The 71,544-nt window shown below is 43.7% G+C and overlaps 4 protein-coding genes across 8 annotated transcripts in view; 2 read left to right on the top strand and 2 right to left on the bottom strand.

Moving 5' to 3' along the window:
- Nucleotides 1–4,103, bottom strand: part of zgc:158263 (ceramide kinase family protein) — an 11,880-nt gene extending 7,777 nt beyond the window's left edge. Inside the window, exons 1-4 of the mRNA XM_061257939.1 lie at nt 3,492–4,103; nt 2,297–2,392; nt 1,908–2,045; nt 1,480–1,608 (exon numbers count right to left, since the gene is read on the bottom strand). Of these exons, the coding sequence (XP_061113923.1) occupies nt 1,480–1,608; nt 1,908–2,045; nt 2,297–2,392; nt 3,492–3,612 (484 nt within the window). The 5' untranslated portion in view covers nt 3,613–4,103. The remainder of the gene's footprint in view (nt 1–1,479; nt 1,609–1,907; nt 2,046–2,296; nt 2,393–3,491) is intronic.
- Nucleotides 4,104–5,985: 1,882 nt separating this feature from the next.
- On the top strand, nt 5,986–9,535 carry naa10 (N-alpha-acetyltransferase 10, NatA catalytic subuni). 2 transcript variants are annotated; one of them, XM_061257419.1, is made up of 8 exons: nt 5,986–6,146; nt 7,047–7,145; nt 7,238–7,296; nt 7,420–7,465; nt 7,894–8,009; nt 8,483–8,527; nt 8,798–8,882; nt 9,012–9,535. In XM_061257419.1, the coding sequence occupies exons 1-8, from the start codon at nt 6,126–6,128 to the stop codon at nt 9,213–9,215; spliced, it is 675 nt and encodes a 224-aa protein (XP_061113403.1). In that variant the 5' UTR covers nt 5,986–6,125; the 3' UTR covers nt 9,216–9,535. The 2 variants fall into 2 exon arrangements, with proteins under 2 accessions (XP_061113403.1, XP_061113404.1); XM_061257420.1 differs by having other exon boundaries at nt 9,017–9,186.
- A 3,309-nt stretch (nt 9,536–12,844) lies between these two features.
- On the top strand, nt 12,845–17,092 carry ssr4 (signal sequence receptor, delta). Its single transcript, XM_061257261.1, has 6 exons — nt 12,845–13,043; nt 13,844–13,962; nt 14,163–14,237; nt 14,326–14,415; nt 14,566–14,631; nt 16,401–17,092. Exons 1-6 carry the CDS (start codon nt 12,995–12,997, stop codon nt 16,503–16,505), a joined length of 504 nt encoding a protein of 167 aa, XP_061113245.1. The 5' UTR covers nt 12,845–12,994; the 3' UTR covers nt 16,506–17,092.
- A 4,040-nt stretch (nt 17,093–21,132) lies between these two features.
- On the bottom strand, nt 21,133–46,627 carry LOC133138471 (vasopressin V2 receptor-like). 4 transcript variants are annotated; one of them, XM_061257260.1, is made up of 7 exons: nt 42,434–42,543; nt 33,371–33,481; nt 32,785–33,164; nt 32,291–32,536; nt 30,819–30,965; nt 29,013–29,736; nt 21,133–24,836 (listed from the first exon to the last, which is right to left on the bottom strand). In XM_061257260.1, the coding sequence occupies exons 3-7, from the start codon at nt 33,160–33,162 to the stop codon at nt 24,625–24,627; spliced, it is 1,707 nt and encodes a 568-aa protein (XP_061113244.1). In that variant the 5' UTR covers nt 33,163–33,164; nt 33,371–33,481; nt 42,434–42,543; the 3' UTR covers nt 21,133–24,624. The 4 variants fall into 4 exon arrangements, with proteins under 4 accessions (XP_061113244.1, XP_061113241.1, XP_061113242.1 ...); XM_061257257.1 differs by lacking the exons at nt 33,371–33,481; nt 42,434–42,543 and adding an exon at nt 46,305–46,627; XM_061257258.1 differs by lacking the exon at nt 33,371–33,481 and having other exon boundaries at nt 42,434–42,554.
- Nucleotides 46,628–71,544: the final 24,917 nt, after the last annotated feature.

The following is a 71,544-nucleotide window of genomic DNA, read 5'->3' on the forward strand; positions in this document are numbered from 1 at the left end:
CGGAGCACGTTAAAACCACCTCGGAGTGGATTATTCGGTTTATACCATGGTCTTTTACAAAAGAAAAATGTATAAGCAGAAGTTGTCAATATTTTTGGCCAATTATTTTTATCTTGATTAAATTCAAGGTTTTACACGAGGATTTAATTGGTTTCTTTTTCGGTACTTCATATTCGTAATTCCCGGTCCATCTTACATTTTTTAGCTATACCGGTGCTATAACTGCCTTTGCGCAATTTCCACGGAAAAGTTTTTCCAACGCCGAAATCTTCAACTATATCACAAAATTAAGCCAACATAACCAGCTTCCATTTTGTGCTGATGATAGCTAACCACTAAAGGAAAAGACTAGAGCTACTTGAGAGTTATCTGTTTACAAACAATCATTTCAGCACGTCACATAGTAGCTAGTAACGTTAGCAATCTTACTTACCAAAACATTAGAGAACTTATGGCAATTAGCTATCTCGTTGTAACTGTACTTCACAAAACCATTCACAGTTACATCAGATGCTATTTCACAATTTTTAAACGCAAATAGCTTTATTGGCATGACGAAGTCATAGTTAATAAATAAAACCACATTTATCGCACTGCTGGCTTTTGGTCTCTCCTTGTCAAACTGCAGGCAGCATATGAATTTAGAACGGTGATTGGGTTTGACCGGGACTACCTGCCAAACGTTGAACAATTATGCAAAAATAACCACCACCTAGCATCCCATCAGAATAGAGTGTTAATAGTGTTGTCATTTCTACATGTTGAAACCTAAATGTTTAAAAATATATTTTAATAAAAGCTCAGAATCTGCACTTTAACCACACATGCAATGTTTGGTTAGAAATGTAAAATTCAGGAATATAGAAGAATAGAAAAACATGAATTTGTCTCATTATAGAGCTCACGGTATATATGAGGGATGGCTCAGTCTGTCAAGGCACAGCTCATATCCAACTAATGTTATTAGTGTGTTGCTGGGCTGCCTTGTTACGTGACTGCGAGCTGCATAATGTGGCAGAGGGGGAACAGTTGGCTTTGTTCTGGTGTGCAGGGTGGGATTAAGTGGGTCAGGGCTCCTCAGGTAACCACAGCATGATGGCTCCCTAGCAACTCACCTAGGTATCCGCAGGCTACCAGTTACAGTTGGTGAGGGATAGACAGGACACGCAGTGCAAACTGTGCATCCAGTTGGGTGTAAAATAGTTCTGGTTCTCCTGTAGCACTGTGTGGACTGTAGGGTGTAAAGTAGTCACTGACTCTCCTGTAGCACTGTGTGGACTGTAGGGTGTAATATAGTCACTGGATCAATGGTGAGTGCACACACTTAAACAGCAGTGCTGCTGATGTGCGGGTATTGGTAGCACAGGGGCAAGGCATAAGATGCTATAAACCAAAATGTGAGTTGAAAGGGGGCACGAAACTAGGCGCAACAACTTGAGTCTCAAGATTTTCCCGACCACGCTTCAATATATTTCTCACCCACAACATGAGCACTGATCCCAGCCAGCTCCAGAAGGGGGGAAACCAGGGTGCGATAGATCTGCACTCCCCTCTTCTTCCCTCCAAACGGGTTAATGAACACCAGCAGCCGCTGAGGCCGCGATGCACCTGAGACAGAATAAAAGAGAGCAGAGAGTGAGAGGGGAATGAAAGAGGAGATGAAAAGGGAGAGACCATTATGAGCAGTGATGAGAAAGTAGAAGGGGTAACACATCAGGAGCTGGTGGATTATGACACCCAGCAAACCAGAGATATCACACAGGGCAGAGTCCCACACCCTACTCTGCTTCTACATGCATTTACTGTTCAAATATGTTTGTATAATAAACATCTCTGGGTGTGACCTTGCGTGGGAAATGACATGACCGCATGCGGGGAACCATGTGACCGTGAGCGGGCTTACTCACTCCTGTCCCTGAGCGCAGCCCTCAGCTGTGTGACCCAGTGGTCCCTCAGGTCTCGGCTGCTGCAGCTGAACAGGGTCCGGCCCACTGCCCACAGCCCCGCAGAACCGGCCCCGCGGGGACCACGCTTCACAGAGAACACTGAGCACAGAGGAAGAGAGATTAACCAGTAGTAGGGGGCAACTGACGCTGTAAGACTGAGAGGGAAATGCTGGCTGTGACTCAGAGCGACATGCTGGCTTTGACTCAGAGCAACATGCTGGCTTTGACTCAGAGCGACATGCTGGCTGTGACTCAGAGCGACATGCTGGCTGTGACTCAGCGACATGCTGGCTGTGACTCAGAGCGACATGCTGGCTTTCACTCAGGCTGAGATGCTGGCTGTGGCTCACCAGTGAAATGTTGCTCTGACTCCTCCACTTTCTTTTGTGGCAGGATCTCGACTCTCCCCTCCTCCACTCCAATCAACTCTGATACAGGAACTGAAACTAAACACACAAAAGCCTTTCTCAGTTCACTTCAACACTGGCACCAAAATTACACACTGGGCAAAAATGCAGGAATAACTATGAAAGCGCCTTTATCAGCCTTTAAATAATGTTATGATAACTAGCTAAAGCAAGCTGGTTCTAGATACATGTGGATGGAGGAGCATTGGGTTGGTGTGTGTGTTTGCCTGTGCAGTAACACACTAGGTGTGCCTTTTATGTCTTTGTGTTTTTAAATGTACGTCAGTCATGTCTGGGCTGTGTGACATGTCGGTTGAGTACAACAGGTTCTAGCACAGGTTCCCCTCCTGCAAAGGTATGACAGAAATGTTGTTGGCTTGGTGGATCATCTAAACAGCCCAACCCCATGAAAAGCTATGTTTATTCAAGGTTTTTCACTCATTTCAAACTTCACCAGGGCTGTCACTACTGTGACCACACATTTATTTTTCAGTTGAAAAATGTCACAAATTGAGTTCCATACATTTACATAGTTTTCTCTCTCTGTCAGACAGGTTGGGTCAGTTATTCTGTTGAGTCAATGGCGCACATACACATTCACACTAGTACATCTGTATGTCTGCATTGTGAAACAAATGGTAACATGCAGTAAAGTGAAGGAGTCCTTAATTTAGTAGTGACTGCATAATGTTCTAGTCTCTCAGTTTTTACTGGAGGCATTTAGTGTGAAAAGGTGAATGACCCTTCATTGAAGTGATCCATAAGGCCATTGTCGCATAGGCACAAAACACTTTGGTGTGGTGATCTTTTAAAATAACATGTAGGCTACAGGCTGTTGAACTATGATGACAATATTGAGCACGTGTGAAATTGTTTTCTTTCTTTTTTTAAAGTAAGAAATTAAAGAATGGATTGTCGAACTTACGCTGAGAGGGGTAACGGAAAGCCCAAAAAATATATAGGCTTGCTATGAATTTTAGAGAGGAAATGTGTGCAATTGTGAAACAAACGGGCGTACAAATATGGATGGGAATAAAAACAAAAAGTGAAAACATTGATAAATGCGGATTGAAAATATAAAGAGACATATAAAGCTACACCATATTTAAATACATATATATAAGCTGTCTTGTCTCACCCGTTTTTTTATCCCGGTTTTGCTTGTCAAGCTGGGTCCAACTGAAATGAAGTCCATTTAGAATCACTCGGTACCGTTTATTTCCAACCAGCAGGACTGACTCCGTCCACAGAGGGTCCATTTCCGAACCGTCTCACAAAAAGAATAAAATTGTCTCCAGATTTGACGTTCGCTAGCTCCCTCTCCCAATCTTTGTGGGATATGGATCAGCAAGCATTATGTTCAGTAATCTATACCGCTATCCTCAGGAAACAATTTCAAGACATTGTCAAGAAATGAAAAAAATAAGAACAATAAAGATTATGCTACGTAGGCTACTATACGTCTTAAAATCCTTTGTCGCGTTTCACTGAACACAACGCAAATAAAATAATTCAGTGACATAAAACATAAATTGTCAAGTTGATTGACTGAGTTTACACTCTAGCCTGTGTGATATTCTATTGATAAGATCGTATCTATATCTAACATAGACCGAATAGACAAGGAGCTATTCTGCTCGTGCTCTAGTTTTCTTTGCCTACCTCACTGTACCTTTCACTCACCTGTTAAAACACCTGTTTCCGCTGATCTAAAAATACACTTGTTTCCTACTTTTGCTCACCTGCCTTGTATTTGCATGTCCTGGACGAGAATGCGGGGTCTGATTGGACAAGAGACATTCACATGTCCTACTTTGTGCTCTGATTATTTCAGTTTTTTTCTACGGTCTATTGTTTTTCCCTGTGTCGCTTGCGTGCGGAGGTGGTGCCCAGTCGTGTAAACGGGTTATGATTGGTTAATTCAGTTTTCCTTTGCGCTGTTGGAGATGGTACCAGGAGCATTACAAAGAAAAGGGCGTCATTGTGGAAAAACAAAGGGGCGCACTGCCAGGGTCTGGGTGGAAAAAAATACACGTGCGGAATCCAAGATGATTTTCCGGAACCGCCGATTGTCTGTGGGTTCGGTCACACTAGCATGACTATTTTGGAGGGAACTTTTGATACCATTGGAGTTTTATTGTGGATTTTCAGCTAGCCCAGGGCAGTTTTGTGAGCGTTGAATTATATTTTACATCCCGGGTTCTAGCCCACTTTCATGGGGGTGGGGGCAGGGGTAAGCAAATGGTGGCCTGCAATTCCTGTAAAAAGTGTAATTTCAAAGTAACCTTTTCCAAAGTAATCTTCTGTTAAACCCAAGTATATTGTGCCACCTGTTTGTCATAGTCGGCATTGGCTATATTAATCTGGACCTGAAATTAAAATTCTCACGATGATACATTCATATTTTCGCAGTAACACCTCAAAACAACAATGAGAGGAGGTTACAGCACTTTTGTTTCTTATGTTCTTTAAACCTGCACCTCAATGGCAAAGGCCTGTATGGATGTTTCACGCCATAATAGAGCACACAAACAAATCTAAAAACATCCATTATCATAATTTATTTGAAGCTTCAATCACAAAGGATGAAGACATAAGTAATTATTAGGCTAAATAAATAACACAAAGCCAACTATTAATAGTATATAAAGTATAATAACCTTTACTTTATGCAGATGTCACACTCTCATATGCTTTGAATGTAATGTTAAAATAAATTATTTCTCAACCAAAAATACGTAAATAAAATGTACATTTGTGAAAGCATCTCTGAAGAACAGAAATGGTTGCATATTAAATTCTATGTAATAAATCAGTCATTTTCACTTCAAAGTAACTTTGTTTCCTAAATAATTTGTGTGTGTCTGTTTTTGCCATTTAGTGTGAAAAGGTGTTCATTGGTGTGGTCCCCTTGCACTACTGAGGATTGCACACACATCTTTGGTTCAAAAGCAACTATCCTACTCTGATCACTGCTATTTACAGGACTGAATCAGACTTGGCTCTCATTCCATACATGCAGACATGCTTCTACTACAGTAGCACCGTTTCAGTCATGTGCTCATTACAGAACAAGTCATAAAAATCCATGATCATGAGAAAAATGATTCCATATAATAGAGCAACAAATATAAATATTACATTTCCCCTTAGAATTCACCAGAAATTATCATTTCAAAGCTGTTCTTTAAAAAAAAATTTTGACCCCCACAATATCAATAACATTGACTGAGCCAATTGACAATGTACACTATATTAAATATGGCAGATTTGTAGAATGTATTACTTTGCTGATCTGATCTAGCTGAACTATGTATTTCACTCTGCCAATCCACTTCTGTTGATTAAGGAAGTGTAAGCCAGACAGGTTGTGTGTTTTTCATATGAAATAACATTTATTTTTCGTCGTAGTTTATACACTGCGGTGTAATTCCAAGCCGATATTTAATACCTCTGAATTGGAATTAGGTTGTGCGTCTCCGCCTCTGCTTACCTATAACTGGGTATCTTTCACATTCATCAAAATATAATGTCGTATTCTATTGGATATTGAGGCGTGGACTAGTCTCTGAGTGGCCATTTTGTTTTAGTTTTTCGTTGTAGCATTGGACAAAATAACTGAGAGGCGGGGTTCCTGTTTTTTACGATTTCCGGTTTAGCACACGAGTCAAGAGCAACATTTTTATTATACTTTGTGTTGGCAAACTGTTTGGATAAATTTGTTGATTGTGTACCTCTACTAAGACCGTGGGAACTAGTAGACAGAGACAAAATGAATATTCGCAACGCCAGGGTAAGTGAGCCGTGTGGCAAAGAAAGCCGGTTATCAGGCGTTCGCAAAAAATGAGCATTGGCATGGAGAGCATTTTGTTCATGGAAGAACTAGCTGGCCGTGTATATTATCTTATTGAAAGTGTAATGCTAGTGATAATAATTCTAACCAACATGTACCTTGCTCGTTAGTCCAAGTTACGCTCTATTGACAGTACAAGTAGTCTAGCTTGGTGCTTAGCTAACTAGAAACCAACAGCTGGAGCTGCTGAACCTTTTGTAATGTGCTATCGTTACATTAAATTAAGGGGGGGGGGGCTGTTGGTAGTTGGGATTGTGCATGTCTTTTATTTATAAATTATAAATATTATTTTGCAAATTAGCTAGCCAAGCCACCATCTAGCTAGCTATTGTAAGAAATCTCTTCGAGTTACGTTACACACCATACAGTTCAGCTAATTAACATACAGTTCACTTGCTGTTATTTTTAGACAACGTGCTAGAGGTACCGTAACTTACCACAGTTACACGCAATCTTCTAGCAAGGTGTAACTGCCTACCATTTGTTAAGCAATAACTATGGAGGTATATTGTTAGCTTATAGTCAGTGGATGCAATAATCATGATAGATGGCCAACTTTCGTTTTATTTTGCATCTAACGTTGCTAGCTAGCTAGCAGCTAGCTTATTTCTTTCTTTCTTTCTTTTTTTTACTTCGCCATACCCACAGTGGCGATGCACACCAATGTTGCCTGGCTAGTTGTGTTTTGGGCACTGACTGCTGCCAGTAAAGTATAGCGGTCTTTCTCTCACTTAGCGGGCCGGTGCCACAATGAGTATAATGCAGACCCAATACCTGTACATGGAGCAATTTTTAGCTGTTTGTGTGCCAACCACCAGTGAAATATTCGCTCTCTTTCAGCCTGAAGATTTGATGAACATGCAGCACTGCAATCTGCTGTGTCTTCCGGAGAATTACCAGATGAAGTACTACTTCTACCATGGCCTGTCCTGGCCCCAGGTCAGTGGCTAGCTAGTTGCATTCGATTTGTTTGGCATTTGTGTGCTGACAGCTGCCGTTAGTTTTCAAGTCTCCTCCTTTTTCAATTTCAGCTCTCCTACATAGCGGAAGACGAGAACGGAAAAATAGTGGGATATGTTTTGGCTAAAATGTAAGTGTGCATCACATTATTCTATGTAGCTATGATTTGTCTCTTCTCTTGTCTGTGAGACTACTTATCTTTTGGTTATATAACTTGTGTTGAATTACCCTTCCCTTCTAAATCTCATGGCAGGGAAGAAGACCCAGATGATGTCCCCCACGGACACATTACATCTCTGGTGAGAACCACTTCTCTCCCTCCCTCCCTCTGCTGGCATTGTAGAGAAAATGCTTTTTCACTTGAATGTGTCTTGTCAGACTTTGTAGAGATTAGTGTGACACTTATTACTGGGAATCATTTTAAGTATGTTGGGAAATGTGGTGGTTCTTTCCCCCCCAAAAAATTATATAGTTCCGCTGGGTAATATGTATTCTTCTTACTTTTATGCAGTAATGTTTGTTAAAGCTCTACAACTAATTTGAATCAACAGTTTGCACACAGCCCTCACATAGTGTGTGTCTACAGTCATTACTGAGTGTGTCTTACAGAGTATATCACTCTAACACCACAATACAGTTCATCACTCAACACATGTGGCGGAGTGTGACGTGCATGGTGTGCAGTACCTCTGTAGTTTTAACTGGGCTATTGTTCTGTTGCATTTAGGCGGTGAAAAGGTCTCACAGGCGTCTGGGTTTGGCCCAGAAACTCATGGACCAGGCCAGCCGAGCCATGATCGAAAATTTCAATGCCAAATACGTGTCTCTGCACGTCCGCAAAAGGTACTGTGTGAAGCCTGTGGGCCCCTTGCCATCTTGACACTGTGCCTGTATTTGTGTTTTTGTTTGTGTTGGGGCCCAACTTGCACAGCTATTTCAGATATAAACGTTGATTTGCAAGTACCTGTACCTAACATGTCAAATTAAATCCAAAGACATAGGAATTTTAATGTGATGTCTGGTCTGGCATTGTTTAATTGCAAATCTAAAATTGTGGAGTTTAGAGCCAAAACAACAAGAAGAAAAATTTAGTTGTCCCAAGACTTACTGTGTGTGTGTATATTCATAAAATGATATCATCTGTTATACAATTACATATTTATCTAATTTCATTTTAGTTTTCAGTTTAGTCCTCCATAGTAACAGTTAAACAGTAGATTAACAGTGTCCTGAATTTTGTTGTGAAGTATTGTGCCGTATGTTGTAATTCATGTGCATGTTCATCAGTTTTGCGGTTTTCTCTTTCCCTTACATAGTAACCGAGCTGCACTGCACCTTTACTCGAACACCCTAAAATTTCAGTGAGTATAACCATTTCAGAATTCCAATCAGCAAGACTTTTGTATTTTTAATTTAGTGAGTGAATGTATTCGTATTCCAGTGTGAGTTTAAATACTTTTGAATTATAATGAGTGCAAATGTTATAATTTAATGATAAGAATGTCATTGTGTGGAATTACTGACTCTTAATTGTTGATTGTGTGAACTCTTCCCTGCTGCACATTCTCCCTTCATCAGTATGAGTGAATGTTGATCTCTGCCTCTAAACAAATGCCCCTCTTCCTCTGCAGGATTAGTGAAGTTGAGCCCAAGTACTACGCTGATGGGGAGGATGCCTATGCCATGAAGAGAGACCTTGCCCACATGGCTGATGAGGCAAGTACCCCCCTTCCCAAGGCATTGGTTTCCATGGCAACCTTCGCCCTTGGTGATTGATGTCGGCAAGCTTTACTTGCTCATTTTAATGGGATGTTTTTTGGTTTTATTTTCTTTCTTCTCTGACAGTTAAGGAGGCCAGGTGTGCGGGTATGGGGTCCTGACTCGCTCCCAGCGCAGGGCCTCTCTGCCCCCGGGCATTCGGGGAAGCTGGAGGAACAAGAGCAGGAAAGGGAGGGAGAGAGGGACAGTGGGGGGGAGAGTAAAGAGATGAGTGAAGTGAGTGAAGCCACAGAGAGCACAGACATCAAAGACTCCTCCTCTGATTCCTAATATTCTCCTATTGATCCGTGAATCCGCCTCCAACTCCAACTACTGTCATCTCAATATTCCTTCTCCTCTTCTGTTCCTGATCCCTCACTCCACCCCCCTCCCCAGTGTGAGGCATGTAACATATTTCTCTTCAGACAAGGCAACGGGATGGAGAGAGTGACGACAGGTCATATTCTTTTGCAAAAGTCACGACCCCCTCACACACTTTATAAGCCTGTCCCATATGAATAAAATTTATTTGGACTTGTATCTTATTTTGAATTTGTCATACACACTGATCTACAAGGACATTTGACCATGAAATAAATCAATATTAAGAATTTCTGTGTCTGCTTCTGTTTGGCTATAGGCCCAGGCAAACACTTTTGTGATTTAATGGTTGAAAGTAGTGATGGGTTGGCTGTTCATGAATTGCCTGTTTGTTGTATTTAACATCGGTAAGCACCACATGCAGCATTATTTGTGTGTGGTAAGTGTGCATGAGTGCATTTTGTGTAAATCATGGATGAGACAATGAACCACAATTTACTTAATATGAGATCCTCTTCAGAACTCATGAAGAATCTAGTGTGCAAATCTAGGATGAGATTTCCCCTGTCCTTATCCAAACCTTATCTCTGATCTAAAAGGCACAACTGACTTTTGAATCTGGCACAGATTCTGCCATGTCTTTGCTTTGCAAAACATCCATCCGTTGCCAGTGATCTCAATTTTAATTGTATTTTGGTATTGATCAGTTTTTCCTGTTCTGAAACCCCACCTTATATCTGACAAGCTTGGATGTGTTGGAGCTGTTCAGAAAGACCGACAATCATTTTTGTTGTGATACACACTCACTGGGCACTTTATTAGGTATTTACTTATTTTAACTGCTGTAGCCTATCCACTTAAGAGTTATGATGTGTTATGTTCAGAGATGCTCTTCTGCATACCAATGTAATATGTGGTTATTTGCATTACTGTCAGCTTTGACCAGTCTGGCCATAATCCCCTGATGTCTCTCATTAACAAGGCATTTCTGTCACTGCTCACTGTATTATTATTATTTTTGCACCTTTCTTTCCAAACTCTAGAGACTAGTGTGTGTGAAAATCCCAGGAGATCAGCAGTTTCTGAGATAGTCAAACCACTCACCAACAATGCCACCAACAATCATTCCACGGTCAAAGTCACTTGATCACATTTTTTCCCCATTCTGATGGTTGATGTGAACGTTAACTGAAGCTCCTGACCCGTATCTACATGATTGTATGCATTGCACTGCTACCCTGCAATTGGCTGATTAGATGATCACATGAATAAATATGTGTAATGTAAAAATGTTCCTAATAAAGTGCTTGGTGGGGTGTATTTTACTCTTGGAAGCTCCTGTGATCACTTGTCTTTTTCATGTATTGAAATGTTCAGGACTTGAGGAAGGACCATCTGTTTTAGTCAGAATGCAATTTAAATGCTGCATTAAAACATTACATTATATATTTTGTACAGTCATCACAAGCAAACATTTCAAATCCATCCATCCATTATCCAACCGGCTTATTCCTGGTCAGGGCTATGGGCAGCTGGAGCCTCTCCCAGCATGCATAGGGCGAGGCAGGAATTCACCCTGGTCATGTTGCTAATCCATCACAGGGGACACACCATTCACTCACACACTCATACCTATGGCCAATTTAGACTCTCCAATTTAGCTTAACCTACATGCCTTTGGACTGTGATGGATACCAGAGTACCCAGCAGAATCCCATGTGGACACAGGTGAAACATGCATACTCCACACAGGATGGCTCCAGCCGGAATTCAAACCAACTTGCTGTGAGATAACAGTGCTATCCACTGAACCACCATAACCAAAACCTTTCAAAAGTAAATATAAATGTTTGCCATGGGGCTTCTTTGCCAAAGCACTTTTGAAGTTGCAGGCAAATATTTGGTAAGAGCTCTCCAGCTTTACTTTTAATTAACTTTTTATGATCAGACCAACATCAATTTCTCAATTAATTTACATTACATTAATGGCATTTGGCAGACGCTCTTATCCAGAGCGACGTACAACAAAGTGCATACCCAAAACCAGGGATAAGTGCGCTGAAAGATAAGATAAGGACCAGGGCCTAAAATTATTTTTATTTTTTTTAAACGAACAAATAAACAAACAACAAAGCAAAAGTGACCAAACTTAACTATCCAAACACTGCTTACCTAGCCAACTAAAAATACCGATACACAAAGTAAATCACAAAGACAACAATTAAGGTTCACAGGGAGGTAAGGAGGGATGGGGAGAGGTGCTGCTTGAAGAGAGATTCTACAGTTCTGACCTCAACTGGGAGTTCGTTCCACCACCGTGGAGCCAGAACAGACAGTAATCGTGAGCGTGAGGTGAGGTGGAGGTTCCTCTAATTAATCTAGGATTAGGGGCTCCCACTTAGTAGGTAAAGTCGCGGGAGGAGATTCACTTGATTTAAACCTGCCTGCTCTAATGCAGTAAAACAAGACCACATGGCTATGAACAGACAACCTTGTGAATAGATACAAAGCAAGAAGCTGTTTCAACGTGTATCAAATGATTCAACTAGCTACTAAAAGACTGAAGACAGAAACTGCCCCCCTCACCCTACCCAAAACAAACAAACAAAAAATAGCAAAGCTGTCCAGTGTTGACTTCTCTCCACTGGCTACCAGTTAAATACAGGATACAATTTGCCTGCTGATGTTTGGGATACAGATCTTCTATTTATATTTTAATATTGGCCAAAGATCAAGATTAGTCTTATCTAGTCTTATAGTTGAGGCACATGGTTAGGTGGCTGACATAAGTCATTGTCTCTGGTAGACTGAACTGAACTGTCAGTGCTGTCATTTGATCATGCATGGGATCTCTGAGTTAAGATGAGCCAATCATGATCCGATGGCGACTGTCTCAGGGCTTCCCTCCTGCATTGGCCCTTTGCCTTTTTTCTCCAGCTATGCCGCAATAGGTTTTTCTGCTGGGGTTTTTCCATTATCATACACAGGCAACGCTGCCTTTCCTGCTCAGCTGACCATGTGAGCTGCCTAAAGATTATATACGTTTTCATCCTCTTTTCTCTGCTTCAGGCAACTGACCAGGACAGTAGCCATAAGACCGGCAGAGCGTCCTCCTGGTGCAGTTGGTTCAGCACCACGCCTGTCCCCAGCCTGACAGTGGCACTTGTTGGCCTCCCAATTCATTTCATTATTAGAATTACCCTTGCCTGGCTTCAATTACATACTGTCATTGACATTGATGTACTGCCATTTTTCTGTTTATTATGCATGCCGGTGCCAGCCAGAAGCGGATGCGATCAGGATCTGTTTAAAGTTTCTAAATATTACTGGCTCAGGAGTTTTTCCTTGCCACTGTCAGCTTTGTTGTGCTCTTGGGGGGTTTGGTCTAGGATCTCTGTAAAGATGCTTTGTGAATGTGCCCTTTGTAAAAAGCGCCATACAAATGTAATTGAACTGAGCATAATTGAATTATTAGAGAAGTGACTGTCCCAGTTTAGTTCTGGTCAGTTACGAGAGATGAAGTTTGTCCCTATTGCTGTTCCGTAAGTGCTAGTGCAGTTCGCAGATGACGTGTCCTACTACTCTTGTGGACGATGCAATCCCAGACTTCATTGCGCACGGAGAGCTGAGGTGGCCCTTTTCGAACGAAAGACGGAAGCGTACAGTAGTAGTATTCCGGCGTCCAGTGAAGAAAGTAGTAATTTGCTGTAATTGATAAGTGAAAAACAAATTTTGCAGCAAATAATAAGATGATGCGCGTCGTTGCATTTCTCTTTCTTTGTGTCGGCCTTTGTGCAGGTAAATACTTGTGTTTTTCACCCTAGCATTGACGTTAGCTGTTGTGTGAGTGGAGCTAACAACAGAGACAATTCCTTTTAATTCTGCTGCTTTTAATATTACATTGTATTGGGTGACGTTCGACATGTTTATGATGGAGTATTATTGCCTTTGGTTATTTACTTGGTTGGTTTGTTTATCGCCAAATAATCGTGCGTGGCTTTATCTGGGCCATCGTATACTATAGCTAGCGTTGGCTAGCAAAGAAAACTGTATTAGACTATTGACTTTGAGCTAACGTTACTGTATGCATACATGCTGCTTTTGGGCAGTACTGTAAAATGCATTAGTTAACCTGGGGGAATTATAACGTACATATGCGCAGACTAGCTTATGTTTAGGTAGTGATGAGGCAACCAACTTGCTAGTCGTAACGTTATCAGCCATATCGCATTAGGGCCAAAGTTTCAAGCCCGTATGTGTATGTGACTGACAGGCTCCATATAGCCAGTGAATTACATGAATTATGTATGGAGAATTTTAGACCGCATGACGCTGATTGAAGGAGATCTTTTGGAATGAATCCCAGTGACACAGGACAACGATCAGCAAATAACAGCCTGGTTAGTCCAGCGCACACTTGTTTATTTTCAGTACTGGTGACGCAGGAGCCGCATTTCTGCCACTCAGATTTAAAACTGTGCAGTATGTATTTGAAAGGTAAAGGTGTTGCGGTATTGGTAGAATGATGGTAGTATGGGTTCCCTTAGTACTTACATTGTGGGATTCTGTTGTTAAATGTATCCCTCAATGCTTTTCAGCGGACAGCTGTACAGATCCCGTCATCACACCCTCTTCCTACACCACCACTGATGCTGTCATCGCCTCCGAGTCTGTGTTCATTGTGGAGCTCAGCCTAGCCTGTGCTAACGGCGCCCAGGTAATGCAAACAGAAACGCATGGCTGCACCCACTGCAGGCATGGCTATATTCATATGTATTTTTATTCAGTCAGTATCTTCAGTCTGCCAGCATTCACTCAAAGGCACATGCAGCAAACCCCTTTTTCCCAATGGTTTCGTTTGTATAAATTACACATGACCAAGACGTAACTAATCATGGCACCCTCTTTTACAACCAGAGTGTGGCTTTGTATGCGGACGTCAATGGGAAACAGTTTCCTGTGACAAGAGGCCAGGACGTGGGGAAGTACCAGGTCTGTCTCTCCCGGTATCTAATGCTTCTGTGTCTGTTTGATCATGTTGTGGTCATCACATCTTCACACATGCAATTTTAACCCCCAGGTGTCCTGGAGTGTCCCCCACAAGCAGGCCAGTTCTGGAACATACCAGGTCAAGTTCTTTGATGAGGAGTCTTACAGCGCTCTTCGCAAGGTGAGTGAATGCAAGGGTGTGGCATGTGTATTATGCAGTTATTGCCACTAAATGTGTGTGTATGTCTATGCTTATTTTGTAGTTTTGGGTAGTGTGTGAGTGTCTGAGTGTAGGTATTTGACTGCTTATGAATGTGTATTTCCCCCTCAGGCCCAAAGGAACAATGAGGATGTGGACTCCATCAAGCCTCTCTTCTCTGTCAATGTGGATCACAGGGTGAGAATGAGATGCAATCAGTAATATTGCACTACATTACTTTAGTTATGAATGTTAGTCGATGCCTTTATCTAAACAATCCCCCCTGAAGCAATGTGGGATTAAGGGCCTTGCTCAGGCTCAGCTGCATGGATGTTATTGTGGCACTCATGCGCACTCACGCAGACGCACTCTCTCTCTCTCTCACGCAGACATACTCTCTCTCACTCACATAGACACACACTCTCTCCCTCTCACTCACATAGACACACACTCTCTCTCTCACATACACATACACTCTCTCACTCACATAGACACACACTCTCTCACTCACATAGACACACACTCTCTCTCACTCACATAGACACACACTCTCTCTCACTCACATAGACACACACTCTCTCACTCACATGGACACACACTCTCTCACTCACATAGACACACACTCTCTCTCACTCACATAGACACACACTCTCTCTCTCACTCACATAGACACACACTCTCTCTCTCACTCACATAGACACACACTCTCTCTCTCACTCACATAGACACACTCTCTCTCACTCACATAGACACACTCTCTCTCACTCACATAGACACACTCTCTCTCACTCACATAGACACACACTCTCTCACTCACATAGACACACACTCTCTCTCACTCACATAGACACACACTCTCTCTCACTCACATAGACACACACTCTCTCACTCACATAGACACACACTCTCTCTCACTCACATAGACACACACTCTCTCACTCACATAGACACACACTCTCTCTCACTCACATACACTCTCTCACTCGCACCAACACTCTCTCTCTCGCATACACTCTCTCTCTCTCACTCACATAGACACACTCTCTCTCTCACTGAAATAGACACACTCTCTCTCTCACTCACATAGACACACACTCTCTCTCACTCACATAGACACACACTCTCTCACTCACATAGACACACACTCTCTCACTCACATAGACACACACTCTCTCACTCACATAGACACACACTCTCTCACTCACATAGACACACACTCTCTCACTCACATAGACACACACTCTCTCTCACTCACATAGACACACTCTCTCTCTCTCACTCACATAGACACACACTCTCTCTCTCACTCTCACTCTCATAGACACTCTCTCACTCGCACCAACACTCTCTCTCTCGCATACACTCTCTCTCTCTCTCTCACTCACATAGACACACTCTCTCTCTCACTGAAATAGACACACTCTCTCTCTCACTGAAATAGACACACTCTCTCTCTCACTCACATAGACACTCTCTCTCACTCAAATAGACACACACTCTCTCACTCACATAGACACACACTCTCTCACTCACTCACATAGACACACTCTCTCTCTCACTCACATAGACACACACTCTCTCACTCACTCGCATATACACACACACTCACTCGCGCAGACACTCTCTCACTCGCACCAACACTCTCTCACTCGCACCAACACTCTCTCACTCGCATAGACACTCTCTCTCACTCACATAGACACTCTCACTCACTCACATAGACACACACTCACTCACATAGACACTCTCTTACTCATTACATTTTATTTAGACGCTTTTATACAAAGCACACAATACAATGCAAATATAATACAAATTCAACTGCAACTAGATTAGACTACAAAGTGCAACAAGGGGCTCTCTGTCTGGTATGCACAGGCACACGCACACACACACACACACACACACACACACACACACACACACACGCTTTATTGTGAGACTCTGTTCTGATTGGCTCTTCTCAGGGTGCTTGGAATGGTCCCTGGGTCTCCACGGAGGTTCTGGCTGCGGCCATCGGCATCCTGGTCTACTACCTCGCCTTCAGCACCAAGAGCACCATCCAGGCGTGACGGCGATGAGCACAGTCCCAGACGCCCACACGGGCCGCCCCCCTGACTGCAGTGACCAGCTCGGACAGACCCAGACGCCCACCGTACATGCCTGTGTGAAACGCACCCCGACCACAACCTGACCAGCTCATACAAATCCACACACATTTTCAGCAAGCAATTGAAAGCCTGCTCTTATACAGCAATGGCATACAGAAAAAAATCACTCTATTGCCAGCCCTGCTGTTCTACCCTTCAGTGTGAAGAGACATCCTTGCCAGGCTTTTCTTGGAGTCAAACTTAAGCCAGGGGTTTAAGCTGCTGCTTCAGACAACTAAGACCTATTGAAACTGGAGTAGATGTTCCTTCGTTCCATAGCCTTGTCGTCAGAAGTCCAGGTCTACACTCCTGCTGAAGTGGCCCACTGATTGGGGATACATCAACGACTAATGCCACTTTTAAGCATTAAGATGTTGGGGAGAGTGTGCCAGCCTCCACAATGGCACTGATATTTAAAAGTATTTTGGGTTTTTGCCCCTCCCAATTACACTGCAGTCTATTTATCCTGAATCACGCACCAAGCTGGAGAGAAGAGGACTGGAAGAGGGGTGGGGGGGATGGGGGATGGGGGGTAAAATAAAATCAATAAAATAATTTTTTAATGAAAATATCTGGCTCTGTTTGTGTGTGAAATGGTCCAAGGCAAACATGCCAATGCCAAGACCATTTGCCTTGAGTTATAGGGATTGCAGTGTCCCTGGCTGAACAGAAGGTGGTGGTAGTACTGCACCGTGTGTTGAGCATGCTGAAATGGCCTCATCCGCTTTTCCACGGAAGAATTGTCCTCCTGTGCCTGTGCATATGGAAATCGCATAATGGAACGAAAAGAGAACGGCCTTGGAAGACGATGGGAGGTTCAGGTTGGTGGTGTCCGTGTGCAGGAGTGAGGCTGAGAGCCGCTGGAGTGGGTGTTCCGGGCTTTGAGTTCACGGTCCTGGCAGCGGCTGGTCCCTTCTGGCATGTTCCCTGTTTGTGACACTCGGGGCCAGAGGGGGCTGCTTTACAGATCATGTGCCGCTCATTTTGGTTTTTTTGCCAATGTGCAGGTTTCGTCTAGGAAGGCTAGGAAAGAAAGTGTTGATGAGATTCTTTTTTGATTAAAGTTCATGGCCTTCTGGGCTAGACAATAAGCTAAAGTTACCCAAAGCATCCATAGGATTGGCTTCATTTGAATATTCTGTGCTGTTCTGTAACTAATGTTCTGGGGGGGTTGTTAAGAAGCACACCGTCCCCAATGGGGTCCTTTATGTGAAAGCCTGATATTTATATCCAGATGCTCTTCCTTTCCGAGTCCCACAAAGGCAATTTGGAGATTCTGTGCTGAATATGGACAGGACACATCCCAGGAGTGCTGTCCTGACAGCTCAGACAAATTAATGTTCTGAATATTTATACCCTTCCTCCTGAAATGTCTTTTTTTAAGGAGTTGACACTCGGGCTAGTTTCTTATGTACTGCACAGAAACAACATCGGCTCTTGTGTGTGTGTGTGTGCAGCAAATGGTGCTCGTTTGAGACAAAAGGGGCAATCCCAGGAATATTTAATCCATCCCTGGAATTTTACAGTCTGGAAAGTTTCCCTGATCTCTGATCCAGCAAGTCCTCTAAGACTAATGGACCCACTCAGGTCCTCATTAATCATTTAAAGTACAGCCTTCGTTTTTCAGCATCTATATCATCTTTCTCCCGCTCTCTGCACACCCCTTCCCTCTCACAAATCAATGCTTTTTCTCCCCTTTCCCGCCTGTCCTGTCCTCTCTCCCTCTGTTTTTCCTTCATCCCGCTGTGTTTTCTTCTGGCGTAAACACAACTGGCAAAGAACAACTAACCTAACCTCTGGGGTAAGCAGATTCAACAATCCCACTTGGTCTCCCTCCCTCTCCCTGTCCCTTGTTCTTCCTCCCTCACTCCTCTTCCCTCCCTCTCTTCCTCTCTGTCCCTCACTCCTCTTCCCTCCCTCTCTTCCTCTCTCTCTGCCTGCCATTCCACTGTCTTTACCCCCTACTGTCATTTTCTATTTTCTCACGGCAATTCAAAATACTTACTTGGCATGGTAACAGCATCAACATTGTAAAAAGGTACTGGGATGAAGATTGGTAAAGGGACTGCATTTATATAACGCTTTTGTCCAAAGCGCTTTACCATTAATGCCTCTCATTCACCCATTCACACACACACACACACACACACCAACAGCGATAGGCTGCCATTCAAGGCACCAGGGACACACTGGGATGGAACTGCCAAAAAACCGCTGTTAATGTCGCCCCATGGGGCGGAAACCACCTTCATCCTCCGTGCCTTTTATAATGCAATGTGTTAGAATCTATCCCCAAAAATACGCAGCTGCTGGCTGTGATGGCTAATATGACTCTGCTCTTTGAGCACTGACACCTTCATTTCAGCAGGAATTTGTGCTAAAGCTCTGAGCAGTATGACTAGATCCAGCTCAGGCTGGTTTGTCAACATGCCCTCGCAGTCTTCTGCCATTAATAATATTAAAAAACAGTCATAAGTACTGCGGAAAAGATAGACGATGTTTTCAGTGTTTTCCGAGCTCTGCGGTTTCTTTTCAACCCCTGTAAGTAGGCATGCTTGAAATGCAGGGACCCGCCCTACATTGTAATGGGAGGGGGACAGTGTGTGCTTTGCAGAGCCGTCGGTGGGAGCGTCCGTATTACTGAAATGTCCTGACCGTGACTCATTCTCCTTTTTAGGGGTGGAGGTTCACCTGCGGCTCTCGTCTGAACTGCCAGACAGACGACAGCGAGAGACCCTCCCCCTCGGGCCTCGCACGCTATGCTGGCGGGGAGTGCGCGTCGCGGTCAGCGTCAGGCAGGTAAATGATTTGATCTGAGGAAGATCCTCAAGTTCAGAGACTGTGTTACGCTGCGTCTGTCACCTCCTGATGCACTTAAAGTTAAATTGAGCAAGGAGCTTTTTTTTTTTCAGTCCTCAACCTGTTCAACCAGACTGTCCGCCCTGATCCCCACAGGACACGCGTGCTCACAGACAACAAAAGCATGCATGCACGCACTCGCACACACTCACATTGACCTGATCTTGCTGTGGGATTCCTGATGTAGGAATTCCTGATGTGGCCTATGTCTCTGACTGGTTTTAAATAAGAAATAATTCTCTGCCTCATAATGGCCTCCAAGACAATGTACTGATTGCTCTATCACGCCTGCACTCAGGAAACAATTAACAATACACCTAACTATTCTGAAGCACATGTGAAGCAATTAGTCTGAAATATTATGGCTTTGGGATTATGTAGAGTAATAAAGTGCTGTAAACTCTACAGACTGTTGTGCATGAAAATCCAAGGAGATCAGCAGTTCCTGAGATACTATTCAAACCACCCTGTCTGGCACCAACAATTACTACTCAAACCACCCTGTCTGTCACCAACAATCAGTCCACGGTTAAAGTCACCTCTTGACCGTCTGCATGTTTTTATGCATTTACTTGCTTCCACTGATTGGCTGATTAGATATTTCCATTACAGGTCTACCTAATAAAGTGGTCACTGAGTGTAACATGTAGATTATTATCAGTGCTGTTATTTACATGCAGCCTTTTTTCTTAATTTTTATTAAGGGTGGCAATAATGCAATAATTCTGCAGCCCACTTTATCAATCAAGCCAGGGGCGGGGTGGCCTGAAGTGTAGTGGTTGACTGGGACCCGCAAGGTCGGTGGTTCGATCCCCGGTGTAGCCACAGTAAGATCCACACAGCTGTAGAGCCCTTGAGCCCTTAACCCTGCATTGCTCCATTACATGTTATGTAATGTAATAATATATACACACACGCAAAAGCCACGCACAAGCATATGGAATGTGCATGTTATCTGCGCCAACTGCTTCCTCCTTCAGCTCCCTGTAATATCATTACTGTTTCATTTCACTGCATTAACTCTCTGAGATCAGAGAAACAAACACACTGATGGAGAATTTACAGTGAAGAGGAGTTTGAAAGGAAAAACTTACTCATCTTAATGCACCCAAACACACTCACTCACACTGACACAAAAACACACACATATAGCCATACAGAAACATACAGACGTAGGCATGTTCACACCTGTAGTGTCAGTGAAACTCCCCTGGTTCTCTATACAGGCTAGTACTTGCTCTGTAGTGGAGCCTTAACTCTTGTGTTGTCTTAAGGGTCAAAAATGACCCGCCACTATGTACAGCAGAGAAAAAGTTTTTGCTGAGTGACAGGTTGTTTCTTTATGCAAAATATTTGGGGTTTAAAATTCAATTAAACTACTTCATTTTAGGGGTTTAGTGAATGTGGGTCATTTTTTACCCTTAGGACAAGGAGAGTATATGGAGTGTTAAGATTACACCAGGGTTAAGGCAGGCAAGAGAAAGGTCAAAGGTCACAGATTAAGCAATACACTTTAGGTCTTACTGAATTCTCCATATGCAGTTTCAGCACAAAACAGACCTACTATTGGGGGAAAAGAAGAAGAACTATGCAAAGTTCACATAGACAAGTCACTGCTATGGTTTCTAAAGAAACATTTATTATTTTTTATATATATATATATATATAACTTTGGAATAAAATTGCACTTTATAATTTAATACCCATATACTGTACACAAGTACATGGCAACTGATAGTTCATATAAAATAATTTTATGTTCATGTTTTTTTTGTCTTCTCTGCCTCCCTGAAGGCAGATCCGATGAACCCTAAGCCATGTCAACACCTATAAATATCCTATAAGAAACACAAGGCAGTATTATTCACCCCGGATATTAGTTTTGTTCATTCTGAAGTAAAGGTATATCTTCTAAGTTACCACAAAAAGCAATGAAATGGAAGAGCAGCTTGAATGTCCTGTAACCTGTTACTGTTTTGTGTCACCAAACATCTAAAAGGGTTTGTAGATTGAATGTGCCGTTATTGGATAGCGTAATTAAACTTTCTGATTAGACTCTAAATTATTGATTGGTTATGTAGATGAAGACATGGAGACCAGTAGGTCAACATAAAGGGCAGAGTAATAGACAGAATGAAGGAAGGGATGGAGTGGAGGATGACAAGAGATTTCTGGCCAAGAGTTTCTGGGCAAGAAATTTGTGTTTTACGCCCAGTGTGTTTGCATGGGTTTTGCAGCTTTGTGGTACTCTTAAAGTGTTTACCCTGTAAAGTTTGTTTTCAGAAATGTATATGTCTTTGGTGAGACAATGAAATAACTTTGACTTTTGGAACTTAATTTGAACTTTCTAGAATCGTACATCCCTGCATAACAGTGCTCTTCATAATCACACCTCAAATACTATGATCACATTTATTAAAGTTATTTGACACGCTGCCAAATGAACTTTTGAAAGGTTACCATTGCCTTGTTTTCATATTAAGCAGTGCAGAATAAGGCTTTTAATACAGTCAATATTTTATTGTGTATTTTTAAATTATATGCATGGAATGTATTTGCATGTACACTGTACTTTTTAGCTTTTTGACTGTCGTAATTAAATAGTGAAATTACTAGTTTTATATTAAGTTCATCTTTGTTTTTTATGTGCTGTGAAAGTGCATGTTTATTACAGTTGTGTTTTTTTCGGTCACTGGACATTATATACTTTCTTTAATATTATGCATAAATACAATGTAATTTATTGAATAATTCCTACTTTTTCCAGAGCAAAATCCTTAATCTTATATTTAAGATCACAGGTATGTTTTGTACAAATTCCCATGGACACAGAATATGACAATTGTAAATTGTAACAAAAACCATGTTGTCATTTGCGAGTAGTCACACCAGATGGTGGTTCTCCTGACACCTGTCTGGCCTGCCAACACACCTGTCAGCTGGGCTTCCACAACTGTCTGTCCCGCCGGCATATCTGTCTGTCAGGCTACCACACCTGTCCTTCATAGGCTACTACGAATTGTTAGGTCATGAACAACGTTCAGTCTCTGCAATGACCGCCAAGGTAATTTTAAGAAATAGCACATGGTCAGAGCTATTTCATCTCCGATAATGGAGCAATTTCATTATCACTATGAAAGAGGGTAATGACATTTCCATTCAGCGCTTGCTGCTATCACTATGCTAATAGTATGTTTGTATTGTCGGGTTTATAGTTACCCTTTTGTCTCGGCCAGTCCCGATCATTTGAAACTGAGGCATTTCTAGGCAGTGCCTACCGCTGTCGTTCTCAGGGTGATGGGAGATTTGCTGCATGGTTTGTAGGCGACTGTTCATTCAGAATACATGTTGTTTAAACACGCTGTAACAGTGCAAATTTCTTCCACATCGTAAAATTATTTATCACCGGTCCAAGGTATATCTACAATGTAGAAACCCCAACCTGGGATCCCTGAAGTTCCTGTTTTACGGGCTCACGGTTTTGGTTCAGTTTATGCCCCTCCTGTCCAAGCTCTCTCTCTCTCACATGCTCACGTCTGCAACGCATTTCAGACATCAGTGAAATTCTACTTTCCCCCCGCAGCGACTGTATTTCTCAGTCTCTGTCATCTCTGTGCCATCTCCTGCCTGACTCCCGGCACACTGCGTTTCTCAGCGCGAAGCTTCCGAACGTAAACTCCCTCAGCACACACAGGCCGCTGGCTCCTCACAGCACGGTGGCCCAATTTCATTCACAGCTTGTTGTCGTTCGCACATTTAGAGCTTCGTGCCTCGGCTTGCCTTCCGTGTATGGAGAGATTAGTCTCAATATTATTCACAAATGCGCGTAACATAATCCACAAATAAGAGACGATTTGCGAATCTGTTTTATATATCCACACACTCACGCATATATCTCTCAACTTAAATACACGGGAGGGAAGCTAACAAACTGCCATTGTTAGACACACGCATATTAAAATAGCAAGCTAAATACCTAGTACTTAGGCCTTATTTAAGCGCGCAAGCCATCTGAGCAAAGGGACCATGGCGAAAACCTGGTGAAGTGTGAACCTTTTGCCATTCCATACACAACTTGCCACATTTGTGGATCGATAGCATTGAACTATTGCTATTTGTGTGTGGATTGCACAGGAACTGCGGAAGGAAAGTCTAAAAATAAATAAATAAAAACGGAAACTTGCAACTCACCTCACTGAATGGAACGCGTGTCATTTGATCCGCAAATGCAGTTTGCATTTGAGACTGGGTTATTACAAAAAAATACACGCGGAATTTTGTTACGTATGTTTGCTCTTTATACAAATATCTACACAAGTTAAGAGATATTTGTGTGTGGATATATAAAACACATTTGGGAATAGTCTCTTATTTGTGGATCATGTTACGCGCATTTGTGAATAATAGGGAGACTAATCTCTCTCCATACTCGTGTACCGGGAGGCAAGCCGTCTGTCCTGCGGCTTAACGGATTCCGGGGCTTACCGCGTGTGTCGTCCGTTTGCTTTCCATCTGGATCGCAGGTCAAAAACAATCACAAATTCTTTGCAGTGCGCATTTTTACGTCAGTCATAAGAACTCACAGAATGCAATAATAAGTAATGATGAGAACAGGCAATTCAGCCCATCTAGGGTTACCTTAGGTCTATGAACTGGTCACGTTCAACACCAAAATGTGTGTTGAATAAAAAAAAAAAAGGTAAAATCTTGAAAAGAATTAAATATCCTATATTTTGTCCCTCTCTCCAACACAGCCAATTCAACTGCAATTATTTTTACTTGTGGTAAATAATTGCAGTTGTGCCTCTTGTTATTCCACTCTCAGACAACAGTAGGTAGGTAGTAAAAATTGTCTTTTCATTGGGAGGAGGGGGGTGTTCTGAGTGGACAGTTCAGAGAGGGTCATTTTTCCAGCCTGAGGAAGTGGAGGAGTGAGAACACAGCTCCCATCAGCTCCTGTAGTTGTGCTTTTATTCCGATGTGACCACGGTATCGAGGACTCTGAAAGTGAGTGAACTGTTGTGAATGCCCTCCTTAGGGGCAAACAAACCCAATTATCGCCTTTAATCTTCCATCCTGCGGCTTTCACTGAGGGGACGCCGGCGAGAGCTCTTTTCGTTCTCCGGTCTGAGGGAGCGTCTGGGCACGTGGCTGCAGGCTGCAGGGGGGAGCGCTGTGGAGCTCAGTACACATTGTTCTTGGTGGCAGTGGTGGAGGTGTGCGTGCTGGTGGAGTCGCTGGCGATGGACCCCCGCCTCAGGTCTCGGCCGCCAGGGCAGCAGGGCAGCAGGGCCCTCAGGTCCCGGGACACGCTGTTGGAGAAGGCTGTGTAGATCCAGGGGTTGGTGCATGAGTTGAGGTTGGCCAGCAGCATCAGGATGGTGAAGGCTGCACCTGAGGGGCAGGAAGAGGGACAGAATCAGCCCCCTGCAGGCGAGGAGTCATGGCACTGTGCTCATCCACACAGGAACACGAAGAGATGTCACTGGCGTCAGAATAGCAAGAGACGAGGAAAGGATAAAGAGGTAGACCAGCTTTAGTCTAAAGGTATATGAAAGATTCAGGTATATGGAATTATTCCTTTCATATTTCCACTATTAGTCATGAGCAGAGTTAGCATTTTGTCATGCTCACAATGGAGTTGTTATGAAAAAAAGAGACTTGTCAGCGCAGCTTGTCGAGCACACCGAACTCAGATCAAACTTTTAAACTAGGCGTTGCAGATCAAATATGAATCAAGACTCAGCAACTGCATTGCTTATTTCTTGTCTGAAATGTTTTCAGAAACTTATTTTAGTGGACTGTTTAGGAATACAAAGACAAAGTTTATCATCTGTATGTCATATGATTATGCTTTGTCAAAATGAATGAGCTGCAGTCTACCCAATCAGGTGTCAGTCGTCCCTTGCTCTTGTTAATCCCATTGGCCATCTGTCCAATGGAACCCACCTACAGTACCCTATATACTTTATTATAATGGACATCTTCATTAAGGACAGTTGTCTGAAGTTTTAAGAAAAAAGGAAGATAGAGTTATGATATGATGAGTCATCCCATCATGAAGACCACAGAACTGCCCATGGAATGTCACAGTGAAGCTGTTTGGAGGCATGAAGCATATAAAAAGAATGACAAAGCTTTGAACTTTCCAAGGAGCACCATTCATTTCAACAGAATGGAAAAGAATATTGCACAACCGAGACACTACTAAGCCATGCTAAGCCATGCTACCAAACTGGATGTGGAAGGGAGCTGTCAGACAGTTGACCAAGAGGCCAGAAAGAACACTGACAGCGCTGCAGAGTTCACTGGCTGAAATGGGAGAAACTGTACAGAGATCAGCTATCTCTTCGGCACGTGACAGACTTGGCCTCTTTGGGGGAGTAGCTAGTTTAGTCATGCCAGAAGCCATGTGACAGATCCTGAGACCCTTTGGAAGAAGCACACAGCAAAGCTGCAAAGAAATGGCTTAAAAATAAGAAGGTTGGTATTCTGGAACAGCCCGCCCAAACTCCAGACTTAATCCATTTGAAAATCTGTGGTATGACCTGAAAATCGCTGTCCACCGACGCTCCCAGGGCTGGAGCAGATTGGTATGAAGGAATGGCCACAAATTCCAAGCTCTAATTGTGCAAAACTCACACAGACATTCTCAAGAAGACTCCACAATGGAATTGATGCCCAAGGCCTGTCTACAAAGAATTACTCTGGAAGGGTTTATAAATGAGAAAACCTTTTTTCATCATACATATGTTTCATGTCTTCTGTTGGTTAAGGGGAAAATATTTAAATGGATTAAAAATTTAAGGTGTAACAGGACAAAATGTGAAAAGTTCAAGGGGGGGGGGGGGGGAATGAATACTTTCTGAAGGCACTGTATCTACTGAACACACTGCAAAGTCCACACAGTCAGAACCTGTCCTCATTCCCACAGCAGCTGTATGACCCCTGATCTTTTAATATCATCCTTCATTTTGTCCACTATTAACCGAAGACATAAGAAATCAATCAGGACTGAATTCAGTGTAAGTCAGTCAGTGTAAGAGGAAGTGCATTGCTTGTTACCCGTAAATCTCATCGTTGTCTTAGTCTCTCTGGCAGCCACAGCCATGAGTGTGTTTGCTTTATTTTGAAATGATCTCATACCTCTCCCCCCTTGCTCCCTCCCATGCTCTGCCCCCTCCAAATTCCCACCCCTGTCAGTCAGTGGTGAGTTGGCAGCTGGGGGTCCCTGCCCCCAGCTGCCACTGGGCAGACGGCCCTGGACTGTGTTTACCTCACTGTTCCAGTCCTTTAAAAGAACAGGCGCAACAAAACATCATTACATAACTGAGCGCCAATCACCAGAAACATCTGTTTAAATAGTCGAGGCTGGCCCCACATACAGTTAAATGCTTATTAAAAATGTGAAGGAAAGCCCCAGAGAGATGGAACCGCAGAGGTAAAGAACATGTCCTGATTACTGCCGCAGATACATAATGTGAGGGAATGTAGAGCAGCCCAGTTCTTCTGTTACTGAGTTGACTGAAGCCTTTTCTTTTCACTTCAAACAAAGTTCTATTAAAAAACAACTGGTGTAATGTGACCTAGTCTCTGTTATAATTAACTGAAACTGCGTGCAATGAACAAAGACATAAAGTGGTTGGACAGCTAAATTGGCGACTCCTAATTTACAGACAAGCTCAGGTCCCTGCGCTGTGTCGAGCATAAACCTATTTTGTCACACTGATGTTGCACTTTGATATACATGATCAATCGCTCATTCAATTACATGACCACTTATGTAAAGCTTTTGAAGAGGGCTGATATGCAGCAAACTCGCTTGATCTCTCAGTACTGAGACTCACAATAACAGAGCAGTGAGGAGGGAGTGCTGGCTGAGTAGCTGCTCTTATGTGCGTGTGTGCGTGTGTATGTGTGTGTTGGAGCTCCCGGCTCTGGCAGCTGTGCGGATTAAATATCAGCCTTTGGCAGGAGGCAAAGCGGCAGGAAGACCAGCAGGCTCCTGGGCGTTTACAGGGTCCGGGGAGAGAGAGCGAGGTTGTTAAAACAAGCTCTGCCACCATTACCAGTGCGCTGCATCGTGCGTCGCGCTTTACATATGGGGACCCCAGCTGACTCTGGCAGCAGCACAGTGACCCTGTCCTGACTGTGGGCATGGGAACAGGGTGCAGAGAGACTGCAGATCCCAGAGCCCACCTGCTGTGGGACCGTGTGGCGCAGAGGTTAGGGAACAGGGCGTGTAGCCAGATGGCTGCCGGCTCAAGTATATTAGGTGGGGAGCTGCCAAAGTACCTCTGTAGGACTCTCTTCATCTGAGAAGACTGTATCTGTGAACAATGTGTAAACACCCAGCTGTGTCAATGAAGGGCACAGTGAAACCCAATGAGACGCACTGGAGAATGAGGGTGTGGCACGTGCTAACAAAATAAATCATCTCATTCTTTCTCTGAGAGCATCTCACTGAATATACAATGCCCTCCACAAAGACATTTTGTTTCTTGGTTTGGCTCTCTACTCTGTCTTGGCTCTCTACTAAGATTTGTAATCAAACAATTCACATGCGGTTAAAGTGCATATTCTCAGTATATTAAAGGATATGTTTATACATTTGGTTTCACCAAGTACAAATTACAGCACTTTTTATACCCCCTCCCCCCAATCGTAACGTTTGGGACATTTCCATATTATGAAAATTAAAGTAGACATGTTTAGTACTTTGTTGTATATCCTTTGCATGCAATGACCGCTTTAACTCTGTGACCCATTGACATCACCAGGTGCTGAGTATCTTCTCTGGTGATGCTCTGCCAGGCCTGTACTGCAGCCATCTTCTTGTTTTGGGGGCCAGTTTTCTCTTCAGAATATGAAAGACATGTTCAATTGGATTCAGACGGATTTGGCCAGACAAAAATTTTCCAGTTTTTTGTTGCTTTAAAAATACATTTGAGATTATTGTCTTGCTGTCCAATGAGTTTGGAGGCATTTGCTCTGACATGAGCGGAATGTGTTTCTGTACACTTCAGAGGTCTTTCTTGGCCGACTAGACCTTGATTATTGAGCTCACTGGTGCGGTTTCTTCTTAATGACAATTTATTTTGGTAAGCCTATTGCTTAGACAATTTTTTTCCTTATTCTTCAACCTCACAATGACTTCCTTGACTTCATTCATGTTGACAAACATGAATAACAGACTCAAAAGCCTATAATCAAGACTTGATACTCTTACCGGCACTAAGGAGGCCAATGAACACACTTGACTAATCAGAAACACATGCGAAGCTATTTGTCCCAAACATTATGGTGCCCTGAAATGGGGGTGGTTATATATTAGAACTTCTTTTAGCTGTCATTTCTGGAAGGTGAAACCAAAATGCATAAATACCCTTTTATAAGGGCTGAGTATGTGCATTTTATCAACGTGTGAATTGTTTGTTTACAAATCTAGAATTGTGTACTACAGAGCCAAATCAAGAAAAAATGTCTTTATCTACATTATAGAGGGCACTGTACATACATACAACGTATTATTGAAACGTCTGTGATATTTTGATGGACAGGGAAGCAGACCTTCTGTGGGTGCGTTGGGGTCCCAGGCGCCCCACAGCTGGACGATGAAGTAGGGTGACCAGCACACCGTGTAGACGAGCACTATCACCAGTGTCATCCGCGCCGTCTTGGACACAGCCCGCGACACGCTCGAGGGGGGCATGGCCACTGGGAGAGGGGTGGGGGGGGGAGGGTACTCCTCCCGAGGTTCGTAAGAGCACAGACTGGGGTGGGGCCCGTCGGAAATGACATCATCGGGAGTGAAGGCAGTGTGCTTGCCGGTTGGGGGAAGTGAGGTAGTCTGTTCCTGGGGGTGTGGAGAAGAGTCTGTGGCAGGGGGCTCCTTCCCCATTTGAAATTCGCTACAGCCGGGGGGGGCTTCGCTAGGGACAGGTGCCCCATTTTCGGAATTGGTGGGATTCAGGGTTATCAGTTCTGAGGGGTCGCAGGAGGGGGAGCAATATGAGGAGGCGCGGGGCCAGTAACTGGATGAGTTTGAGGGGTGAGCGGTGAAGGAACCGTTGCCACGGGAGCGGGGACCAGGGCTGCCGCCCTTCGAAGAGTAGCTGCCTCTCGCCTCTCTTCGTCCACCTCCTGCTCCCCCCCTCCTGCTCTCCCTCTCTTTCTCTCCCTCTTTCCCCATGCAGTGGAACCGGAAGAGTACAGAGTTCTTCCTGAGTTCCGCTGACACCCTCCTCTCCGTCTTCATGTAGATATTATTGTGGATTTCTCTGAATATTCGTACCTGAAGGACAGAAAAGCGGGGAGAGGACTTGTGTTATGTGACTGATGACAGGGAGATAAAGCAGACTCAGTCCCCACCATGACCACCAAGTTTAGCCTGTGCAACAGCGGTGTAAAGTAACAGAGAACAGAGTCTTGCGCTTGTATCAGCATATTGCCCTCCTGTGCCAAAAAATAAATTCTGCTCCTGTTCTCGTTTTACATGGCACCAAAATTAAAATCTTGCACTGTGACGATGACCTGACAGTCAAGTTGTGAAGAGAAGAGATGGATATTAAGACATTTTAGTTGAACAGTACAGACACCCGGTTTGCATTTGGAAAATAACATTTTGATTTTGTTTGATTTATACAGAAACTGAACTAGAAGAGGACAGAAGCAGGCCAATTTAGGCCAGAATATTATTTTTTAAAAACACAAGGTTTTGAGTTACAGCAGCAATTTATAATTAAATATGAGAATTATGGTCACGTAAGAGAACTGTTTTTCCTAAAATAGAGAGCAGTTCTCTGGAATTTCCAAGTTGGCCCGATGCTGAAAAGTCTCCTGTTCTTCTGAAGACAGCAGTGTTACTCTAGCAACCCAATAAACCCAATCTGCCTGTGCCACCTGACTATGGCCACTGTTTAATCTCCCCAACAACCGTAGAGGGGATAATGACTCACTCTGCTTCTCAGTTAAAATTCTCTGTTCTATGTCTTGTTTTGTTTTGTTTTGTCAAATTAGAAATGCATGTTTCAAAACATTATGTCATGCCAATAAAATCAGTGTGAATTTGACTTGGAAACTGTCTTGACACTGGAACGTCATGTGTCGCCAGTGAGGTCAGACAGCAGTTCAGAAGGACCAGACCCCTCCCCCCTGACCTCAGTCAGGATGAAACTACGTCTGTCTCAGCCCTTTACAGTAATAGTGCAAATCCCAAAGCGCTCAGAGGATTGTTCCTCATTCACCATCATTATACATGAATAAGCCTTGTTAGAGAGACAGAAATGGTCTGGCTAAAGACTGAGCAGCAGCAACGCACAAATGAGCATCACACACACACACACACACACACCATTCTGGCGTTGGGTGTAGTACCTGACAGATGGTAATGATGAGAGCTGGCAGTATGAACACAGCCAGGGTCATCCATGTGACGTAGGCCTTGAGCCCCCAGTGCTCGGCGAATCTGCCCCAGCACTGAAACACCCCCGGGTACACCTCTCTCTTGGAAAAGATGAATACCTGGTGGAGTGGAGGGTGGGGGGGGGCAGTGGTCATGTAAGTAAATGAGTGACTGATTCATTTATTTCCACCAATAACATCTGTGTGACAAACCTAAGTTGCTCATTGCTCAACGTCCCCAGGGACCTGAGCTTGTGTGTAAATTCATGGCTGCTAATTTAACCATGCCATCACTGCATATTAAGGGCCGTTTATAGTTCAGCGACAAAGCTTCACTCAGACTGATGAGATGCAGTGGATGGATTGCTGGTTACAGTGACATTTGTTTTATATTCTGGGTGACTGGAGCGTGTTTATCATTTTTGCTAAGAACAGCGACCACAGTCTACTTCGTCGGGGCGAAAGTAGAATGTCCGTGAACGTTCTGCGATTTCAGTCAAGCGACAATCTGTTGCTGGACTATAAACTGACATTTACACTTTATGGCAATAATGTGGAGTTAGCATGTTCAGAAAAGTTACCATGTGCAGAACCGGTGTAATGAAGCCAAATCTCTTTGTTATTATTTCATTATAACAAACAGATGGGTCGCTGCAGATTACATAAACAAACCACTGACTGCAATTTAAGACGTCAAGCTCATTAATCACACTAAACAAGTGTGTTCAGTACGGTTTACATTTTAAATGAAAGTTTTCCTCTACTGTAAGGCTGTGCTTATGCGGATCTACTTCGAGAGCAGTGCAGATTCACTCGCTGGGAACTACAGTGTGGCTGCATCAGCGTTATCCCCTGATGCTGATCGTATGCAGATCTGGCCTGATATCCCGCACAGCACCAGCAGGTGTGAAGAGGCAGCGGAAGCACACCCTGGTGGGGGCACACCCTGGTGGGGGGCACACCCTACTGGGGCGGCTCACCCTGGTGGGGGCACACTCTGGTGGGGGGCTCACCCTGGTGGGGGCACACCCTGGTGGGGGCACACTCTGGTGGGGGCACACTCTGGTGGGGGGCACACCCTGGTGGGGGGCACACTCTGGTGGGGGGCACACCCTGGTGGGGGCACACTCTGGTGGGCGGCTCACCCTGGTGGGGGGCACACCCTACTGGGGCGGCTCACCCTGGTGGGGGCACACTCTGGTGGGGGGCTCACCCTGGTGGGGGCACACCCTGGTGGGGGCACACTCTGGTGGGGGCACACTCTGGTGGGGGGCACACCCTGGTGGGGGCACACTCTGGTGGGGGGCACACCCTGGTGGGGGCACACTCTGGTGGGCGGCTCACCCTGGTGGGGGGCACACCCTACTGGGGCGGCTCACCCTGGTGGGGGCACACTCTGGTGGGCGGCTCACCCTGGTGGGGGCACACTCTGGTGGGGGGCTCACCTGCGGCACACTGAGCAGGAGGGACAGCCCCCAGGCCACCATGATGGGGACGTTCCAGCGCGACATGGCACCGCCGCGGTACGCCTGCAGGGGGCAGCAGATGGCGTAATGGCGGTCCACCGTCATGGCGACGATCATGTAGGACGAGGCGAACATGCCCACGACCTGCAGGTACTTCACCAAGCGGCACAGCGCATCTGGACCCTGGAACCACAACGTTATGTCCCAGACCAGCTGGGGCAGCACCTGTGGGAGGGGGGTGTGGGTGGGTGGGGGGGCGGAGACAAGTTCTCAGGGTCTGAATTCATAAAACATCACCGATTAGGAGTGTTGATCTAGGATGTACCTTGTAGCTATTAATGAATTAGGCCAGGTTATTTATAGTGGAAACATGATCTGAGGTCAGCACTCTCACTCTCAGACGCTTTATGACCATGGGATCTAGTATACAGAAAGGATGGGGTGGGGGGGGGTGCAGGAGTTGGGTTACTCACCTGGAAGAACGCCACCACCAGGTCTGCCACGCACAGGTTGATCATGAACAGGTGCATGGGGGCGTGGTGCTTCCTCCGCCGGAGTAGGATCCACAGGACCAGCCCGTTCCCCAGGGTGGTCAGCGCCAGAATCAGGCCCAGAATCGCAAACTCTGCCTGCGCCAGCACCTCGTTCCTCTGCGGGGCATTCGGCACGGGCAAGGAGCCCGCTGAAATTGACCCGTTTTCAGGGACTGTCCAAGACTGTGCACCTCCCCCAAGAGCATGGCTGGAGTTAGTATAGTCCTGGAAGAAGGAGGAATTGAAGGTGCCTCCCCCTGCCGCTGGAGTGGAGTGGGTCAGACCGCCCCAGTCTGTTTCCCAGGAGACGGTTGCCATGCCTGTGTGAATGATAATATTTTCAAAAGCATCATTACATTTGTGTAAAGAGGAGCATATCTGTGAAAAACAACTGTTCAAATGTTGCTATCTCCTTGTCTGAGCCAATGTGTCACAAACTCTGAAAACAATGAAGCAAACGGAAAGGATGGTTACTGGCAAGGATATTGATACTTTGCACAGATGATAATTATATTTAGACAATCACCTATTGGCTTTTAATCAGATTATCTTTCTCTCCCTCCTTCACTCCCCCTTCTCTCTGTCTTTCCCACAGTTTGATGTGGGAATAGCCCATTGGTCTATGCAAGCTCTCAGCCTGTCAAGAGAAAGACAGAGAGATACAGAAAAAGAGAGAGCAAATTAAATGTAATAAAGTGAAGGGGGCAATGGAAAAATAAACTGGATTAAAATAATGAATTGGTTGAGGTTTATTGCACCATTCTGTGGTCCTTGGCTATGCCCCACAGTCTTGGATCATGCCCCACAGTCTCCGGACCATGCCAGTGCCCACAATGGCTGGTAGGTCCATGCAGTTGGTGATTTCATCACCCAGGCCATGCAAAGGTTCAATCAATTAGGCACCTATATTTCATTCCTCTCTGGCAGGCCCCGCTGGTTGAACAGTTGCCCGCTAACTGCATGCCAAAAGGTCTTCCTCCTACTCAACCCTCGCCTCACTGTAGGCTGTGGTGTGAACCACGTATTTCGCAGGAGAGCTGCAGACGTCTTTACTTTCCCAAATCAATAGCGGAGGTCAGGCATGGACAAGGTTAATTGAACATTCCATGACGGTGGGAACTGGGACACGAAACCCCCTCTGTCAGTGTGTCATCTGTCCGTTTGCTCCTCGCAAATTCAAGTCCTTATTTGTTTACTTTCTCATACTTCCCCCTGGCGGGTCTGAGCGCCCTCTCTCCCACCCCTCAGCCCCCGTGTCCACCCTCCGTTACCTTTTCCCCTCTGCCCTTGTCCTCTTCCTTTCTTCCTCTCTACCGCTTCCTCTCTCACACCAATCGCCCCTTCTCCTGCCCTTAATAAAATCTGCGTTTATTTTCCCTCTTTTGCAAATAAATATAATGAAAGTATATATAATTGAAAATGACAAGACTGACAGTCTGGCAAAGGAGACCGTGGGACAGAGAGGCTGAGCTGGACAAATATACAGAGAGGGAGGGGTAGAGAGAGGAGAGTGATGATGGAAAGATAGAGAGTGATGATGGAGGTATGGGGAGATGAGTGGGCAGAGACTGAAACCAGTGGAGAGATGATCGCACAGGGGCAGGGAAGAGAAGATGGCTGCCCAGACATGTATCCGGAGAGAAACAATTCCTCCTGATTCAAACCTCCTACTCTTAAATCACCGTAATGGGCACTTAGTTGATATTAATATTTCATACGTCAAATTACAGATTTAGACCAGGTTTCAGCTGAAGCATATAATGCTTACAAAATCTAACTTTGGCATGTTAGATACTGTAATTCAATAAGCTCATTAATCTTACAAAACAAGCAGAAGTAGGTTCATCCGAGTTCAGGGGCCATCTCCGCAACGTGAGCCTCTGCATACTTTGCATACTTGTGGGCATCGGTTTAGAACATATGCCATGCTAATCTCCATATCACATTGTTACAGCAGTGTAGTCATCTACACCCACTGTCAGCTCATCCAGGTGATGTGAGATCAGTTTTCTGGATGAAAGTAATTGCTCAGATAATAGGCCCAGCTGCATCTGAGCATGGGCATGTCTAGAGCTCCATGAGTTTCTGGGCTTCATTATAACAGAAGTCTCAGCAATGTGACTGGAGCCACTGTTTGGACAGGACCTTGTACCAGCTGACTCAAGGTATCCAATCAGCTGGTGATACAGATGCACATCTAAAGGAGTGCTCATTGTTTGACTGCCAGCCATTTTCCTTCTAATGGAACAAGCTGGATATGATAATTTACCCTTGCTTGGCATCCAGTAAATTAATTTCCTGCCCTACATTATATTTAGCAGACTTTAGCAGGCTTTTATCCGAAGCAACGTACAGAAAAGTGCAGACCAAGGTCATTTGAACAAACTACAGAACTGATTGGATAAGTTGGATACAATTCGCACACACAATTCACACAAATATAACAGCGATAGTCCAAGAATAAACTATAAAGTATAATAAGGGGCTAAAGATTGAGACAGACGAAACGAGAGGCAATAGACCATGGTACAGAGGAGAGGAGAGGAGTCAAGGTACACTGAGAAAAGGTGAGTCTTCAGACTGCGGCGGTTCTTATACGAATGGGAATATTGTTGCACCACCAGGGAGCTAGGGTGGAGAAACTCTGCAGTCAGCCCAAGAATTACATGATTAATATTGCATCATAAAATGCAACTTAGATGTAAAATGGATGCAATATGTTTACATACAGTGGGCACCAGAATTATTGGCACCCGTGACTTGCAAAACACAAAAAAAACTTTCAAAAATAAACAATATATTTATTGAGATAAACTCAAAATGCCAACATGTGAAAAAAATACTGTATTTTAATAATGTTTCAATGGAACCAACCAAAATCAAACATTCATTTATCCAGATATATGCAATCCACATTCTTGGGTATATGCTTATTAACTGCCGTCTTCAGCTCAGCCCACAGGTTTTCGATTGGAATGAGGTCTGGCGCCTGAGATGGCCATTGCAGAACATTGATTTTGTTGTCACAGAACCATTTCTGTGTGGATTTTTAGGTATGCCTTCATGCTTTTGGTCATTGTCTTGCTGGAAAGTCCACCTACAGCCAAGTTTCAGCCTTGCGGCAGGGGTACTAAACCAGGGGTGCCAATTATGAAACCTCGATTTTGGTTTAATCTATTTAAGGAATGTTTGTTTTTGGTTGATTCCATTGAAACATTAATAAAGTACAGTATTTTTCACATGTTGGTATTCTGAGTTCATCTCAATGATTATTTTTAAAGTCTTTTTTGTGCATTGCTAGTCAGGGGTGCCTATAATTCAGCCGCCCACTGTACACATGTATGACATACTGTATACTACATGTGTAATGCATCTTAGAATTAATAAATTGTGATATAATACATAAAATAAAACATATACATTACATGTACTTTATTTGACCCTCATCTCATTTATTATACATGACATGACATGTGTTCATGTGTATATATAACATTTACTTACTAAGCCTTGTAGAGAAGTGTAAGTTCAGTTCATCAGGCTCAAATCTTATTGAAGATGGCAGCTCAAGTCAGGAAACTTTAAATCTACATTGAGAGAATTTATGTTCATACAAGGTTTGTTTTCAGGTTCATTTCAGGTTCACGAAAGGGTGTGACTGGGCGAGGCAATACTGCCTATCTGGGTATCAGGTGACGCAGAACCTCTACTCAGACCCACTTCCTAGCAGAAGCATATGATTTGTTCTGGTTTGAGGAAAGCCTCCCTTTGATTAGCTGTTTTCAGAACAGCCACTCTCTGATTCGCTCTTGTTTTGGGTCAGTCCCCGTCTGATTTGCTGTTGATAAGTTCCCCATGGCAGATGGAGAAATGGGGGGTAAGTTTGGTCACAGTCCTGTTTGAAAGCAGCTCTGGATTCTGCCAGGACTGTGAATCCCGTCAAGGATACACAGATAAAAAAAAACTGGTTTGTACTGTTTCTATATTCAGATGCTCACTGCAACCACAATAGGATGGGGAGCAGAGCAGGGGAGAGAGAGTGTGAGAGAGACGGGGCATATGAGAAGAGAGGGAGAGAAGGGGCACATGAGGACAGAGAACAGGGAAGGAGATGGAGGAGGAGAGGAGAGAGGGAGGTACAGGAGGAGAAAACAGGGTCACGGGAGGGAGATTTGCAGGGGGCATCAGAAGCTTCTGGAGAGTCACAATTACAGGCAGTCAGAAATGAAAATGGGGTGAACGGCCTGTTGTTCTGCATAAGCCGCCTGAAGCTTTCTGAGCTTTATCAGAGGTGATAATAAAGTTCTGCTTGTGTGGCCGCAGTGGAGCTCAGGGCTCCGGGCTGTGTGATCTGGTGAGAGTGTGTTGTGCAACAGGAAGGGATGCCAAAATGTTGCCAAAATACCAAGAATATCTAAATTATTGCTAATACCGCTAAATGTGCAGCTCCCCCACATCTCCCCTCTGACCTCCGACCTCTCACCTCCTACTGTCTTGATGCAACGCTAGAGTATTTTTTTAAGTTATCAGCTGACTCATTTCCCCCCCCCTCTCTCTCTCTCATCTTTCACAGTGACAGAGCCAAAACAAACTTGTTTTTTTCCAAAAGCGAAAATAAACTTGAATAAGCTAATGATTAAATACAATGTCATCAATAACTTGAAAATCTCTGTGCCATTTTCAGCATTGATCTGCAATCCGCATAACCCTGTCCTTTTTTGTACCAGTCTTTTTTTCTTCTGTTCAGTGCTTCTTGTGTGTGTGTGTGTGTGTGTGTGTGTGTGTCTGTGTCTGTGTATGTGTACACATGCATGCTCTGCTGAAAAAACAGCTCAAGCTAGGTTTTGGAAGCACTGGTACCTGGTTGACCAGCTTATACTCAGCTAGACCAGTTTATGACCCACTTGACCAGCTGAAGTTGGTTAAGCTGGCATAGCTGGATTTTTAGAGCAGGGTGTGTCTTTGTCTTACTATGGTATAGAGAATCTGGCCTCTGTCTTTCTCAGAGAATTTTTGGCTGCTCTTGTGACAGTGTTGTGAAGATATGATCTGTGTTCTCTTCAAACTCTCTTCTGAATCATTACCCCTACCACGCTCTTCATGTGATGCTGGCCAGCTCAAAAAAACAAACAAAAAAAAAACTAGATAAGCATTTCTTTGAATTTTAACATTCATATATTTTCAAGGAGAGATGTGAAAAGTAGGGAAGGTTTCCAAGGCTATGATCATTTCTGCATCTTCCCAAATTCTTGCTCCAGGCAGCACAGGTTTAAAAAACCACAAGTCACGGCTTCAAATCCTGAACAACAGCCTTGTGAATGTATAAACAAGCCCAGAGCAGGCCTGTAATAGAGCATGATTATTGGGGGTCTAAAAGCAGAGGAGCACACACAGGCTTCACACCGCTGTACAGAGCCAGGGGCTGAAGCTAACAGACTCAACACATGACAGTGCGCGTGCTGCATTACCTGCTGCCACAGCTGCAGCACCTGACAGCACCCATCACTCACTGCAACATCACAGTGCAGTCACATTGACTACTGCCGTCCAGGGCTACATTTTCAGAGAAAAACAGGCTCTTTGTTGCAATGAGCTTAACTCTAAGAGGAAGATTGGAAAGCTAATTTTCCACCAGGTCTTGCAATACCGCTCTAACCTACTGCTGTTTAAGGAACCAGAGGAATAAAGAGGTATTGTTCTCATTTCTACTGAGCCAGCCAAGAGCTGGGTTTTCACAATCCAGTTATTAATATTCATGACCAGAGATGATTGCTCTTGTTTGTAGACCTTGCATAAATGGCTCTCATCATGGAAAAAAACTAGCATAGGATGTCACACTTCATCATCGAATATTCTCTTGCAAGAGATCACAGATAAAGGGTTTTGCACACAAATAGATTTCTTTACTTTTGTCATACAAAGTGCAACTGCACACTTATGGTTTTTCGACAAGTTATTATAAACCCTGATTTAAAGAGGGAGAGTGGTAGTTTTTGTATGGGTAAGGGTGTGCTTGGTTGTGTGTGTGAGCCTGAGCCTCAGTCTGCACCATGATGTGTTTAGCGTGATCCCTGATACAGGTTCATTAGACCAGGCTAGCAGATCACTGATGCAAGTTAAGATCAGGCTAGCAGATCCCTTACACAGGTTCATAAGTGAGTATGAACTCCACTGAAGGGGTGTGTGAAGGACTGAGCATGGCTGTGCAGGGCTGGGCAGGGCCGGGTTGGGCCAGTAATTAAACACATCAGGAAGGACTACAGAGGTCATGGTCCTCCCTCCTCCTCCTCCCCCTCCTCTTCCTTCCTCTCCATTTTGATCTCATCTCTCTCCATAAAATAGTTTCAGAAGATCCTCTAGTCATTTCTTCAAGGGTAAACTAAAGCTAAACTGAATCATGAACATTCATGTCAACAGCTCTGTTCAGTTCTTTGTGGAATTTAAATAATGCCTTTTGCTTTGCATTAATGCTTTACCATATTAAAATTGCACTATATCTCTCTCTCTCATCACTCACACACACACACACACACACACACACACACACACACACACACACACACACAAACCCAAATACAGTCCAGTTATGTGTTACTGGCAGGTGAGCCAAAAGCTGTGGTTCCAAAGTAATGTTGAACATACAGCTGCAAAAGAACCCATGTTATTGTAGAAACCAATTTAAGTAAGTTCATTTTTGTAATGCTTTCCAGGCTTTTACTGCAGCCTCTTTCAGTTGTTTGTTTGTTTCGGCAATCTCCTCTTCAAGAGGTGAAATGCATGCTCAATTGGGTTAAGGTCTGGTGATTGACTTGGCCAGTCCTTTGTGTGGCAGTGTGTTTTGCATCATTGTCTTGCTGCATGAAGTTCCTCCCAATTAGTTTGGATGCATTTCTCTATAAATTGGCAGACAAAATGTTTTTTGTAGACTTCTGAATTCATCCTGCTGCTACCATCATGAGTTACATCATCAATAAAGATTAGTGAGCCCACTCCAGAAGCAGCCTTCTGCTTCACAGATGATCTTGTATGTTTTGGAGCAGATCCCTTCTTTCTCCACACTTTGGCCTTTCTATCACTTTGGTAAATCTTGGTCTCATCAGTCCATAAAACTTTGTTCCAGAACTTTTGTGGATCATCTCTGTACTTCTTTGCAAATTGTAATCTCTCATTCCAATTCTTACTACTGACTGTGGTATATTGCTGCTCTCTAAGTCTTCTTCAAACGGTTGATTGAGATGCATTCACCCCTGCCGTGTGGAGATTGTGATGTCACTGACTTAGCTTTTAGGGTTTTCATTCACAGCTCTTACAATGTTTCTGTCATCAACTGCTGTTGTTTTCCTTGGTCAAACCTTTCAATGTCTGGCTCAGTACACCAGCGGTTTCTTTCTTTTTCAGGACATTCCATATATTTGTTGTGCAGGCTATCCCCAATGCTTGTGCAATGGCTCTGATCGATTTTCTAAGCTTCAAAATGGCTTGCTTTCCTGCCAAAGACAGCTCTGGTCTTCATGATAGTTTATCTTTTCTAACACACATGCAGTCCTCACAGGCAAAACCCAAGGCTAAAACCAAGAGCAGACATTCAGAACTATTTGTTGTTTAACCAATCAATTTCATAGGACACATCTGAGCAACAAGAAACACCCGTCAATCACATGTTCCAAAACAAATCTAGATAAAAATGGAGGAAATAAAAGCTGAAATTCGGATCTGTCATCTCATCTCATATGTATAGAAAAAAACAAAGGAATTGATCTTGCTGTTCCAATACATTTGGAGGGGAATGTATATAAGCAAAACTGATTGTTTAAAAGCAGCCGCATCTTGCTTTTTTTAATTAAACACCTGTAAAACAATTGCATTTCGTCCATCAGTGTCAGGAGACCAACATGTGTCCAACCCTGTTTGGCTAGGTACATTTAATCCCTGGGACACCACACCCAAAAATCACTGGAAATGTTGCCAACAATGGCTGCCATTCATTTTTTTAACGTGTTTTCATTGTGATTTTACCAGACCGTTTCATTATAGCTTAAGAGAGTAGGGCGTTTTCACTGTGTAGGTACATAGAAAAACCACACTTAGTTAGATAATAACTCCATCTATAACTCTTTTCCATAGAGAAATAAGCAAAGTTTGACTGCTCACCGGCGACCTGCTTTATTTGTTCTTTGTTCATGAAAAAAAAAAAAAAAAAAAAAACATATGCCATGGTACTGAGAAACAACATAGGCTACTCGGTCCCTACTCTGAGCTGAGCTGTGAAGGTAAATCGAATAAATTCATGAAAAAGCAATGAGTCGGTCAGTCAGGTGATTTAGTGCACGGATGGAGCAATAAATACATAATTAAATAAACAATGATAAAAGCCGAGGACTCGGGGCTGAGAAGTCGACCTAGGAACAGACTTTTCAAAACTCAAATGACAGTTTTTTGTTTGTTCTTATAGCCTAATGATTAATCTAAACTAAATTAATGTGTAGGCTATATCGCCGCTGAAAACTTAAAAAAACGTGCGTGCGTGCTTCCCTCGTCATCTTTCTCTGCCTGTACTCCAAGCTCCTAGAAGCATCAAGCAATATGCAGGCTCTGTACAATACCAGGAAACAGTATTTTTGGTTGCCGTTTTCCAAAACAAGCCATTAAATGTTAATTGAAACGGACACCGGTCTTTACACGCGCGCACCTATATATCCATTATTCAGCTTCGTAGCTTCAGATCTGAGCGGTCTTTTCCGCGGGTCTGATGGGCCGGAACCGCCGCTGATGCAGGTCCACGTTTGAGTAAATATTTTTATATTTTCACTTAACAAATGAGGGGGCAATTGCCCGACAAAGTCTAAACAAACAGAGTCGGGGAAATAAGGGTCCAGTTGTTGTCGTGTTCCCAGCTCGCGTCCGATTGTTTGTACTACTGCATAAGTTATCCCCGATCGTGTGAAAACCCACGTTTGCATATGCATTTAGGCCGAATCCAGTTTATATGTTGAAGATATTTCGAGAACGAGACCTAGAAGATTATCTAGATTATTTTCTTCTGATGGGAATCGGAGTGGACCGGAAGCCGCATATGAACTATCCAAAATCAAGACACAATTTCTATTTAATTCTCAAAATTCATTTGTACATACTTTATATGAATGTATGTAAATGCAGAGTATTTTCAGGAACAGAAATGGAGGTACTAATTAATACATCGGCCACTTTCAAAGTCACGAGCTTCGAATGTTTAACTCATCAAGTTATGTTTCTTCTGTCACTACTCTTGAACTTTTTATGAATCTGACTTCAAAAACACGGCAAATGCTCACATCACAAGTATGCACACACTGTAAACCAACAAATCACACGCACAAAACATCTAAACCCACATTTCCCAGGCATGCACACGCCCGCACAGTAAAATGTTCCGCGGTAAATCAAATTGAGTAGCCTACTTTTGCTCACTCTTGTATTAAACGGCATTAGAGTTACATTAACAATGAATATTTGTATGCGTACCTGTAGGCTATATGAACGAATACTTTCAAACTCGTAAAGTCCATAAAGGAAATATCACGAAACGGCTATAAGATGGTAAACTCACAGTGCTGGCGGTTCCTGGCTGTATCGACTTATTAATGACCTTGCTGTTTCTTATTTCCTCTTTCTGGTTTATTCCTCCAACAGACACCTTTCTCCATGGTACATACCTCACATTTTTACACATAGGTCAGCTGGAAATTTTAATGCAGTTATTCAGGTTAAATACCTTTGCTCAAGGCTACAATAGCAGTGCCCCGCCTTGAAACCTCTGGGTTACAATACCCAGCTCCTCCCACCTGCTTTGATTTAATTTCCTTATTATTTTCCATACTTTAACATTTGTATACCTCTGTGTATTTTTATGTCTTTTCCAACAACCAACAATTGAAACTCTTACTCTGCGCTGATGCTACATTGAAAAGGTTCGATGGACAACTCCACTTTTTGTTGCCCTTTTCTAAAGAGTAAATATCATGAAAAAAATGGTTCAGGGTTCTTCAGTGGCTCTTCCCGTTAAGATACTGTTTCAGTATGTGGGTGCATCTGGTATTAAATTCAGACTGTGCCAACACTGACTGTGGCTAGCAACCATGCAAGGCAACACATATTCGCTTGCAGCATCACCCAGGGAGAGAGCCATTCAGTTAGCTGCTCTGACCATTTGTCAGTTCAGCTGGTCATCCTGATGGTTGCGGTTGCTCAAGCTGCACTTGAACTCATGTCTGTGTAAGCTTGACTTGTGGACTGCGGTGTGAAGCCACTTCACATAAGTATTTGACAGGATAAACATGCTTGTTTGTGCTCTCCTGAATTGGTAGCAGAGCTTAAAGCAATGGCAACTGCTGGTTAACGATATTGGGGATTCCAAATTAAAAAGAATGGAGAATAATGTGCATGAAGACTGTTTATTTCACTGAGCTAAAGACCAGGGTCCCCCGAAAGAGGAGCCAATCGTGCTGTAGCACTTTCACTAGGGGGTGCCATCACACACACTTACATTTGTGTCGTATGTCCCTGCAGTGTCTGATATGTTTAGTTTACCCATTGTATTTCCATACATTGCAAAACAAGTGAGCCTACTTAAGTCAGCAAAGGCCAACCCAGTCCATTCAGAAATATTGGGAAGAAATAAAAAATCTGGTCTCTGTTTAGATGGAAAGGTAGAGACATTAAGGCAGCTCTAGTATTGACCTGGAATACGGTTCAAAGTTCACAGCTGAAGATGTGAGTCATAATGGGGCAATGAAATCAACAGGGAGTTTGGGAAAGGGGGTTCATGGCTAGCCTCAGTTCAGGGGGAAGTGAACAACAGTGCTCTTGGTCGCATGCGTGACATTGCTGCACTTATGTGTGAAAACGATGTCCTAAATAGATGCATTAGATAAAGAGGATGTTAGATGTTTTTTCCTGTGGTTGTGTTCTTGTCGTTTACTGTCACGTTAGTTTATTCCTTTGACTCTTTCTTGTGCTTGATTAAAATGTTGTCACATTTCCATCATTGATCGTTGTTACAGCCTGAAATATGATAGGCGAATTTATGATGTATTTATTTGGCTGGAGCTCCTACAGGGGAATCATGGCTGGATTCGCACTGCGCACGGGGCAATATCATAAGAGCACGCCACACAGCAGCAGTAAAGTGTCAGGCTGCAAACAGTGCTAACATGCAGGCATGTAACTCAAGCTGTTGTGCATTTATACATGGTGCTTATAATGAGCATGAAAACAAACATGGGGAAGCGTGGAGCGGTGTTTAGAGCAGGACTGCGTGGACCTGCAGCAAAGCGTGCTTTAATCCTGAGCAGGAAACAGCTGCTCTGCCCCTGAGCGCTGAACTTTAGCATTTACCTTCATTTCTGTTGGCTACAAAGACTGTGCAGAGTGACAAACGTGGAGAGCTTTCACAGGTCAGTGGGAGCGCTGATCGAAAAACCCACACGCATGAGGGAGCAGTATTTCTGGCAACACAAAAGCATTTACAAACCGCTACTAATGCTGCTACTAATAATAATCATAATCATCATTATTTATACTAAGATTACAAATGCCAGTAATTCTGATGGCATTATTATTATTATTCAGCTATTTCCACAGCTGACATATTGATATTGATGGGGGAAAAAAGTTCAAACTAAGCTGGTATTTTTGCCTGCTTAGGCTGAAGTGGACCTGCATTACCTATGTATGCTGGACATACACGTGTGTCCCTGTGTAAGCCATAATTCACGTACATGTATGTACCTGTGTCCGCTAAACTCACATACATACATGTACCTGTGTTCGCTAAACTCACATACATACATGTACCTGTGTATACTGGACTCACATACATGTATATACCTGTGTAGGCTAAACTCAGTTAGTACATGTGTGTACCTTAAATGTGTGTGCATGTGGCTGTCTGTATTCTCCAACAAAATGTCAAATGGCTCTTTTAGAGTTAATGTTTAGAAGCTGTGACTACAAAATCCAGTATGGATACTATACAATGTCTCCTAGCAACTTTAACCTGGAACATGGTTATAGTAAACATGAAGTTAATGTGTAGAGATTAGCCTTTTTAAAAACATTTTTAAATACTCATTTAAGTGGAAAGATATGAGCATATGTTGAATGAAGACAAATGAAGCCAAGTACCAAATTGCTACAGCGAATATGTTTGTACAATACGATGTTTGTGTTTCTGTCCATGAATCAGACCTGGGTCAAAATGTTTTGGATTAAAATGCTTTTATGTGCTCTATTGATCTTGCCTGGTGTAATTGAGCCAACCAAGAGGACCAGAAGGCGGTGTTTGCACTTTTGGAGAATATTTCATATTTTATTTCCAATACACCGGACAAGCTTAGTAAAATGCAAAACGTTCTAAATCCTAAACGATTTGATCCAGGTCTGATGTATATGTATGTGTGCATTTGTTTAGATAAAATGTAGACATACACACAAATACATACATATTTATGGATGATCGATACAGTACATGTTTAATACAGTAAATTGTTCCTCTGATAATTGTATACGACAATCTTACACTAATATAAATATGGTGACATTTATCGGGGTTAACTTCATGAATGTTCAGCACACTACACTGTGAAAGAGCAATGGACATATGTGAGAGAAATGCCCCACTGGAAACTATTGAAAGGACCATTTCTGCCATGGTCATAGTATAGACTCTCTCTCCTACCTTCTCTTTGCCCCTCTGTCTGTGGAGGCACATGCTGCTCATCATTTCTGTGGAACTGCTATAATAGGTGCTGTCACCATGATCTTTTGAAAGGGATGATATCCCTTTTAAATATCCATCAGTACGTGCTACTGTCACATTTTTCCAAAACACTTTTTTATTTATCGTTGTAACTGGGGGTGAGGGCCAATCACAATGACCTGCAGCTGTAACTTTAGCTCGGAGTTTAGACCTCTTGACTGTAATCTACTGAACCCTGATGGGAACTGACATGTCCGCTCTGATTGGGGTAATAGGCATGGTCCATGCATTATAAATTCCAGGTTTAAACCCTGAACTGATTTCCTGGAGTTGGCATCGGATAAATCATATTTACAATCCGAGAGTTTTATATGTGTTCGTTATTAACTGAAACTACAATAAATTATGAAATGTCAGTCATTAAATATATTGCGCAACCTGAAATTGTAATGTATTTTGGTGACTGTATCGGAAAATAAATTCCCACCATGAACGTTGCACACATTATTTCACATTATGGTTTGCACATGGTTTTAACATTTTGTTTACAATACTGTACAAACTGCATATGACACCTGGACATGACACACATGTTGGACAGGAGGTCCCGCCATTTAGCACCATAGCAATTCAATAGTTCACACAATGCGCAAGTTCCCTTTAATGCAGAAAATTGTAATTGAGACCTCATTAAAAGGTTTCTGCCAGTGACACTACTTACTGTGATGTTGGCCTGTTCAGTGCGGTGGCTGTTATGCGGAGTTGCCCGGACGGCTGGTAAAATCCATAATTTGGTGCTCGTCTCCCAGCGCGGTCCCGTTCACAGCTCACTGGGGAAGTGTGCTTCAGTACCCCAGCGCGTTACATAGTGGCTCTCCCAGGGTCCAGCTGTTCTGCTGACGGCGGGATGGTGACACAGCGGCATGTGCTGCTTTTGGAGGTGAAATCTGGGACTGTGTGCTTTCAGGCCTCCGCTGTACTCGTCCTTCTGGGAGGGAGGGGGGGGGGGTTGTTCTGTGGTGTTCTCCTCTGTCTGCTCGCGTGTGCGTGGGGAGTAATCCGGAGGAAGTGTCTGTGTCTCTCCCGGCTCATCCCCCTGCACCTCGGCTAGGCTGGTATCTCTGGGCTGTGTGGACTCTCACGATCTCTCCGCCTCTCTCCACCCCCCCCCTAGCCCCTCCCCCAGGTCTGCTGTCCCATGTCCTGTAGGATGGGGGGTGGAGTCAGCCGCTCCAGGAGGGAGAGGGAGGGACGGACGCGGATTGGGAAAGGGTAAAGGGGAGGAATGTTTAAGCAGACAGGGCTCAACTTTGTCACTGAAAGAGAGAGGGAGAGAGAAGGGAGGGAAAGGAGAAGGAGACAGAGAGAAAGAGAGAGAGAGAGACACTGCAAGGTCATGTACTGTAATAGAGGCAGAGACCTTTGGGATGTCAGATCTAGGTTTCATGCAGTGCTGCATAGAGTGTTGGTAAATGATGAGCCTAGTTGAGCTGAATAGCCGGCTCTTGTCATTATAAATGTATATTTCGAGTGCACTTGTGTTGTGTGAGAACATAAGAGAGAGAGAGAAAGGACAGGGAGACAGATGTTAATATGCATCTTGTACAGATCATTAACATTTGAACAGCAGTGAGAACGTGGGAGATAATAAAGAGAATTGGAAGGGGATCATACATTTGCCTGTGTGCGTCTGTGCCTGTCTTTCTGTGTCTGTGCATCTGTGTGTGTGTGTGTGTGTGTGTGTGTGTGTATGTCTGTGCGTGTCTCTGTGTGTCCGTGCCTGTGTGTGTGCCTGTGTGCGTCTGTGTGTGACTGTGCTTGTGTCAGTGTCTGTGGATGTGCCTGTGTGTGCACCTATGTGTGTGTCTCTGTGTGACTGTGCCTGTGTGTGTGTTTCTGTGTGACTGTGCCTGTGTGTGTGTTTCTGTGTGACTGTGCCTGTTTGTGTGTGTATGTCTCTGTGTGTTCGTGCCTGTGTCTGTGTCTATGCCTGTGTGTGTGTGCCTGTTTGTGTGTCTCTGTGTGACTGTGCATGTGTGTGTGTGTGTCTCTGTGTGTCTGTGTGTCTTGTGCTTGTGTTTCCATTGGAGTACTGGTGATTGGGGTTGGCCTGAGCATTCAGTATCTTTCATCCCTCACTCAGTTATTATTTCACACTGCCCTTTCAGCCCCTCCCTGATTGTGTTTTCTTTTCATGTTTGTCTAACTGTTTACACAGATGCACAGACGTGTGCCGAGCACTGACAGTTTTAGTGGTGTGTGATTGGTTGCTTCTTTAAAGACCCAGGTTTCATTGGCTCAGATTAACTGCCTGTCATATTTTTTTAACCCACTTCAGTCCATGACCCCTTTGGCATGTCAGAAATGTTAAGCCGAGTAGAGAGTTGCCAGGTTCAGTGCTGTGGTTGTGGTTGTTAAAGCCAGGTTCAGTGCTGTGGTTGTGGTTGTTAAAGCCAGGTTCAGTGTTGTGCTTGTGGTTGTTAAAGCCAGGTTCAGTGTTGTGGTTGTGGTTGTTGAAGCCAGGTTCAGTGCTGTGGTTGTGGTTGTGGTTGTTTACGCCAGGTTCAGTGCTGTGGTTGTGGTTGTGGTTGTTTACGCCAGGTTCAGTGCTGTGGTTGTGGTTGTTGAAGCCAGGTTCAGTGCTGTGGTTGTGGTTGTTGAAGCCAGGTTCAGTGCTGTGGTTGTGGTTGTTGAAGCCAGTTTCAGTGCTGTGGTTGTGGTTGTTGAAGCCAGTTTCAGTGCTGTGGTTGTGGTTGTTTACGCCAGGTTCAGTGCTGTGGTTGTGGTTGTGGTTGTTTACGCCAGGTTCAGTGCTGTGGTTGTGGTTGTTTACGCCAGGTTCAGTGCTGTGGTTGTGGTTGTTTATGCCAGGTTCAGTGCTGTGGTTGTGGTTGTTTACGCCAGGTTCAGTGCTGTGGTTGTGGTTGTGGTTGTTTACGCCAGGTTCAGTGCTGTGGTTGTGGTTGTGGTTGTTTACGCCAGGTTCAGTGCTGTGGTTGTGGTTGTGGTTGTTTACGCCAGGTTCAGTGCTGTGGTTGACACATCTGTCTATTAAAAGTTGGGAAGGGATGCGAGTGGTCAGAGCTCACAGTAAACGTATTGTAAATGGTGTAAAAGAAAACACAAGTGGGGAAAAAAGGCAAATCCATTCACGTCATCAGTCTTCTTTCCCTGAAACACATCCTTTCACACCGTCTGTTTCTCCCTCTGAAACACGCCCCAGGGCCTCTATAACTGACACAGAGCGCTCTGTCTCCACTTAATCACTTCGTCATATTTATCCATGGAATTACCAATGGATGCATTTGGCCTGATTGAATTAGCTGATTCTCCTCAGAGTAAAAACATGCCATAGACTGTCATTTTTTAGAAACTGCACCTGACAAGGAGGCGCAAACCAGTGTGGGCTGGTGTCTTTTCTGCTCCTGTGAGCAAGCAGTGAAGCAGTGTGGTGACCCTTCTGACAGAGTGCCTGTATCTGAGTGCTGATGTCACTGGCTGCCACTGCCAGCATCAAGAGAATGTCCTTACTTCATGATGTAACACTGGAGTTCTGTGAGGTGGCTCTCTGACAGTGTTTTGGTATGCATACATACTTTCTGCATACTTCCATACTTGGTAGTACATTCCAAGCATTCTAGCTAGAATTTACTTCATGGTTTGTGAGTGTACAATGTAGGTTAAGTTTTGACTTGAGACACTTCATGGCAACTTTGACGTAACTTACTTATTAACTGGATCCCTCCAGCTATTCTGTAAAATAGCTTATATATACAGCTTAGATTATATGTATATAATCAGAAATATATGATTAAAATAAGTTTTGTTAATTGTTAACTTTCTATTGATAAGTTGCTGTTGCAATGGTCATGTTTGTGAATACAGTCCTTCATTGTGGGGCGACGTGGCTCAGGCAGTAAGAGCAGTCGTCTGGCAGTCGGAGGGTTGCTGGTTCGATCCTCCGCCCGGGCTGTGTCGAAGCCTCCCTGAGCAAGACACCTAACCCCCAAATGCTCCTAACGAGCTGGTCAGGGCCTTGCATGGCAGCCAATCGCCATCGGTGTGTGAGTGTGTATGAATGGGCGAATGGAGAAGCATCAATCGTACAGCGCTTTGGATAAAGGCACTATATTTACCATTCATTCTAAGGGGTATACAAGTACATACAATGGAATATAGCCCTCTCTGTTCTCTCTCCTCTATACCTGAATATATTTCCTCTTTGTGTATCCCTTTCTCTCTCTGTTCAGTTTAATTCAAGAATGCTTTATTGGCATGCATATACTGCCAAAGCTTTGCCTATGGAAACAAAAAAAACGTATTTTTGAAGTAATAAATACTCTCTCTCTCTCATTCTCTGTTCTCACAGTCTGGTTACTGGCATTGTAAACAAAATCTGTGGAACAGGAATAACAGGAGAGACAGTAATTTAAGCACGAAACGCAAGGAAGGCATAGGAGGTGGAAACGATATGCTGCCTGGAAACACTTTGGGCTGGACAGAGGACAGGAAGAGAGTAGGAGGAGGAAGGGTATCAAGAAACAGAGTGTCTAAAACTGCCTGTGAAATAGTGTGCAAACGCTGAAAGCCAATGGTTACAATGCCTGAGGCATACTGTCACCAAACCTATGTTGCGTGTCGAACTGACAACCCGTCTTAATGCTTTCAAGAGTAGGTTTTGTGGAATTTTAAGTCCATGTTCTAGAACTCCATTGCTTTCAATTACCAGTAGTGATTGTTACATCAATATTAGAATCATTAGTTCAGTTTAAGAACAGTCTAATCTCATAATATGCGATATCATACCTTAAAGGGTTAAATATACACCATAATGAATTGTGTAATACAGCTCTGTGGCCATAGTTACTAATGCGTGAGCTTCGGTGAAAAGAGATAATTATATTGGTGCTTATCACACGTTAGCTACATACAATCAGATTAATATGACCGCGTGTGGACAGCTGAGAATGTGGTGGGATGGAGTGCAGGTCCCCGTTTCCACGAAAGGCAATCTGACCCTCTGTCAGGGGGAGGGGGCTGAGGGTCATTAGATGAAAGACGAGTTAAAGACAGGAGCATTTTAAAGAATCCCCCTGTATCTCTTTATTCCCTTCTCCAATATGTGAGGCTTGTGCCACTCATTTTAGCCCTGTCACCGTAAACCCGAAAAATGTAAACTTTTGGAGAAGAGCACTCCGTCTAATTAGAGAGGGCCCTGCAGCAACACATGAGCCTTGTTTTGTGATTATCGGTAATCTCTCATAATAATATTGTTTTCATTTAAAGCAAGGCCATTATTGGTGCAGAGATGATTCTAATAATGTCTTTGATGAAGATAATAATGGTGATTCGCTCTCCCGGTTCTAATGTAATCCCCGTGTTCATGTTGTGCTCTGCACAAGCTTGTGTGTGTCCATTGTATGATAAATGCTTGTGCGTGATTAAGTGGATTCCATGATGTTTGGTCAGATATGCAGTGTGTTAAATCCTTCTGTCAGTGTTAACATTTTTTTTGGAGAGCAGAGTGCGAGTGTGTGCCTGGTACTATATACAGTGCAGTCCGTAAGTATTTGGACAGTGGTACCGTTTCCATTCTTGGCTCTGTGCTCCAATACATTGGATTTTACAATAAAACAATGCAAAGGAGGTTAAAGAGTGCACTGTCACATTTCATCTTAGGGTATTTACATCCATATTGGGTAATCCATGTAGGAATTACATCCCTTTTTATACAGTACATAGTCCCTCCATTTCTGGGGACCAAAAGTAATTGGACAGTTGGATTCTCAGTTGTTTCTGATTAGTCGAGTGTATTCAGTTGCTTCCTTAGTGCATGTATGAGAAAGCATTCAGTATCTGGTCTTCTAAGATTTTGATTGGCTTTGGAGTCTGTTATGGGCATTTATCAACATGAGGATCGGAGTTGTGCCAATGACAGTCAAAGAAGCAATTATGAAAAATTATGAAAATTGGAAAAAAAATAAATCAACTGTTTGGAACATCTTGCGGTCTGCGGATGATCTGTGGCAATTTTTCCAATATGTTTGGAGCAAACTACCAGCTGATTTTCTAATAAAATTTCAGGACGGTGTACCGAAGAGAACTGATGCAGTTTTAAAGGCAAAGGATGGTCACAGCGGATAATAACTATAATTAAGTTATTAACTGTTCCCTGCTATTCATAGTAAATGTTTTGATATTAAAAACCGTGAATTTCATTATTCTGGAGCATCTTCTCTTTTACAGATTTCTTTTACATGCGCCTAAGACTTCTGCACAGCGCTGTATGTGCGTTTGTTTCTGGTTATTATTGCCGTGGGTGTCAGACAGTTACAGGTTTGACTCCCAAATGAGGCAGTGCTGTCACGCCCTTGAGCTGAAGGAGTTCAGCATGCGCTTCCCCGAGTGCGCACAGCTGCCTGAGCGGATGCGGTTTAAAGCGTATGCTGCGTAAGTTGTCGGGGACAGAGCAAATGCATTAATGATGACAGCAACAATAGCAGGGCTGGACCGTGGCCACGAGGCCCTTCAGCCCCAACAAGCCAGTGAGGCTGAGCTGTAATCAAGAGCGCTTTTGGAGACGGTCCCTGAGAGACATGCCAAACATGGGATGAATGAGTTTGGCTACAGACGTTATTGTGTGCGCCAGGGGGCCGAGAGCATGGGGAACCAGTTTCTGCACGTCGGCGACGGGCCCCTGATGCGTGTGGCACCGGGAGTGAGTGAGTGAGTGAGCTATGCAGGTAATTCTCACCCGTGAAACAGCCGGGACAAATGAGGCAGACAGATGAGTAAATAAACGCCGTCCAAATCCATGTGTGAAAAATGTGACTTAATGTGATCTTCGAGCTGAAGGTCAAGTCAAGACCTGCGGGAAGCTTTTGGGCCTCATTGAGATTATAACCGACGTGAAGGAAACAAAACCAGAGGAGCTGAAGGGACTCGAGCACGTTCCCGCTTTCTGTCTGCAGCCCCTGGGACTGAAGCTGGGCGCGCCGGAGCCTCGCTAGCGCCCCCTGTGGAGAGGCTGACATATGGCCAGATGTTACTGAGTCACTTTGCACACACCTAACTGTCATATTACTTTAATGGCACGGTGTGTTTATTGCGTGTGTGGACACTATGCAGGCCTAACTGGCCAGGCCTCTAATTAAGGTTATTAACTTCATAAGGGGAGAGTCAGGGGGCGGACCCTGTCGGACAGAGGGGTACTGAAGGGTAGGGAAGCAACAGATGGGTTTGTTGTGAACCGTGTCTGAACCTCACGACAGTCTGGAAGGCATGGGGAGAGATGGATGGATGAATAGATAGGAGGGATGTAGCTTCAGGAATGAACTACAGGGTGGGGAGGCAGACTCCCTTTCATACTTGTGCTCACACACACACACACACACACACACGCACACGTACGCACAGACACACAGTTACAGTCACACACACATATACAGTGATCTTATTAGACTCTTTTAATATTGAAACTGACAGTGGAATGCTAAGTTATGCACTAAGCCATCATGAATCAGATAAATTGGACACGTATTTGGACTTGAAGGATGACCTGAAGATTTTTGCAGCTATTTAATTTGCCAAACTGTCATACCCATACCGTACACATTACTTGCCTGTGTCTTGTGAGGTATGTAAACATGAAGTTATTCTCTTCAGAGGACGGTTTATTATGAAGGACATTACCAGGTCAGGGCTCATCCCCACACTCATTCTAATCCGCACCCTGGGTCAGGAGGAGGGGAGGGAAGGGATGCCAGAGGAGAAAGTGGAAAGGGGGATTTTAGGGATTTTCTGTTCCGCTGGTAAATAGGACTGTTTGGAGCTAAAACAGGCGTGTATGTTTACATGTGTCTGTGATGTGTGTGTATATGTGTGTGTGAGTCAGTATGTTGACAGAGGCTCAGATAATTACGATGCCAGAAAATGCTATTTATTTATTTGGGAAACTGGAAAACATGGAAACTCGCATGAATGGTTACAGTGTCAGAGAGGGGCTGAGGGAAAGAAAGAGAGAGAAACAGGAAGAGAAAGGCGTGGAGGGAAAGTGGGAGAGGCCTGAAAGGTGTCCTCTGTGGGAGAGTAATATTCAGATAAATAAGAGAGACAGTTGAGGTATGTGGATTTATGTCAGGGTGTCATGGGGTGATTGAACACGTGTGTGTGTGTGTGTGTGTGTGTGTGTAAGCAGCAATAACAATTCTTAGTGTGCAAACATTTAGGCAAAAAGCCTTTTACAATTAATATCTAAGTGAACAGAAGCGAGGCATTACTTTACATTTCTTTATATTTTAAAGGTAATTTTTAACAGTTTCAAAATGATAAAAAATAGGAAAAAGGCCCTGTGCAAAAGTTGGGGAACCCTGTCACTTTGTACTTTGTAACTCCTTGTCGGGCAACTATTACAGCTAAGAGTCGGGCAACTATTACAGCTAACTATTACAACTATTACAATTCTCGCTTTTGGAATTTTTCTCCATTCGTCTTCCTCTAGCTCTTCCTCTAGAAATATTCTTTGGCCTCCTTGCATGTACAGCATTTTTGAAATCTCTCCACAGATTCTCAATAATATTGAAGTCTGGGGACTGTGGTGGCCATTCCAAAGCCTTCATCTGTCTTTCCTGGAGGTATTTCATGGTTTCGGTATGCTTTGGATCATTGTCTTTTTTTTATTCTTATTTTTTTAATTTTAATACATTTATTTCAGATTTTTCCCTTTTTCTACCAGTTTGGTAGCCAATTGTACCTCATCCGGGTTGTGCAACTGTAACAGCGGGTCCACTGCATCTTACCTGCTGCGCCCTGCGGCTCACCTGGGGTCATTGTCTTGCTGGAATACCCAACCTCTCTTCAATTTCAATGTCTAGATTGACCTTTGAACACTAGCCTCTAGAATTTCTTGATATTTGGTGGAATATATTCTTCCATCCACTCGCACAATATTTCCTGTGCCCCCAGCTGCCACATAACCCAAAAGCATAATGGATCCACCTCCATGCTTCACAGTTGGCAAGGTGTTCTTTTGGTTTTGTCAGTCCAAAGCACATTGTTCCAAAAGGCTTCAGGCTTCTTTTGCATACTTCAGGCACTTAATTTTGAGGTGAAATTGTTCTTTCTGGCGACTCTGCCATGTATGTCTTTGTTGTTTAAAGTATGTTGTGTTGTTGTTCTGTGAACAGCCTGACCTGTGTTTTGCAACTCTTTTGCAGCGATGTGTGGGTTTTTCCTGAGCATTTCTCACCAGGTTCCACTGTTCCATTTATCTTCTTAGGGTTCCCAAACTTTTGCACAGGGCCCCCTTTATTTTTTATTATTTATGAACAGTAAAAAATTTAAATAAAAAGGAATCATGCTTTAAAATTTGCAGAAAGGTTTTACTCATTTAACCATTTAGAGTTCAGGTTTGCATTCGATCACATACAGATTAATTGTAAGAACATTTAAACCAGGTGTGCCAAAATTTTGCGCCCCACTGTTCATTAATTACTGGAAAAGTATTTTAATTTCAGATTTTTAAAATGTATAGAAATACATTCCTTTAAATTTTGGAACAATTATTGAGTAGTGAAGTTGCTGTATTTAGAGATTTTTTTTTTGGTAATTTGTGTCATGTTCCCTCACTGATAGAGCAGAGGCAGGATGGGGTTCGAAACACAGGCAGACGGGCTTCAGAAAGCAGGAAAAGCAGAGACCTGGAAATGATGAGACACATTCTCATCACTGTCGGTAAGGGGAGGAACTTATTGTAGCCTCACTCACACGACGCCAAACCAATTACATTAATGTACATTTATGCTGCGTTTGATAAGCAGACTGTCTTATCCAGAGATCCAGACTGTCTTAACCTCAGAATGTAAAAGACAATAAGGGCACCTTTCTCAGTAGTATCAGTGCGAGGTCTGGCTACCAACATTCCCAGACAGTTGTGTATATGTGCATTGTCACTGAAGCACTCAATGCAAGATACATAGACAATAACAGACCATTGAAATATGAAACAATACTATAACAAACTGAATGGATTACATTCGATAAGGTGTGCTAGTGGTGGGGATGGGAGACTTCCCAAAATGCAGTCTGTGTCGGACATTCGCCAGCGTTTCTACTGCCCAGAACGCTGTGGGTGGCCAGTACAGACAGGCATCCGGACTGACAGAGCCCACCATCCAGAGAGAGTCACCCCACAGGTCAGATCTGAAAACATATCTGCTGAGGCTGTAAGGTTTGAAGATAAGATGGACCTGCACCTGATTTATGAGGTGTTAAGCAGCATGATATCACACCCAAGAAAATGGCATATTACCCACAATCCATTTCAGTGCTGAGTGCAGAACAGGGGCACATTGGATTCCATTTTATAACTATCGTATTGACGCCACAACCTGCAGGTCTAAGTGCAGACCCTGTACATACAAGGCAGCTAAATCTAAAATTATATGCTCCAAGCCATTTACTTTGTAATAAAAATACATTCGCCATCTTTCCCTTAAACCTACTATGGCATTTAATTTTATGTTGTAAAATTATGAATTTACTACTGTGAGTTGTGACTTGGCTCTGTTCATGGCCTAAACTTGTATGTATGCACTTGTTCAGAATAAGAGCATCTGCAAAACGAGTAAGTGTAAAACATACATGTACCTATAGGTGTTACACACAAAATCCCACAAAACCACTAAATCACAAAACCATCTCAGCTTCTCTGACCCCTCATGAGACAAATTCCTGTGGAAGGACTATTTTCACTTCACATGCTTTCATTATATTGACACCTCTTTGGAGTGCATTATTAAGGCAAACTGAATGCACAACTTTATTTGAATGAATGTCGCTATCCACTATTTCTGCTCGTAATTATTTGTGCTTGTATACATAGATGGATGTTGGCTGCAGTGTTGACCTTTTCAAGGGGACTCCCCTCAGCCGAATTTGAAGGGAATGATGTTGAAAATTAGCCTTGGCTCTGTACGCACACACAGAGCATCCAATGCTATTTTTGCCCTGGCGTCACAGTTATCTGTGCTTGTCCCTTTTAAATAAGCTGTTGAATAAATAAAATATGGCTGGTGGTGAGTGCTAGGGGAAAGTGGCAGGAGCATAGAAACTGTTTAACTGTGTGGGGCGACATGGCTCAGGCAGTAAGAGCAGTCGTCTCATTGGCTCGGCAGTAAGAGCAGTCGTCTCATTGGCTCAGGCAGTAAGAGCAGTTGTCTCATTGACTCAGACAGTAAGAGCAGTCGTCTGGCAGTCGGAGGGTTGCCGGTTCGATCCCCCGCCCAGGCTGTGTCAAAGTGTCCATGAGCAAGACACCTAACGCCTTGCATGGCAGCCAATCACCGTCGGTGTGTGAGTGTGTGTATGAATGGGTGAATGAGAAGCATCAATTGTACAGCGCTTTGGATAAAGGCGCTATATAAATGCCAACCATTTACCATTTAATAGAGCAGCTGTCTGCCACTTCACACCCCTGCTATTCCACTGAGCAGGTGACAGGGAAAGTGAGAGAGACTGCCCCCAGGACTGCTTCTCATTGTAGCCTAATGGGAATGCGGGAGAGGGCAGGGGCGGGAGAGAAGGTAGAGAAATACAGAGTGGAGAGGGAAAGCGGAAGTCCCACTGAATGGCATTTCCGGTATACTGCTAAGTGCTATGCTAGTGGACTTCATCATAGACGGCAACAACAACAACTTCATATAAGCAAATGAAGCATTCAATCATTCTACAAACACAGGCTCCAGATAATTCACCAAGTATTGCTATGCAGCTTTTTGTTGCTTTTAAAAAATGTTCGTAGTTATGAGCGTACAGTCAGATTTGTGTACCAAATGCAACTACAAAGATGACGTTATCTATTCTGGGATCGCAAGTCTCACAGGGGGTACCAACACATTTGTGCCCCAATTGGTTGCAGGTTGCCATCGATAGGCCACTGATTACACAAATGTATCCTATTTGTAATCAAGTTTATATGTTAGACTCATGCCAGTTAAGTCAGATTTTTTTAATCGCACAAATCGGGACGATAAATGAATACAGACACACTGTGTGGCATTAGGATGGTCCAATTGTGGAAATTGTGTCACTATGAAAGGGAAAGTATTATGGGAGTTTAGCAATCTAAAAACACAGAACATGACTTTTTACAAACTGAAATCCCATCATATTCGTTATATAGCTATGTATTTAAACCATAAAAAACATACTTTGAATCCAGACTTCAGCGTTACAAACTTTGGTTATATTTAGCTTTCGGTGCTCTATTTCATAGGGAGCAGTATAGCGGAAGTATCATTCGCGATACATCCACTTTACCTCCCTATTGAGTCGAGCTGAGTTGGCTTGGGGAGGCAGAAAGGCGAGGCTGACTGAGTCTGGAAGGGTGGTGATGTTCTCCACTAAAGGCAGGGAGGATGTACGTGTCTCAGGTTACGCTTCATGCAGCATTAAATATGTCACTCAGTGCAGTGTGCATGTGAGGTGTCAGGTTAGACCTCCACAGACCCCTGTCAGCAGAGTGAGGTGAACAGGACCTGTGTGTGAATGAGTGCATGTGTACGTGTGGATGTGCGAATGTGTGTGTGTGAGATGCGTCTTTAATGGTGCTTATTTGCTTTCATCTCCCTGGATAAATGATCAATTTTAATTAGGAAACTGACCTGCAGCTAAAGGGAGATATTGAAATCACTCCTCCCCCCCTCTAAATAAATAGCATTTGTCATTTGTGTTTTATTCATAGTTCAAAGGCTTGTTCTTGTTTAGTTTCATAACATGTTCCATCATAGCCTGCGGCATTGTGTTTGCTGCTTATGAGCACCTTGTACTTATGAGCACCTTGTACTCTGACACTGCCCTACAGAGGAATTGCACACATGCCAACACTCCTCACCTTGTTGTATATGCACGCTATGCAAGTAAGTAAACACACCGCCCAAACCATACTCTCCTTGTAAGGATGCTATGCAAATAAGGAAACGCACAGCCCATACCCTACTCACCTTGTAAGGACACTGTACAGGCATGTAAACTCACACAGCCCAAATTTATTTTGTAAGAATGCTACAGAAACAAGGAAAGATACACAGCCGAACACTACTCACCTTCAAAGGACACAGAATAAGGAAACACACACAGCCCAAACTACTTGTCTTGGGGGGGTAATATGACGCTTAACATACCCAGGGTTTCTTTCCTGGCTTGACAAAACCTAACAACCACAATTGGGCTTAACCTGTATCATAAAGCTGATTATCAACTTGCTAAGTGAATATGGGATTTTTTAATCAAGCTCTGTGCGCATTCCCATAAAAGTGGCGGCGTTTGCAACAGTGACCCTGTAACAGTACAGCATGGACTGCAGTTGAGCATCACATCTCTCACATCAGTAAAAAAAGACTGATGTGGAAAGATACAGTCTAATGGGTGGACATAATCATAATTGCAAAACGTAAAGCTGTTGCCTGAAGAAAGCTAAGGACAAGGGGTGGCAAAAAATAGTGTAAATTCATTAGTTAATACCTTATTTACATTCCTAACAAATAAATCAACACTCGGTAATTGCCCTACATTGTCCTGAAGCAAGCACACCAAAGTTTATTCATAAACTGAAGAATTATGGGACTCCCTTGCACCCTTAAACCTAATAACTGATTGTACCTTCAACCAAACACTTTCTATAATTTAATATCAGCCTTTCACATCACAGTGGATGTGTTTTAGCCTACTCTTCTTTACAGAACTGCTTTTATTCAGAGAAATTGGTAGGTTTTCGGGCATGAACTACTCGTTTCAGGTCTCATTCAAATGTGGATTTGCATTTGTGTTTCACGCCTTAGCTTCAGCTCACAGACAGATGGCAGGAGATTGTCCTTAAGAATTTTATAGTACAGTGCAGAATTCATGTTCACGGTTCCTTCAATAATGGCTAGTCCAGGTCCAGGTCCTGAGCATCCCCACACCATCACACTACCACCACCCTGTTTCACTGTGGGTATGACGTTCTTACTGCAAAATGCTGTATTTGCCTTATGTCTGACATAATGGCAATTGTGTCATCCAGAAAATTCCACTTTTGACTCCACAGAACATTATTTCTGAAGGCTTCGGGGATCAATAATGATTGAGACAAGCATTGATGTTTCTCTTGGTTAGTAGTGGTTTCCACCTTGGTACACGCCCATGAATCCCATTTTTGCCCCAGTCTCTTTCTTATTGTGGAGTCATGAACACTGACCTTAGCTGAGGTTAGAGAGGCCTGCAGTTCTTTGGATGTTTTGGGATATTTTTTTCTCTTCCTGGATTAGTTGTTGCTGTGCCCTTGGAGAAATTTTGGCAGGCCAGTCACTCCTGGGAAGATTCACCACTGTTCCAAGTGTTCTCCATTTGGGGGTAATGGCTCTCGCTGTGGTTCAGTTGAGTCACAGAGACTTAGCCATCGCTTTGTAACCCTTTCCAGACTGATATATTTCAACAACTTTTTTCTCATCGGTTCTGGATTTTCAGTTGATTGTGGGATGGCTGATTGAATAAATAATGGGGCAGTTACTTGGGTGATATGAGTGTTTGATAACGTTTTTCATTAAATAAATGAAATAATTAGAAAAATGTATTTTGTGTTTACTCTGTTTCCCTTTGTCTAATATAACATTTTGTCTAAAGATCTGAAACCATTCAGTGTGACAAGTGAAATAAAATGAATAATAAAATAAAATAATAAACGGAAGTCAGGAAGGGGGCAAGTACGTTTCCACAACACTGTACAAGCTAGTAAACGTCACACCCCAACCGTGCTTTATAAGGATTCTACACGAATAAGTACCTACACACCTCAAGCTTTTCTGACCCTGCCAGGTTACTGCACGAGTGAGTAAAACAAACACACAGGTATCTGACCATCACCACGGAGTGCCTCTTCTGTTTGGTTTGCTCAGCTGGGATAGCAGCAGGGTGGTCGTGTGACTTGGCGGGTACTGATCTGGGGCTGTACCCCCAGTAGATGCGCAGGTGTGTTGCTGCAGCTGTGCCCTTCAGAGAGATACTGAACTTCTCTAGCGGGAATATTGGGCTGTATAAATGAATAATGTGACAAGTATAAGCCGTTTCAATCTCCCTAAATAAAAGCATCTGTGAGGCATTTAAACCATGTAAATAATACCCGCACAGCTTGGCGCTTCTCACGCAGTCTACAGCTATCCTTTCAGCTGATCTGAGAACAGTGCATGACCTAGCTGTAAGTTATAACAGGAGAATAGTCATTGGCTTTGGCAATGACAGTCTCAGTGGTATGTCAGCTGTACTGATCTGGGTACAGTGGGCTATATCACATTTCAAAGTTTTCCAGCGTCCTCAGCACGTTCAGAAATAAAGAAACATACACTGTCTGGCGTGGATGACATACGATCCCTTCTGTCCAGGCTGGTGATTTTCTTGTCTGAAATGTTCCCAGAATGCAGTAAGCCATGCTGACGGAATAAGTTATTAATGGTAAATGGCAGTTTAGAAGCCTGAAATGTGCTTTAATAATTAAGGGGAGGACAGAGACAAAGTGAAACGAAGGAGGGGTTTTGGGTCAACATTCTTTTGTTTTTCTGTCTTTTGAGAGAGAGGGATGGGGTGGTGTTGTCTTTGTATTACACAACAGAATATGAGAAGGAAGGAGAGACCGAGAGAAAGAGAGAGGGGGGGGCCAAGAAAGGCAGAGAGGGGAAGTGAGAGAGAGAACATGCGAGAAGACCGTGACGCTTGGTTAAATAGCCCCACAATGCAATGAGCTGAGCCCACATGAACCCCCCCCCCCACCAGCACACCCAGAAGCATCCACTAATACCCAATGGCCAGAAAAAGGAAGTGTGCAAGGAGGAAACAGTCACAAACCATATGTCAACCAAAAGCACAGCGATCATCCTGTAAAAACGCTGCGCTGTAGCGAGACGCCAGCTATGGAATCCAGACTGCGCCAGCATCAGTCACTGAGTGTGGCCCCGTGGCGTGACTCATGACCGGCTGCTGCTTTTCCCCATGGCAAGGTCATGTGGGCTTCTCCCGCCCGCGTGATCGATGGGGCCCGAACAGCCCGTCTGCAGCGTCTGCGCACGGGCACTCTCTCCAGACGCAGCGACTGCTCGGCTGACGGTCTGTGGAGTGACAGCAAGCGGCAGCTGGCAGTCCGTGTGTCAGAGGACAGCATACTGGTCTGCACGTTCCCAGATTGATGGAGAGCACTGCGGCCATAGCACGGTTTTATGAATATAATTGCTAAGTGTTGGAAAAGAAAAATGTAGCATAAATGTTGCGATAAATCCGGTAATGGGCCCGCAGTGGAATGCACAATATACTGTAATGTTGCTCCTGTGTACGGGAGGATGTCAGGAAGCTGTCTCCAACAACCGTTATTTCACACCTGAGCTGGAGGATTCATTTCCACATTCAGCGTATGTTGGGAAGGGTAGATTTGGGAAAGCCTTGTGTGTGAATTTGAATATATCATTGTATTAAACAGCAGGGAAATGACAAAGCCCTTTGGTATTGAGAAAGTACGGAACATACACACACACAAACGTGCACACACACACACACACACAGTGAAGGAGGGGGAAAAGGGATGGAGGGAACATAGATTAGAGGTTTCGATGTGCAAAGAGAGAAGGGGAAATAGGGAGGCGTGCAGGGATGGAGAGGGGAACGGATGGAGCGAGGGAGGTTATAGAGGAGGAATTTGAGAATGAGAGGCCAGACTGGGCCGCCTCCAGCCCCAGGGAGAATAACAGTCACGACACACACACATAGATGCACGTACACATAGATACACACACACACACACACTTGCATGCACACAAGTGCATAGCAGAGCATGTATACACTCACCGAGCACTTTATTAGGAACATTTTTACTTTATAACACCTACAGTGGGCTCAAGAATTATTGGCACCCCTCACCAGCAATGCACAAACAAGGCTTAAAAAAAGAATAATATAATTATAGAGAAAGGTAATACACCAACATGTGCCAAACACTATACTTTATTAATGTTTCAATGGAAACAACCAAAATCATAACAATCATTTAATAAAAAATTAATTTCAACAAAATCAAGGTTTCAGAATTATTGGCACCCTTCACCTAGTACTTAGTGCAACCACCTCTGGCAAGGATAACAGCATGGAGTCTCTTCCTGTCATTTTTGACAAGATTAAGGAACACATTTGGAGGGATTTTGGACCATTCCTCTTTGCATATCCTTTCAAGATCCTTCACGTTCTTGGGTTTGTGCTTATCAACTGACCTCTTCAACTCAGCCCACAGGTTTTCGATTGGATTGAGGTCTGGTGACTGAGATGGCCATTGCAGAATGTTGATTTTGTTGTCACGGAACCATTTCTGTGTGGATCTTGAGGTGTGTTTTGGGTCATTGTCTTATTGGAAAGTTCACCTACGACCAAGTCCCAGACTTCTGGCAGAGGGAACCAGATTTTCAGCCAAAATTGCCTGATACTTGCTGGAATTCATTATGCCATCAATCCTAACCAGTGCCCCTGGAATTAAAACAGCCCCAAAACATGACTGACCCACCACCATATTTCACTGTGGGTATGAGGTGCTTCTCCTTGTATGCATCTCTGTTCCTACGCCAAACATACCGATGCTGTATCTGACCAAAACGTTCAATTTTGGTCTCATCTGACCAGAGAACCTTGTTCCAGTCATAATGTAAATGACGTTTGGCAAACTCCAAGCGCTTTCTTCTGTGTCTTCCAATGAGGCTGTGGTTATGGAGGTGGCGTCTGATGGTGCTTTTTGAAACCTGGTGACCAAGGCCTGCAATTCTTTCACTGTGATCCTTGGGGATTTTGTTGCTTCTCTCACCATTCTCCTCAGTATCCTGGGGGGCAGGATGCAGTTGCGACCTCTACCCATGAGATTTTCAACAGTTCCATATCTTTTGAACTTTTTTATAATTGCTCTGACAGTGCTCAGTGGTATATTCAATCGTTTGTGAATTTTCTTGTAGCCATTACCACGTTTATGAAGGTCTACGACCATCTGCCTCTTTTGAACTGCCAATTCTTTTGTTTTCTTCATGGTGTTGGATGACAAAGGGATATTGCATGTGTGTTACCTCATTTTTATACCCTAGTGAAACAGGAAGTGATGTTATCACTCAATACAGTTCCTTAACACATAGATAAACTTAAATAAGTGGAATTTAATACCTGGTTTAATTTTAGTAGGTGTTATTTACAATAATCTTTCGGGGTGCCAATAATTGTGAAACATTGATTTGGAGGAAATTGATTTTTAATTAAATCAGTAAATTATTTTTGTTGGTTCCATTGAAACATTAATATAGCACAGTATTTATCACATGTTGGTATTTCGAGAAATATATTGTTTAGAAATTTTTTTTAGTATTGTTTGTTCATTTTCTGTCAGGGGTGCCAATAATTTTTGAGCCCACTGTACTTATTCATCTAATCAGCCAATTGTGTGGCGGCAGTGCAATGCATACAATCATGTAGACATGGGTCAGGAGCTTCAGTTAATGTTCACGTCAACCATCAGAATGAAGAAAAAATGTGATCTAGTGACTTTGACTGTGGAATGATTGTTGGTGGCAGACAGGGTGGTTTGAGTATCTCAGAAACTGCTGATCCCCTGGGATTTTCACGCACACCAGTCTCTAGAGTTTGCCAAGAATGGTGCAAAAAAAAAAAAAAAAAAACTGTGAGCAGCACAGTTCTGCAAACAGAAATGCCTAGTAAATGAGAGACGTCGGAGGAGAATGACCAGACTGGTCAAAGCTGACAGGAAGGTGACAGTAACACACATAACCACACAATACAACAGTGGTATGTAGAAGAGCATCTCTGAACACACAACGCACCTTAACTCTTAAGTAGATAGGCTACAGCAGTCAGCAGTTTAGAAGTCTAAAAAAATAAGTCTGATAAATACCTAATAAAGTGCTCGGTGAGTGTACACCTTATATATATGCCAACAGCAGAGACTGGGCCAATTGCATTGAGACACCTGGCGCTTTAAACACTCAGATTTATATGAAGCTGCTGTTTTGTAAGCGCACTCAGAGGCCATGACATTTCCACACCATCAGCCCACATGGACTCATCACAAAGAACCACTCCATGCTAATATAACACATCTCTCCACATCCCTACACTCATCTCCAGTTCAGCCCTGAGAAAGATAATGACATTTTAATAATATTCTTTGGTATGGCGTGGTACTGTTAGCACTATTATATGAACAATGATTGGGCACTCCATGTGTCCATACACATAGGTGGTGGAAAAATTAATCTAGTGCTTATGAAGGTGTTACTGTATGTAACCCCATGAAGCTTTACTTCCTTTCAGCAGTATGGCATGAGATGTAGTGCTTTATCGTAAATACAGTCACAATGTGAAGCAGAGCAACCCCCTGTAGCCATGACAATACAATGCAGCATGGTGCTGAGTGCCATCTTGCTCTTATAAAACAGATACAACATACACTCAGTAAGCACTATATTAGGTATTTATTAGACTTATTTCTTAGACTTGTTAAGTATTCTGCTGGTGTAGCCTATCCACTTAGATATTTGACACGTTGTGTGTTCAGAGATGCTCTTCTGCATACCACTGTTGTAATGTGTGGTTATTTGCGTTACTGTCACCTTCCTGTCAGCTTCAACCAGTCTGGCCCTTCTCCTCTGACCTCTCTCATTAACAACATGTTTCTGCCCGCCTGTTTTTCCTACTATTTTCTGCCAACTATAGAGACTGTTGTGCATGAAAATCCCAGGAGATCAGCAATTTCTAACATAGTCAAACCACCCTGTCTGGTACCAACAATCATTCCACGGTTAAATTAACTTGGATCACATTTCTTCCCCATTCTGACATTTGGTCTGAAAAACAGCTGAACCTCTGCATGCTTTTCTGCATTTAGTTGCTGCCACATGATTGGCTGCTTAAATGTTTGTATTACTCAGCTGGTGTACAGGTGTACCTAACGAAGTGGTCACTGAGTGTATACAAATAATTAAGTGACGACACTCGAGGGCCCTCCATCACGGACTCACTGCGCTTTTGTATTCTGCGGATTTTGCTTAACTCGCCATATATAAATGTGTTTAATGTTCCATGTTACTCATTCATTGCAGTAATTTGTATTTTTCCATTCAAACCTTCAGCAATAATGTACACTTCAGGTTTTATATTGGTTATGGCATTGTATAAAATGTGAAATTGTGTCTCAGAGCATTGCAGATATTGATTGAATCTAAAACGGCAGTTTCATTTCACCATTAAATAATGTATGCCCACTATTGTTTGGTTTGGCTGAATAGCAGCGAATTTAGCAACGTTGAGGAAAAAATAGATTTTGGAGGGAAAGCTACCTTCAGCTTTGTTCAGAGATTCCTTTCTGCAGGTGCAAGATAAAATGCATGAGCTTGCCATAATTCTGAATGGGGAACTGTTTCAGAGACAGAATTGATTTCCATTCTGTATATAAAAATATGCAAGTACTGAAATGTTTTACATGTTCTGTCTGATGGTGAAAACAATAGTTGTAGGAGTTCTTTATTAGTGAACCACTGGGGAGGAGCTGGAACCAAACCCAGTGGAAGCTGCAGAAGCCATTAGTGAGATGCTGCTCAGTTTGTCTGAGCAACAACAGTGAGATAAGCTACGAGATGAAGACATGCAGCTTTTTGATAGAAAGCTGAGGGCCATGCACAGCCAGCTGCAGGTGGAAGTGCAGCAGGATAGAGCTGAACTGCATGGGCAGCGGAGACCAGCAGAGTTCAACTGTGAACCACAGCCAAGGTCATCCGCTTCCATGTCTACAGGGCCCGTCAGCAGCCAGTGGAAGGTCCAAAGATGCCGTCCTATGCAAGGACATTTAACATTTTTAAAGATATTTGAACACATTGCTGTGGTGTGTGGCTGGCTGGACAGGGAGTGGCACTGAGGCCTATCCCCTTGTTAATGGGTAAAGCACAAGCAGCTTTTGTGGCCATGGATATTGCAGAGTCAAGTGACTATCTCAAAGTTAAAGAGGTCATACTCTGTAAACATGTAATCAAAGAAGACACGAACTGAAGACGTTTCCGATCAACACAGATTCTGCCCGGAGAAACGCCACAGGAATTGTCTTTCTGTCTTGATAGACCTCTACGACAAGTGAGCCAGTCAAAACAAGCACTCTAAGGAAATCTGCAACTTGATAGTGCTTGAGCAATTTATGGATATGCTGAAAGAGGACTTGGGGATCTGGGTAAAGGAAGACGATCTCATCACCTCAAGGCGGGCTGCTGAGCTGGCAGAAGCCTACCTGGCAGCCAGATGCAGGCACAAGACTTCCCACTTAGATAAGGAGCCAGTTCCACCAGCCATCTCGGATAAGCGTACTGGGGATAGGCGTGGTCAATTCCAGTCAGTGCTTTCCAAGCAGGACAGACCAAACATTATGGAGGGCACTCTAAAGCCAGAGTATCCTATGCTTAAGCACAGGGATAAGGGCACTCACTTTAGCAAATTTCCTGGTTTTATAACTTTTAAAAGGCAAAGGAGTGGACAGGTGAACACTACTATGGTGGGTGTGGCATGGCAAAGGGCTGAGGCCTTAGTGGACACACTCAGACCTTGGTCAGAGAGGATGTTTTACAGAACAGTGCTAATGGGGACAGGTCTGTTCATATCCACTGTTTCCATGGGGATGTACACTGTTTCCCTTGTGCTGAGGGGAAGATGGTAGTTGAGGGCCAGGTTTTCAGCTTTTTTTATAGCTTGTCTCTGTTTGTGTAGTACAGACCTAACCTTATCCAGAGGTTTTATGGGCCTAGATTTACCTGTGCTTGTCGATTTGCTGCAGTCTGCTAGGCCTTGTAAATCACCGCACACAATCAGGCCAGGCAAGTACAGGAGAATCAGGCTCAGAGTTGGAAGGATTCACCTTTTTCTGAATCTCTAGCCACAAAAGAATGCAAATCTATGATGAAAGCACAGAGCAAAAGTTTAGGGAACTCCTGTAACAGATTCAATTCCTGCCCCAGTTATAGACTTTGGTTTCCATGTTCCAGAAAACTTTTGTGCATTGCAGAGGGAGGATGTTTCATTGCAGCCATGAGAAGGCTAAGTCTAACAGCTCCAGTGAAGGGTAAAGCAGTAAAGCAGGGGGCTTAAAATTGGTGGGAGCACTGGTGTACAGTTCGGATAAAGAGGAGAGCAGTTGGCAATCCCAAGGACTCAACATCAGGCGGTAATGTAGATAGGTATTTCTGTACCATGGGCAGGGCATTTTGAACAACAAAAGACTTATGTGCCGATTGCTCACCACTTGTATTGGCCTGGGATGTATCAGGATGTTCTTCAGTTTTGTAAGTCCTGTAAAGAATGTGAACTTCCTGCACCTGGTGGAGCAATTGGGCCTCTCTGGTGCAGTGTCCCATTATAGATGATCCATTCAGCCACATTCATATGTGTATAGTGGGCTCGCTGGAGCGTAGCAGGGCAGGCAACACAATGTATTAGTTATATGTGACTATGCAAAGCGTTAGCCTGAAGTGGGGCGGCCCGTAGCGTAGTGGTTAAGGTAAATGACTGGGACACGCAAGGTCGATGGTTCTAATCCCGGTGTAGCCACAATAAGATCCGCACAGCCTTAAGGGCCCTTGAGCAAGGCCCTTAATCCTGCTTAGTCTAATCAACTGTACGTCGCTCTGGATAAGAGCTTCTGCCAAAATGCCAACAATGTAACAATGTAACAATGTAAGTGTTCCCCTTGAGTCAGGTTAAAGCTAGGCAAGGCTCCCAGGGGCAGACTGGGACCAACAGCTCCAATAACACCTACCGGGAGGTCCCTCAACATCCACTGGATATTCACCTCTCAAGCTTCTGTGTGGACACCAACTTCGGGGGCCATTGGATGTCCTGAAAAAAGCTGGGATTGCAGACCAGGTGCAAAGCAGAACAACATATAGCGGCCCTTTTTCCCAGGTCAGCAGGTACTGCCCTTGCTTCTCTTATGTAAGAGGATCCTGTTGGAGGAGCCATATGAGGTGGTCTGCAAGATGGATTCCATGACCTATGAAATCGCTATGCCAGACCATAAGAAGGCTAAGCAGGTGTTTCATGGCAACCTGTTATAGGAGTGGAACAGCAGGGTGGTATGTGAGTCACAGCAGCTGTTGGTCACGGTTGTGGATGAGGAAGACCGGGTTGTGTAGTCGTATTTCCCATCCACTGGTGAGAGTGAGTTTTGGAGAGATTTATCTCATCTCAATCCTGTTCAGATGAGGGACCTAATTCACTGTACTTCACCAGGGGTGCTGAGTGAGAGGCCAGGATTTAACGACTGGAATTATTGACCCATCATTTCATGAGTGGTGTAGCCCAGCTATTTTGGTTCCAAAAAAGATGGCTTCTTGTATTTTTTAATTGACTTATTAATTGAATTGAAAAATATGACTTGTTAAAGTGAACTTGGCCTTTGACCATTACCCCATACCCTGGGTGGATGTACTTATAGAAAGGTTTGGGTGAGTGTACATATTCATGGTGTCAGAACAGCAATATTGTTTATTTTGTCATATTAATTGTAAGTAAATGTTTGTGCAGTAAGTGATTTGTTTAGTGACAGGCTGTTATTCAAACAGCCTGTTTACAAACTGGCTATTTGAATAACTGTTATCTTATCAGATTTACACAGTCTCAGCCAATCAGCATCCAGGATTGAAACAACCAGTTTCATACTGTATAGTCAGACCCTTTATAGAGAGAGCATTGAGTTGCCGTAAGCAAGGGTGAGATTCAGACAGGCTAAAGTGGGGCGCAGACGCATGAGATGAAAAAGCACATGTAATGGAGGATAGCAGAGGATTTCCCTGATTCCCTGCCATTTGGCCTTTCTTGGCGGGGGACACATCTGTGCAGCAGTAAACGTGGCCTGCAGCGCTATGCTTTCCAGAGCCGCCCATCCCCACCTAGCTCTTTCCTGGATGGGGGACAAAGGTCATCACTGTCGAGTTAACAACTGCCTGCCAAACCACTTTTTTTATACAGAGGATCTAAACTCTCAGAACATACATGTCTTTCCTGCAGAGGAGTTTCTTCTGTCTTAGACATGTATCCCCCTCAATCTCCCTCAGTTGTCGACACTCTAACATCTGGTCACTGGCAGGGTCTGTTTTACTCTGAGACATATTGCTAGCATATGGCACTGTGTCAGTCTCTCTCCTCCTTTCTCTTCCACTCTGAAGTTTGTCTCTGTCACTCTGTCCCCCCATCTCCCTCTCTCTCTCTCTCTCCCTCTCTCTCTCCCTCCCTCTAATGAGACGACTCTTCCGTTTCTCTCACACTGTAGGTGCACAGGCGTTGTGTGACGGGCTTTAGAATAAGGCCTGTCTGTGCTAGGGGATCTGAGACACCCGAGTGAGGGAGCAAGCATAAAAAAGGCTCAATATTAAACAGACATACAGTCAGACTGCTGCGTTCTGCTGGATTTATAGAAAAATCTGTTTTCATTAAATGCACTTTAGAAATTGTGCATTGGGGGGAGGGGTGATCGTACAGCAGAGGAAAAAGGCAAGGAATTGAGGGAGGTAAAATACTTGGCAATATCTGGGGGAAGCAGACACACTGATACAGGGACAGATGGCCCATTTACAATGAAGTGTAAAGTTAACCAACAATTAGTATTGCAAACGAAAGTAAATGCTGCTCTGTGGCTATCTGATCCTTACACAGCGGATGTGATAACATTATTATCCTAAAAGAACAACTAAAAAGAAAGAGGATACCAAAAGAGGTTCAGGGGATCCGTTGTGTAATCTGAAGATGTGGGTCTTCAGTGACTGTCGGAGGTTGGGTAGGATTTCTGCTGCCCTTCCCACCAGGGTCATTCTACCGCCGGGGGACTGGGAATTGCACCCGCCGGCTACAGAACAGAGCGGTCAAGCCAGTACATGGTGGTACAGCAGAGTAAAATAATGGTTCGGGAACAGAGTGTGTAGCTCTAAGCTTGTTTGTTTGATTCGCAGCTGTTGTACCGTTGAGCAATGTCTTTAATCTGAATGCCTGGCTTCATTTAAGTATCCAGCTGTGTAAATGGATTGTATATAAAAAGGCCATTTGTATTAGATAAGTGTGTGAATGCCTGAGTCATTATTAATGGGTATGGTCTGATAACATTGCCACCATACAACAGCACAGTCCCTTTAGCTGCTCTGTAGGTTTGGGGTTTGGTGTGAGCTGCTGTCATTAGCCTGTGCAGGGAGGACTGTGGCTCTTCCTCTGGGACTCACCCCTCACTCCTCTCTTGAGTGTGCTAATGAGTGGGAACCTCCAATCACAGCAAACCCACCAGCTGCCTACAAATCTCAATCAGTCCCTGACAGCCTTTTGGCAACGAGAGGGAGGGGAGAGTGAGAGAAAGAGACAATCTGATGGAGAGGGAGAGAATGACCATAAGAGAAAGAAAGAAGAAAGGAGAGAGAGTGGGGCAGATTTGGCAGGACTGTGTGTTTTGGAAAAAAGAGAATAGGGGGCGGGGGGTGCTCAGAACTGACATCACGGTTGTGCTATGTGGGTTTTTTGTGCACGGAACACACATTTGCTTGATGCTGCGCAGCCCGACTCAGACCCAGACCTGCGGAGGGGAAAGGGCAGGAGAGGCAGCGGGAGAGAAATTCCTCCACATCCAGCCGAAGCACACCTCACCGTTCTTGGCCCCGTCCCCCGTCTCTGTTCATCGCATCATTCGTTACGCACTTTATCCCCCGGTATTTGAACCTGCAACCTTCTGGCTGCAAAGCCCCGATGCCGGTCGGCCCGTAGTCCAACACAAGCGTGACCTCTGTTGGACTCGCGGCAGCTTGGTTCTGCTTGGAGCTCCGGTTACTGTACAGCGTGGGCCTCCAGACTTACGATTTGTCGTAAAATGTGGAGAACAGGGGCCG

Source organism: Conger conger, chromosome 10 (assembly GCF_963514075.1).
Source record: "Conger conger chromosome 10, fConCon1.1, whole genome shotgun sequence".
In the NCBI taxonomy this organism is placed as follows: Eukaryota; Metazoa; Chordata; class Actinopteri; order Anguilliformes; family Congridae; genus Conger; species Conger conger.

Excerpts from the sequence above, each read along its gene's own strand:
- naa10 (XM_061257419.1), top strand. The coding sequence starts at position 6,126 with ATGAATATTCGCAACGCCAGG. Across the intron at positions 7,466-7,893 it reads ACGGACACATTACATCTCTG|GCGGTGAAAAGGTCTCACAG; the intron begins GTGAGAACCACT and ends TGTTGCATTTAG. Across the intron at positions 8,528-8,797 it reads TCGAACACCCTAAAATTTCA|GATTAGTGAAGTTGAGCCCA; the intron begins GTGAGTATAACC and ends CTTCCTCTGCAG.
- ssr4 (XM_061257261.1), top strand. The coding sequence starts at position 12,995 with ATGATGCGCGTCGTTGCATTTCTCTTTCTTTGTGTCGGCCTTTGTGCA. Across the intron at positions 13,044-13,843 it reads TTGTGTCGGCCTTTGTGCAG|CGGACAGCTGTACAGATCCC; the intron begins GTAAATACTTGT and ends AATGCTTTTCAG. Across the intron at positions 13,963-14,162 it reads CCTGTGCTAACGGCGCCCAG|AGTGTGGCTTTGTATGCGGA; the intron begins GTAATGCAAACA and ends TTTTACAACCAG.
- LOC133138471 (XM_061257257.1), bottom strand. The coding sequence starts at position 33,162 with ATGGCAACCGTCTCCTGGGAAACAGACTGGGGCGGTCTGACCCACTCC. Across the intron at positions 30,966-32,290 it reads TCCTGCTCAGTGTGCCGCAG|GTATTCATCTTTTCCAAGAG; the intron begins GTGAGCCCCCCA and ends CCACTCCACCAG. Across the intron at positions 24,837-29,012 it reads CCCCAACGCACCCACAGAAG|GTGCAGCCTTCACCATCCTG; the intron begins GTCTGCTTCCCT and ends CCTGCCCCTCAG.